We start from the raw sequence: 60948 nt of genomic DNA, 5'->3' as shown, positions 1-60948 counted from the left end.
TGCATACACGTGGTTTTTCATGTGGCAGCCCCGGTTCCAACTGACTTTTTCTTTTCCTCTTCAGAATGTAAACATGTGGTCTGTGATGCTGTATTTGTCTTGTACCAACTAAAACACTAATAAATATTTGAATAAAAAAAAAAAAAAAAAAAAAATGGAGGTCACTGGGTTAACTCTTCAGAACCAGAGCATTTAACCAAACTGATTTTATTTCCATGTGAATCCTTGAGGCTCCAGTGAGGACGGAGCTGTGGGCTCGTTTGGGAGCAATTTTGTGGTAAAAACAGGCAGGAAGTCTGACATTTGGGAGTCACTGTTGTTATTTTTCTGAAAGCCAAAATGGCGTGGCCAACTGCAAGGGCGCGAGCGTGCACGTCGCGGGCAAGAAAAACACCATGCGGGCGGGAAAATGCCGCTGCGCCTCTACTCGGGTCTTTCCGGCAGCCTCCGGAGCGGCTGAACACGCTCCGGAGCAGCGACGTGGAGAGAGCAGCCGAAGCCGAAGAAGTGGAGCCGACCCGGGGCCCGCGTTTACCCAGTTTTACGGTCCGGAACTCAGGGCAGGGGAAGGGCTGGCGGCTCGGGTACAGAAGAAATGAGAGAGCCCTCTAACCGGAGGGGGCGGACAACATGAACGGGGCCGTGTACATTTCGTTTTTCCAGGGCCAGCTGGAGTCCGTGCTGGAGCAGGTCGTTCAGCTCGCCGTGCAGGAAATCAGCCGGACGGTGGGCTCCAGCCTGAACGCCCTGCTGCTGGAGACGGCCGCGAAGGAGCAGGAGAACCACCGTCTGGGGCTCCAGCTGCAGTCAAGGGAGACCCGGGGAGGGCGAGGAGCCTCCGCGGCGGAGGACGCGGGCTCCGCGGCGGCTGGTAGGAAGAAGGCCGGCGAGGAGCGGGGGGAAAGCGGCGGGACAAAGCCCGAGCAGCAGGGCGCCGAGCGCGGCGTGCCCGACACCCGCCGCCTGGAGCAGAGAGGCCGGGTCGTGGGTAAGCAGCAGCCGTTACACAACACACCGACAGCCGGCCGAACACAACACAGAGGAGCCGGGCTTTCCGAGCTCCGTCTCTGCCCGGGCTGCACGCCTCCGCCGCCGCCGCGTTGCGTAACCCTCCGCGGCGGTGGAGCTCTGTGAGTAAACAGGCCTGCAGGTGGGAGGACCAGGATCCCCGGGCTCCCCTGCCAGGTGGAGCGGGCCGCGGGAGCCCGGCAGACAACGAGGAGCAGCAGCTCCATCATGGAGCTTTAAAGTGGGCAGATTTAACTGATCACAAAGAGGAATGTGCACTCAGAGGCTCGGCCTAGTTTCCCATAAAACCCTCATGCCTGAGTGTCAGTCCGTCATGTTTACCCTGACAGGGCAGGTTCATGAAAGAGTGGAAACAGCTCAGAAATACAGAAGAGTATTAGGGCCAGGCATAAGAAAAAATAATAATATTTTGCATGTCGAGAATAAAGTCAAAAAGTCTAGAATAAAGTCGACATGTCGAGAATAAAGTCGACATGTCGAGAATAAAGTCGTTTCAACATGTGGTGATTTTTCGACATGTCGACTTTATTCTTGACAGGCAAAATATAAATATTTTTTCTTATGCCTGGCCCTAATAGTCTTCCGTACAGAAACAAAGACGCTGCCAGGTTAAAAATAAAGAGGCCTCCAGCAGCTTGTAGGTCATAAAACTAGATTTACTGCCTTGTTTGACAGGGATGGGGGGGTGTTGTTGGCGGTGGGTGGGGGGGCACCGGACAAAGAGGCAACACACTGCAGGAAAATGGCCTCATGGTGGTGGGATGGTGGGCTTGGGATGGACCCTGAGAACATGGAGGTGGCGCTGCGTGTGGATCTGAACCCGGCGACGGGTCGGATTTATTCCCCGGAGCGACGGCGTAAAGATGTTCAGGAAGGTGTGGCGTTGGTTTTTCAGGCTCAGGTAAAAGCGTTTACAAACGGAGACAAGGTGACACAAAGGTCTTTGTCAGAGGCCGGAACAACGAAAGAGAGCCAAGGCCGCCGTGAAATGCCAGAAACGGAAATTAAGACGGGGCGCCGTCAGAAAAACAAGATGCATATTTGGCAAAGTTAAGTTGCCTGAAGGGTGTTTTTTTTTTCCAGCTGCTTCGAAAAGGTCAACCAGTTCAAAACCTTTCCAGCAGGAAAACAAGACGTGTTGATGAGCAGGAACTACCTGCAAGAAAGTCTTGTTTTGAGCTGGAAATACTCCGGAGGTGGTGTTTGGGTGGAGCAGGCAGGAACATGCAGGGAAGTCGCTTTGGTTTAACCGTTTAAGGCTTTCTGTCTGCTCGTGATGACGGTTTGTGTTGTCGGAAGTATCTGAATCCACAACTCTGACGAGCGAACAGAAAGCTACGTACAGCCCGACGGAGAACAGGGCGAAGCAGCAACTCTACGGAGGATCGACTGCTGTGTTCACGCATTCTGGGCAGCTGCTACGTAATCTCCCCAAGAAATTCGTAAGTTAGGCTGCAGACGTTCACGTTTCCTAAGAAGCTCCTCCGGAACATTTCAGGACTGCGAGTGAAAAGTCTTCTTTGTTTCATCTGCTCGTAAAGATCGAGATGACCGATGTGAAGATAACGTCGTCTTTTTCTGTCCGATGTGAAGATAACGTCTTTTTCGTCCGATGTGAAGATAACGTCGTCTTTTTCGTCCGATGTGAAGATAACGTCTTTTTCGTCCGATGTGAAGATAACGTCGTCTTTTTCGTCCGATGTGAAGATAACGTCGTCTTTTTCGTCCGATGTGAAGATAACGTCTTTTTCTGTCCGATGTGAAGATAACGTCTTTTTCCGTCCGATGTGAAGATAACGTCTTTTTCCGTCCGATGTGAAGATAATGTCTTTTTCCGTCCGATGTGAAGATAACGTCTTTTTCCGTCCGATGTGCAGATAACGTCGTCTTTTTCGTCCGATGTGAAGATAACGTCGTCTTTTTCGTCCGATGTGAAGATAACGTCTTTTTCGTCCGATGTGAAGATAACGTCGTCTTTTTCGTCCGATGTGAAGATAACGTCTTTTTCTGTCCGATGTGAAGATAACGTCTTTTTCCGTCCGATGTGCAGATAACGTCTTTTTCCGTCCGATGTGAAGATAACGTCTTTTTCTGTCCGATGTGCAGATAACGTCTTTTTCCGTCCGATGTGCAGATAACGTCTTTTTCCGTCCGATGTGCAGATAACGTCTTTTTCCGTCCGATGTGAAGATAACGTCTTTTTCCGTCCGATGTGAAGATAACGTCTTTTTTTCGTCCGATGTGAAGATAACGTCTTTTTTTCGTCCGATGTGAAGATAACGTCGTCTTTTTCGTCCGATGTGCAGATAACGTCTTTTTCCGTCCGATGTGAAGATAACGTCTTTTTCCGTCCGATGTGAAGATAACGTCTTTTTCCGTCCGATGTGAAGATAACGTCTTTTTTCCGTCCGATGTGAAGATAACGTCTTTTTTTCGTCCGATGTGAAGATAACGTCGTCTTTTTCGTCCGATGTGAAGATAACGTCTTTTTCTGTCCGATGTGAAGATAACGTCTTTTTCCGTCCGATGTGCAGATAACGTCTTTTTCCGTCCGATGTGAAGATAACGTCTTTTTCCGTCCGATGTGAAGATAACGTCTTTTTCCGTCCGATGTGAAGATAACGTCTTTTTCCGTCCGATGTGAAGATAACGTCGTCTTTTTCTGTCCGATGTGAAGATAACGTCGTCTTTTTCCGTCCGATGTGAAGATAACGTCTTTTTCCGTCCGATGTGCAGATAACGTCTTTTTCCGTCCGATGTGCAGATAACGTCTTTTTCCGTCCGATGTGAAGATAACGTCTTTTTCCGTCCGATGTGAAGATAACGTCGTCTTTTTCGTCCGATGTGAAGATAACGTCTTTTTTTCGTCCGATGTGAAGATAACGTCTTTTTCCGTCCGATGTGAAGATAACGTCTTTTTCTGTCCGATGTGCAGATAACGTCTTTTTCTGTCCGATGTGCAGATAACGTCTTTTTCCGTCCGATGTGCAGATAACGTCTTTTTCCGTCCGATGTGCAGATAACGTCTTTTTCCGTCCGATGTGAAGATAACGTCTTTTTCCGTCCGATGTGAAGATAACGTCGTCTTTTTCGTCCGATGTGAAGATAACGTCTTTTTTTCGTCCGATGTGAAGATAACGTCTTTTTCTGTCCGATGTGAAGATAACGTCTTTTTCCGTCCGATGTGAAGATAACGTCTTTTTCCGTCCGATGTGAAGATAACGTCTTTTTCCGTCCGATGTGAAGATAACGTCTTTTTCCGTCCGATGTGAAGATAACGTCTTTTTCCGTCCGATGGGAAGATAACGTCTTTTTCTGTCCGATGTGCAGATAACGTCTTTTTCCGTCCGATGTGACGATAACGTCTTTTTCTGTCCGATGTGCAGATAACGTCGTCTTTTTCCGTCCGATGTGAAGATAACGTCTTTTTCTGTCCGATGTGCAGATAACGTCTTTTTCCGTCCGATGTGAAGATAACGTCTTTTTCCGTCCGATGTGAAGATAACGTCTTTTTCCGTCCGATGTGAAGATAACGTCTTTTTCGTCCGATGTGAAGATAACGTCTTTTTCCGTCCGATGTGAAGATAACGTCTTTTTCTGTCCGATGTGCAGATAACGTCTTTTTCCGTCCGATGTGAAGATAACGTCGTCTTTTTCCGTCCGATGTGAAGATAACGTCTTTTTCTGTCCGATGTGCAGATAACGTCTTTTTCCGTCCGATGTGACGATAACGTCTTTTTCTGTCCGATGTGCAGATAACGTCGTCTTTTTCCGTCCGATGTGAAGATAACGTCTTTTTCCGTCCGATGTGAAGATAACGTCTTTTTCCGTCCGATGTGAAGATAACGTCTTTTTCTGTCCGATGTGCAGATAACGTCTTTTTCTGTCCGATGTGCAGATAACGTCTTTTTCCGTCCGATGTGAAGATAACGTCGTCTTTTTCTGTCCGATGTGAAGATAACGTCGTCTTTTTCTGTCCGATTTGAAGATAACGTCGTCTTTTTCTGTCCGATGTGAAGATAACGTCGTCTTTTTCTGTCCGATTTGAAGATAACGTCGTCTTTTTCTGTCCGATGTGAAGATAACGTCGTCTTTTTCTGTCCGATGTGAAGATAACGTCTTTTTCGTCCGATGTGAAGATAACGTCGTCTTTTTCGTCCGATGTGAAGATAACGTCTTTTTCGTCCGATGTGAAGATAACGTCTTTTTCTGTCCGATGTGAAGATAACGTCTTTTTCGTCCGATGTGAAGATAACGTCTTTTTCGTCCGATGTGAAGATAACGTCTTTTTCGTCCGATGTGAAGATAACGTCTTTTTCCGTCCGATGTGCAGATAACGTCTTTTTCGTCCGATGTGAAGATAACGTCTTTTTCGTCCGATGTGAAGATAACGTCTTTTTCGTCCGATGTGAAGATAACGTCTTTTTCGTCCGATGTGAAGATAACGTCGTCTTTTTCTGTCCGATGTGAAGATAACGTCGTCTTTTTCTGTCCGATTTGAAGATAACGTCGTCTTTTTCTGTCCGATGTGAAGATAACGTCGTCTTTTTCTGTCCGATGTGAAGATAACGTCTTTTTCGTCCGATTTGAAGATAACGTCGTCTTTTTCTGTCCGATGTGAAGATAACGTCGTCTTTTTCTGTCCGATGTGAAGATAACGTCTTTTTCGTCCGATGTGAAGATAACGTCGTCTTTTTCGTCCGATGTGAAGATAACGTCTTTTTCCGTCCGATGTGAAGATAACGTCTTTTTCGTCCGATGTGAAGATAACGTCTTTTTCTGTCCGATGTGAAGATAACGTCGTCTTTTTCGTCCGATGTGAAGATAACGTCTTTTTCGTCCGATGTGAAGATAACGTCGTCTTTTTCGTCCGATGTGAAGATAACGTCGTCTTTTTCGTCCGATGTGAAGATAACGTCGTCTTTTTCGTCCGATGTGAAGATAACGTCTTTTTCCGTCCGATGTGCAGATAACGTCTTTTTCCGTCCGATGTGAAGATAACGTCTTTTTCGTCCGATGTGAAGATAACGTCTTTTTCTGTCCGATGTGAAGATAACGTCTTTTTCCGTCCGATGTGAAGATAACGTCTTTTTCCGTCCGATGTGAAGATAACGTCTTTTTCCGTCCGATGTGAAGATAACGTCTTTTTCCGTCCGATGTGAAGATAACGTCTTTTTCCGTCCGATGTGAAGATAACGTCTTTTTCCGTCCGATGTGCAGATAACGTCGTCTTTTTCGTCCGATGTGAAGATAACGTCGTCTTTTTCGTCCGATGTGAAGATAACGTCGTCTTTTTCGTCCGATGTGAAGATAACGTCGTCTTTTTCGTCCGATGTGAAGATAACGTCTTTTTCCGTCCGATGTGAAGATAACGTCTTTTTCCGTCCGATGTGCAGATAACGTCTTTTTCCGTCCGATGTGCAGATAACGTCTTTTTCCGTCCGATGTGAAGATAACGTCTTTTTCCGTCCGATGTGAAGATAACGTCTTTTTCCGTCCGATGTGAAGATAACGTCGTCTTTTTCGTCCGATGTGAAGATAACGTCTTTTTCTGTCCGATGTGAAGATAACGTCTTTTTCCGTCCGATGTGCAGATAACGTCTTTTTCCGTCCGATGTGAAGATAACGTCTTTTTCCGTCCGATGTGCAGATAACGTCTTTTTCTGTCCGATGTGAAGATAACGTCTTTTTCCGTCCGATGTGAAGATAACGTCGTCTTTTTCGTCCGATGTGAAGATAACGTCGTCTTTTTCCGTCCGATGTGCAGATAACGTCTTTTTCCGTCCGATGTGAAGATAACGTCTTTTTCCGTCCGATGTGCAGATAACGTCTTTTTCCGTCCGATGTGCAGATAACGTCGTCTTTTTCGTCCGATGTGCAGATAACGTCTTTTTCCGTCCGATGTGAAGATAACGTCTTTTTCCGTCCGATGTGAAGATAACGTCTTTTTCCGTCCGATGTGAAGATAACGTCTTTTTTCCGTCCGATGTGAAGATAACGTCTTTTTTTCGTCCGATGTGAAGATAACGTCGTCTTTTTCGTCCGATGTGAAGATAACGTCTTTTTCTGTCCGATGTGAAGATAACGTCTTTTTCCGTCCGATGTGCAGATAACGTCTTTTTCCGTCCGATGTGAAGATAACGTCTTTTTCCGTCCGATGTGAAGATAACGTCTTTTTCCGTCCGATGTGAAGATAACGTCTTTTTCCGTCCGATGTGAAGATAACGTCTTTTTCCGTCCGATGTGAAGATAACGTCGTCTTTTTCTGTCCGATGTGAAGATAACGTCGTCTTTTTCCGTCCGATGTGAAGATAACGTCTTTTTCCGTCCGATGTGCAGATAACGTCTTTTTCCGTCCGATGTGCAGATAACGTCTTTTTCCGTCCGATGTGAAGATAACGTCTTTTTCCGTCCGATGTGAAGATAACGTCGTCTTTTTCGTCCGATGTGAAGATAACGTCTTTTTTTCGTCCGATGTGAAGATAACGTCTTTTTCCGTCCGATGTGAAGATAACGTCTTTTTCTGTCCGATGTGCAGATAACGTCTTTTTCTGTCCGATGTGCAGATAACGTCTTTTTCCGTCCGATGTGCAGATAACGTCTTTTTCCGTCCGATGTGCAGATAACGTCTTTTTCCGTCCGATGTGAAGATAACGTCTTTTTCCGTCCGATGTGAAGATAACGTCGTCTTTTTCGTCCGATGTGAAGATAACGTCTTTTTTTCGTCCGATGTGAAGATAACGTCTTTTTCTGTCCGATGTGAAGATAACGTCTTTTTCCGTCCGATGTGAAGATAACGTCTTTTTCCGTCCGATGTGAAGATAACGTCTTTTTCCGTCCGATGTGAAGATAACGTCTTTTTCCGTCCGATGTGAAGATAACGTCTTTTTCCGTCCGATGTGAAGATAACGTCTTTTTCCGTCCGATGTGAAGATAACGTCTTTTTCCGTCCGATGTGAAGATAACGTCTTTTTCCGTCCGATGGGAAGATAACGTCTTTTTCTGTCCGATGTGCAGATAACGTCTTTTTCCGTCCGATGTGACGATAACGTCTTTTTCTGTCCGATGTGCAGATAACGTCGTCTTTTTCCGTCCGATGTGAAGATAACGTCTTTTTCTGTCCGATGTGCAGATAACGTCTTTTTCCGTCCGATGTGAAGATAACGTCTTTTTCCGTCCGATGTGAAGATAACGTCTTTTTCGTCCGATGTGAAGATAACGTCTTTTTCCGTCCGATGTGAAGATAACGTCTTTTTCCGTCCGATGTGAAGATAACGTCTTTTTCCGTCCGATGTGAAGATAACGTCTTTTTCGTCCGATGTGAAGATAACGTCTTTTTCCGTCCGATGTGAAGATAACGTCTTTTTCTGTCCGATGTGCAGATAACGTCTTTTTCCGTCCGATGTGAAGATAACGTCGTCTTTTTCCGTCCGATGTGAAGATAACGTCTTTTTCTGTCCGATGTGCAGATAACGTCTTTTTCCGTCCGATGTGACGATAACGTCTTTTTCTGTCCGATGTGCAGATAACGTCGTCTTTTTCCGTCCGATGTGAAGATAACGTCTTTTTCCGTCCGATGTGAAGATAACGTCTTTTTCCGTCCGATGTGAAGATAACGTCTTTTTCTGTCCGATGTGCAGATAACGTCTTTTTCTGTCCGATGTGCAGATAACGTCTTTTTCCGTCCGATGTGAAGATAACGTCGTCTTTTTCTGTCCGATGTGAAGATAACGTCGTCTTTTTCTGTCCGATTTGAAGATAACGTCGTCTTTTTCTGTCCGATGTGAAGATAACGTCGTCTTTTTCTGTCCGATTTGAAGATAACGTCGTCTTTTTCTGTCCGATGTGAAGATAACGTCGTCTTTTTCTGTCCGATGTGAAGATAACGTCTTTTTCGTCCGATGTGAAGATAACGTCGTCTTTTTCGTCCGATGTGAAGATAACGTCTTTTTCGTCCGATGTGAAGATAACGTCTTTTTCTGTCCGATGTGAAGATAACGTCTTTTTCGTCCGATGTGAAGATAACGTCTTTTTCGTCCGATGTGAAGATAACGTCTTTTTCGTCCGATGTGAAGATAACGTCTTTTTCCGTCCGATGTGCAGATAACGTCTTTTTCGTCCGATGTGAAGATAACGTCTTTTTCGTCCGATGTGAAGATAACGTCTTTTTCGTCCGATGTGAAGATAACGTCTTTTTCGTCCGATGTGAAGATAACGTCGTCTTTTTCTGTCCGATGTGAAGATAACGTCGTCTTTTTCTGTCCGATTTGAAGATAACGTCGTCTTTTTCTGTCCGATGTGAAGATAACGTCGTCTTTTTCTGTCCGATGTGAAGATAACGTCTTTTTCGTCCGATTTGAAGATAACGTCGTCTTTTTCTGTCCGATGTGAAGATAACGTCGTCTTTTTCTGTCCGATGTGAAGATAACGTCTTTTTCGTCCGATGTGAAGATAACGTCGTCTTTTTCGTCCGATGTGAAGATAACGTCTTTTTCCGTCCGATGTGAAGATAACGTCTTTTTCGTCCGATGTGAAGATAACGTCTTTTTCTGTCCGATGTGAAGATAACGTCGTCTTTTTCGTCCGATGTGAAGATAACGTCTTTTTCGTCCGATGTGAAGATAACGTCGTCTTTTTCGTCCGATGTGAAGATAACGTCGTCTTTTTCGTCCGATGTGAAGATAACGTCGTCTTTTTCGTCCGATGTGAAGATAACGTCTTTTTCCGTCCGATGTGCAGATAACGTCTTTTTCCGTCCGATGTGAAGATAACGTCTTTTTCGTCCGATGTGAAGATAACGTCTTTTTCTGTCCGATGTGAAGATAACGTCTTTTTCCGTCCGATGTGAAGATAACGTCTTTTTCCGTCCGATGTGAAGATAACGTCTTTTTCCGTCCGATGTGAAGATAACGTCTTTTTCCGTCCGATGTGAAGATAACGTCTTTTTCCGTCCGATGTGAAGATAACGTCTTTTTCCGTCCGATGTGCAGATAACGTCGTCTTTTTCGTCCGATGTGAAGATAACGTCGTCTTTTTCGTCCGATGTGAAGATAACGTCGTCTTTTTCGTCCGATGTGAAGATAACGTCGTCTTTTTCGTCCGATGTGAAGATAACGTCTTTTTCCGTCCGATGTGAAGATAACGTCTTTTTCCGTCCGATGTGCAGATAACGTCTTTTTCCGTCCGATGTGCAGATAACGTCTTTTTCCGTCCGATGTGAAGATAACGTCTTTTTCCGTCCGATGTGAAGATAACGTCTTTTTCCGTCCGATGTGAAGATAACGTCGTCTTTTTCGTCCGATGTGAAGATAACGTCTTTTTCTGTCCGATGTGCAGATAACGTCTTTTTCCGTCCGATGTGAAGATAACGTCTTTTTCCGTCCGATGTGAAGATAACGTCGTCTTTTTCGTCCGATGTGAAGATAACGTCTTTTTCTGTCCGATGTGCAGATAACGTCTTTTTCCGTCCGATGTGCAGATAACGTCTTTTTCTGTCCGATGTGAAGATAACGTCTTTTTCCGTCCGATGTGAAGATAACGTCTTTTTCCGTCCGATGTGAAGATAACGTCTTTTTCCGTCCGATGTGAAGATAACGTCGTCTTTTTCGTCCGATGTGAAGATAACGTCGTCTTTTTCCGTCCGATGTGCAGATAACGTCTTTTTCCGTCCGATGTGAAGATAACGTCTTTTTCCGTCCGATGTGAAGATAACGTCTTTTTCCGTCCGATGTGAAGATAACGTCTTTTTCCGTCCGATGTGAAGATAACGTCGTCTTTTTCGTCCGATGTGAAGATAACGTCTTTTTCTGTCCGATGTGCAGATAACGTCTTTTTCCGTCCGATGTGCAGATAACGTCTTTTTCCGTCCGATGTGAAGATAACGTCTTTTTCCGTCCGATGTGAAGATAACGTCTTTTTCCGTCCGATGTGAAGATAACGTCGTCTTTTTCGTCCGATGTGAAGATAACGTCGTCTTTTTCCGTCCGATGTGCAGATAACGTCTTTTTCCGTCCGATGTGAAGATAACGTCTTTTTCCGTCCGATGTGCAGATAACGTCTTTTTCCGTCCGATGTGCAGATAACGTCTTTTTCCGTCCGATGTGAAGATAACGTCTTTTTCCGTCCGATGTGAAGATAACGTCGTCTTTTTCGTCCGATGTGCAGATAACGTCTTTTTCCGTCCGATGTGAAGATAACGTCTTTTTCCGTCCGATGTGCAGATAACGTCTTTTTCCGTCCGATGTGAAGATAACGTCTTTTTCCGTCCGATGGGAAGATAACGTCTTTTTCCGTCCGATGTGAAGATAACGTCTTTTTTCGTCCGATGTGAAGATAACGTCTTTTTCTGTCCGATGTGAAGATAACGTCTTTTTCCGTCCGATGGGAAGATAACGTCTTTTTCCGTCCGATGTGAAGATAACGTCTTTTTTCGTCCGATGTGAAGATAACGTCTTTTTCGTCCGATGTGAAGATAACGTCTTTTTCTGTCCGATGTGCAGATAACGTCTTTTTCTGTCCGATGTGAAGATAACGTCTTTTTCCGTCCGATGTGAAGATAACGTCGTCTTTTTCGTCCGATGTGAAGATAACGTCTTTTTCTGTCCGATGTGAAGATAACGTCTTTTTCCGTCCGATGTGAAGATAACGTCGTCTTTTTCGTCCGATGTGAAGATAACGTCTTTTTCTGTCCGATGTGAAGATAACGTCTTTTTCCGTCCGATGTGAAGATAACGTCTTTTTCTGTCCGATGTGCAGATAACGTCTTTTCCGTCCGATGTGAAGATAACGTCTTTTTCTGTCCGATGTGCAGATAACGTCTTTTTCTGTCCGATGTGCAGATAACGTCTTTTTCCGTCCGATGTGAAGATAACGTCTTTTTCTGTCCGATGTGAAGATAACGTCTTTTTCTGTCCGATGTGAAGATAACGTCTTTTTCGTCCGATGTGAAGATAACGTCTTTTTCTGTCCGATGTGAAGATAACGTCTTTTTCGTCCGATGTGAAGATAACGTCGTCTTTTTCGTCCGATGTGAAGATAACGTCTTTTTCCGTCCGATGTGCAGATAACGTCTTTTTCTGTCCGATGTGAAGATAACGTCTTTTTCCGTCCGATGTGAAGATAACGTCTTTTTCTGTCCGATGTGAAGATAACGTCGTCTTTTTCCGTCCGATGTGCAGATAACGTCTTTTTCCGTCCGATGTGAAGATAACGTCATCTTTTTCTGTCCGATGTGCAGATAACGTCTTTTTCGTCCGATGTGCAGATAACGTCTTTTTCCGTCCGATGTGAAGATAACGTCTTTTTCTGTCCGATGTGCAGATAACGTCTTTTTCCGTCCGATGTGAAGATAACGTCTTTTTCCGTCCGATGTGAAGATAACGTCTTTTTCTGTCCGATGTGCAGATAACGTCTTTTTCCGTCCGATGTGCAGATAACGTCTTTTTCCGTCCGATGTGCAGATAACGTCTTTTTCCGTCCGATGTGAAGATAACGTCTTTTTCCGTCCGATGTGAAGATAACGTCTTTTTCTGTCCGATGTGAAGATAACGTCTTTTTCTGTCCGATGTGCAGATAACGTCTTTTTCTGTCCGATGTGCAGATAACGTCTTTTTCTGTCCGATGTGAAGATAACGTCTTTTTCTGTCCGATGTGAAGATAACGTCTTTTTCCGTCCGATGGGAAGATAACGTCTTTTTCCGTCCGATGTGAAGATAACGTCTTTTTTCGTCCGATGTGAAGATAACGTCTTTTTCTGTCCGATGTGCAGATAACGTCTTTTTCTGTCCGATGTGAAGATAACGTCTTTTTCTGTCCGATGTGAAGATAACGTCTTTTTCCGTCCGATGTGAAGATAACGTCGTCTTTTTCGTCCGATGTGAAGATAACGTCTTTTTCTGTCCGATGTGAAGATAACGTCTTTTTCTGTCCGATGTGAAGATAACGTCTTTTTCCGTCCGATGTGAAGATAACGTCGTCTTTTTCGTCCGATGTGAAGATAACGTCTTTTTCTGTCCGATGTGAAGATAACGTCTTTTTCCGTCCGATGTGAAGATAACGTCTTTTTCTGTCCGATGTGCAGATAACGTCTTTTCCGTCCGATGTGAAGATAACGTCTTTTTCTGTCCGATGTGCAGATAACGTCTTTTTCTGTCCGATGTGCAGATAACGTCTTTTTCCGTCCGATGTGAAGATAACGTCTTTTTCTGTCCGATGTGAAGATAACGTCTTTTTCTGTCCGATGTGAAGATAACGTCTTTTTCGTCCGATGTGAAGATAACGTCTTTTTCTGTCCGATGTGAAGATAACGTCTTTTTCGTCCGATGTGAAGATAACGTCGTCTTTTTCGTCCGATGTGAAGATAACGTCTTTTTCCGTCCGATGTGCAGATAACGTCTTTTTCTGTCCGATGTGAAGATAACGTCTTTTTCCGTCCGATGTGAAGATAACGTCTTTTTCTGTCCGATGTGAAGATAACGTCGTCTTTTTCTGTCCGATGTGAAGATAACGTCGTCTTTTTCCGTCCGATGTGCAGATAACGTCTTTTTCCGTCCGATGTGAAGATAACGTCATCTTTTTCTGTCCGATGTGCAGATAACGTCTTTTTCGTCCGATGTGCAGATAACGTCTTTTTCCGTCCGATGTGAAGATAACGTCTTTTTCTGTCCGATGTGCAGATAACGTCTTTTTCCGTCCGATGTGAAGATAACGTCTTTTTCCGTCCGATGTGAAGATAACGTCTTTTTCTGTCCGATGTGCAGATAACGTCTTTTTCCGTCCGATGTGCAGATAACGTCTTTTTCCGTCCGATGTGAAGATAACGTCTTTTTTCGTCCGATGTGAAGATAACGTCTTTTTCTGTCCGATGTGAAGATAACGTCTTTTTCTGTCCGATGTGCAGATAACGTCTTTTTCTGTCCGATGTGCAGATAACGTCTTTTTCCGTCCGATGTGAAGATAACGTCTTTTTCTGTCCGATGTGAAGATAACGTCTTTTTCTGTCCGATGTGCAGATAACGTCTTTTTCCGTCCGATGTGAAGATAACGTCTTTTTCTGTCCGATGTGAAGATAACGTCTTTTTCCGTCCGATGTGAAGATAACGTCGTCTTTTTCGTCCGATGTGAAGATAACGTCTTTTTCTGTCCGATGTGAAGATAACGTCGTCTTTTTCGTCCGATGTGAAGATAACGTCTTTTTCGTCCGATGTGAAGATAACGTCTTTTTCTGTCCGATGTGAAGATAACGTCGTCTTTTTCGTCCGATGTGAAGATAACGTCTTTTTCTGTCCGATGTGAAGATAACGTCGTCTTTTTCGTCCGATGTGCAGATAACGTCTTTTTCTGTCCGATGTGAAGATAACGTCATCTTTTTCTGTCCGATGTGCAGATAACGTCTTTTTCCGTCCGATGTGCAGATAACGTCTTTTTCCGTCCGATGTGAAGATAACGTCTTTTTCCGTCCGATGTGAAGATAACGTCTTTTTCCGTCCGATGTGAAGATAACGTCTTTTTCCGTCCGATGTGAAGATAACGTCATCTTTTTCTGTCCGATGTGCAGATAACGTCGTCTTTTTCCGTCCGATGTGCAGATAACGTCTTTTTCCGTCCGATGTGCAGATAACGTCTTTTTCCGTCCGATGTGCAGATAACGTCTTTTTCCGTCCGATGTGCAGATAACGTCTTTTTCCGTCCGATGTGAAGATAACGTCTTTTTCCGTCCGATGTGCAGATAACGTCTTTTTCCGTCCGATGTGAAGATAACGTCTTTTTCCGTCCGATGTGAAGATAACGTCTTTTTCCGTCCGATGTGAAGATAACGTCTTTTTCTGTCCGATGTGAAGATAACGTCTTTTTCTGTCCGATGTGAAGATAACGTCTTTTTTCGTCCGATGTGAAGATAACGTCTTTTTTTGTCCGATGTGAAGATAACGTCTTTTTCTGTCCGATGTGAAGATAACGTCTTTTTCCGTCCGATGTGAAGATAACGTCGTCTTTTTCCGTCCGATGTGAAGATAACGTCTTTTTCTGTCCGATGTGAAGATAACGTCTTTTTCCGTCCGATGTGAAGATAACGTCTTTTTCTGTCCGATGTGAAGATAACGTCTTTTTCCGTCCGATGTGAAGATAACGTCTTTTTCCGTCCGATGTGCCGATAACGTCGTCTTTTTCCGTCCGATGTGAAGATAACGTCTTTTTCTGTCCGATGTGAAGATAACGTCTTTTTCTGTCCGATGTGAAGATAACGTCTTTTTCCGTCCGATGTGCAGATAACGTCTTTTTCCGTCCGATGTGCCGATAACGTCGTCTTTTTCCGTCCGATGTGAAGATAACGTCTTTTTCTGTCCGATGTGAAGATAACGTCTTTTTCTGTCCGATGTGAAGATAACGTCTTTTTCTGTCCGATGTGAAGATAACGTCTTTTTCCGTCCGATGTGAAGATAACGTCTTTTTCCGTCCGATGTGCCGATAACGTCGTCTTTTTCCGTCCGATGTGAAGATAACGTCTTTTTCTGTCCGATGTGCAGATAACGTCTTTTTCCGTCCGATGTGAAGATAACGTCTTTTTCCGTCCGATGTGAAGATAACGTCGTCTTTTTCCGTCCGATGTGAAGTTAACGTCTTTTTCTGTCCGATGTGCAGATAACGTCTTTTTCTGTCCGATGTGAAGATAACGTCTTTTTCTGTCCGATGTGCAGATAACGTCTTTTTCCGTCCGATGTGCAGATAACGTCTTTTTCCGTCCGATGTGCAGATAACGTCGTCTTTTTCTGTCCGATGTGAAGATAACGTCTTTTTCTGTCCGATGTGAAGATAACGTCGTCTTTTTCCGTCCGATGTGCAGATAACGTCGTCTTTTTCCGTCCGATGTGCCGATAACGTCTTTTTCTGTCCGATGTGAAGATAACGTCTTTTTCTGTCCGATGTGAAGATAACGTCTTTTTCCGTCCGATGTGAAGATAACGTCTTTTTCCGTCCGATGTGAAGATAACGTCTTTTTTCGTCCGATGTGAAGATAACGTCTTTTTCTGTCCGATGTGAAGATAACGTCTTTTTCTGTCCGATGTGAAGATAACGTCGTCTTTTTCCGTCCGATGTGAAGATAACGTCTTTTTCTGTCCGATGTGAAGATAACGTCTTTTTCTGTCCGATGTGAAGATAACGTCTTTTTCTGTCCGATGTGAAGATAACGTCTTTTTCTGTCCGATGTGAAGATAACGTCTTTTTCTGTCCGATGTGAAGATAACGTCGTCTTTTTCTGTCCGATGTGCAGATAACGTCTTTTTCCGTCCGATGTGAAGATAACGTCTTTTTTTCGTCCGATGTGAAGATAACGTCTTTTTTTCGTCCGATGTGAAGATAACGTCTTTTTCTGTCCGATGTGAAGATAACGTCTTTTTCCGTCCGATGTGAAGATAACGTCTTTTTTTCGTCCGATGTGAAGATAACGTCTTTTTTTCTGTCCGATGTGAAGATAACGTCTTTTTTTCGTCCGATGTGAAGATAACGTCTTTTTCCGTCCGATGTGCAGATAACGTCTTTTTCCGTCCGATGTGCCGATAACGTCTTTTTCTGTCCGATGTGAAGATAACGTCTTTTTCTGTCCGATGTGCAGATAACGTCTTTTTCCGTCCGATGTGCAGATAACGTCTTTTTCTGTCCGATGTGCAGATAACGTCTTTTTCTGTCCGATGTGAAGATAACGTCTTTTTCTGTCCGATGTGAAGATAACGTCTTTTTCTGTCCGATGTGAAGATAACGTCGTCTTTTTCCGTCCGATGTGCAGATAACGTCGTCTTTTTCTGTCCGATGTGAAGATAACGTCTTTTTCTGTCCGATGTGAAGATAACGTCGTCTTTTTCCGTCCGATGTGCAGATAACGTCGTCTTTTTCCGTCCGATGTGCCGATAACGTCTTTTTCTGTCCGATGTGAAGATAACGTCTTTTTCTGTCCGATGTGAAGATAACGTCTTTTTCCGTCCGATGTGAAGATAACGTCTTTTTCCGTCCGATGTGCAGATAACGTCTTTTTCCGTCCGATGTGCCGATAACGTCGTCTTTTTCCGTCCGATGTGAAGATAACGTCTTTTTCTGTCCGATGTGAAGATAACGTCTTTTTCTGTCCGATGTGAAGATAACGTCTTTTTCTGTCCGATGTGAAGATAACGTCTTTTTCCGTCCGATGTGCCGATAACGTCGTCTTTTTCCGTCCGATGTGAAGATAACGTCTTTTTCTGTCCGATGTGCAGATAACGTCTTTTTCCGTCCGATGTGAAGATAACGTCTTTTTCCGTCCGATGTGAAGATAACGTCGTCTTTTTCCGTCCGATGTGAAGTTAACGTCTTTTTCTGTCCGATGTGCAGATAACGTCTTTTTCTGTCCGATGTGAAGATAACGTCTTTTTCTGTCCGATGTGAAGATAACGTCGTCTTTTTCCGTCCGATGTGCAGATAACGTCGTCTTTTTCTGTCCGATGTGAAGATAACGTCTTTTTCTGTCCGATGTGAAGATAACGTCGTCTTTTTCCGTCCGATGTGCCGATAACGTCTTTTTCTGTCCGATGTGAAGATAACGTCTTTTTCTGTCCGATGTGAAGATAACGTCTTTTTCCGTCCGATGTGAAGATAACGTCTTTTTCCGTCCGATGTGCAGATAACGTCTTTTTCCGTCCGATGTGAAGATAACGTCTTTTTCTGTCCGATGTGAAGATAACGTCTTTTTCTGTCCGATGTGAAGATAACGTCGTCTTTTTCCGTCCGATGTGAAGATAACGTCTTTTTCTGTCCGATGTGAAGATAACGTCTTTTTCTGTCCGATGTGAAGATAACGTCTTTTTCTGTCCGATGTGAAGATAACGTCGTCTTTTTCTGTCCGATGTGCAGATAACGTCTTTTTCCGTCCGATGTGAAGATAACGTCTTTTTTTCGTCCGATGTGAAGATAACGTCTTTTTTTCGTCCGATGTGAAGATAACGTCTTTTTTTCGTCCGATGTGCAGATAACGTCTTTTTCTGTCCGATGTGAAGATAACGTCTTTTTCTGTCCGATGTGCAGATAACGTCTTTTTCCGTCCGATGTGAAGATAACGTCTTTTTTTCGTCCGATGTGAAGATAACGTCTTTTTCCGTCCGATGTGAAGATAACGTCTTTTTCTGTCCGATGTGAAGATAACGTCTTTTTCCGTCCGATGTGAAGATAACGTCTTTTTTTCGTCCGATGTGAAGATAACGTCTTTTTTTCTGTCCGATGTGAAGATAACGTCTTTTTTTCGTCCGATGTGAAGATAACGTCTTTTTCCGTCCGATGTGCAGATAACGTCTTTTTCCGTCCGATGTGCCGATAACGTCTTTTTCTGTCCGATGTGAAGATAACGTCTTTTTCTGTCCGATGTGCAGATAACGTCTTTTTCCGTCCGATGTGCAGATAACGTCTTTTTCTGTCCGATGTGCAGATAACGTCTTTTTCTGTCCGATGTGAAGATAACGTCTTTTTCTGTCCGATGTGCAGATAACGTCTTTTTCCGTCCGATGTGCAGATAACGTCTTTTTCTGTCCGATGTGCAGATAACGTCTTTTTCTGTCCGATGTGAAGATAACGTCTTTTTCTGTCCGATGTGAAGATAACGTCTTTTTCTGTCCGATGTGAAGATAACGTCGTCTTTTTCCGTCCGATGTGCAGATAACGTCGTCTTTTTCTGTCCGATGTGAAGATAACGTCTTTTTCTGTCCGATGTGAAGATAACGTCTTTTTCTGTCCGATGTGAAGATAACGTCTTTTTCCGTCCGATGTGCAGATAACGTCGTCTTTTTCCGTCCGATGTGCCGATAACGTCTTTTTCTGTCCGATGTGAAGATAACGTCTTTTTCTGTCCGATGTGAAGATAACGTCTTTTTCCGTCCGATGTGAAGATAACGTCTTTTTCCGTCCGATGTGAAGATAACGTCTTTTTTCGTCCGATGTGAAGATAACGTCTTTTTCTGTCCGATGTGAAGATAACGTCTTTTTCTGTCCGATGTGAAGATAACGTCGTCTTTTTCCGTCCGATGTGAAGATAACGTCTTTTTCTGTCCGATGTGAAGATAACGTCTTTTTCTGTCCGATGTGAAGATAACGTCTTTTTCTGTCCGATGTGAAGATAACGTCTTTTTCTGTCCGATGTGAAGATAACGTCGTCTTTTTCTGTCCGATGTGCAGATAACGTCTTTTTCCGTCCGATGTGAAGATAACGTCTTTTTTTCGTCCGATGTGAAGATAACGTCTTTTTTTCGTCCGATGTGAAGATAACGTCTTTTTCTGTCCGATGTGAAGATAACGTCTTTTTCCGTCCGATGTGAAGATAACGTCTTTTTTTCGTCCGATGTGAAGATAACGTCTTTTTTTCTGTCCGATGTGAAGATAACGTCTTTTTTTCGTCCGATGTGAAGATAACGTCTTTTTCCGTCCGATGTGCAGATAACGTCTTTTTCCGTCCGATGTGCCGATAACGTCTTTTTCTGTCCGATGTGAAGATAACGTCTTTTTCTGTCCGATGTGCAGATAACGTCTTTTTCCGTCCGATGTGCAGATAACGTCTTTTTCTGTCCGATGTGAAGATAACGTCTTTTTCTGTCCGATGTGCAGATAACGTCTTTTTCTGTCCGATGTGCAGATAACGTCTTTTTCCGTCCGATGTGCAGATAACGTCTTTTTCTGTCCGATGTGAAGATAACGTCTTTTTCCGTCCGATGTGAAGATAACGTCTTTTTCCGTCCGATGTGAAGATAACGTCTTTTTTCTGTCCGATGTGCAGATAACGTCTTTTTCTGTCCGATGTGCAGATAACGTCTTTTTCTGTCCGATGTGCAGATAACGTCTTTTTCCGTCCGATGTGAAGATAACGTCTTTTTCCGTCCGATGTGAAGATAACGTCTTTTTTCTGTCCGATGTGCAGATAACGTCTTTTTCTGTCCGATGTGAAGATAACGTCTTTTTCTGTCCGATGTGAAGATAACGTCTTTTTCCGTCCGATGTGAAGATAACGTCTTTTTCTGTCCGATGTGAAGATAACGTCTTTTTCCGTCCGATGTGAAGATAACGTCTTTTTCTGTCCGATGTGAAGATAACGTCTTTTTCCGTCCGATGTGAAGATAACGTCTTTTTCTGTCCGATGTGAAGATAACGTCTTTTTCTGTCCGATGTGAAGATAACGTCTTTTTCTGTCCGATGTGCAGATAACGTCTTTTTCTGTCCGATGTGAAGATAACGTCTTTTTCTGTCCGATGTGCAGATAACGTCTTTTTCCGTCCGATGTGAAGATAACGTCTTTTTCGTCCGATGTGCAGATAACGTCTTTTTCTGTCCGATGTGCAGATAACGTCTTTTTCTGTCCGATGTGAAGATAACGTCGTCTTTTTCTGTCCGATGTGAAGATAACGTCGTCTTTTTCCGTCCGATGTGAAGATAACGTCTTTTTCTGTCCGATGTGAAGATAACGTCTTTTTCCGTCCGATGTGAAGATAACGTCTTTTTCTGTCCGATGTGAAGATAACGTCTTTTTCTGTCCGATGTGAAGATAACGTCGTCTTTTTTCGTCCGATGTGAAGATAACGTCTTTTTCTGTCCGATGTGAAGATAACGTCTTTTTCCGTCCGATGTGAAGATAACGTCTTTTTCTGTCCGATGTGAAGATAACGTCTTTTTCCGTCCGATGTGAAGATAACGTCTTTTTCCGTCCGATGTGCAGATAACGTCTTTTTCTGTCCGATGTGAAGATAACGTCTTTTTCTGTCCGATGTGAAGATAACGTCTTTTTCTGTCCGATGTGAAGATAACGTCGTCTTTTTTCGTCCGATGTGAAGATAACGTCTTTTTCTGTCCGATGTGAAGATAACGTCGGCTTTTTTCGTTATCTTCAGGTCGGACGTAGATGTGCACGATTAATCGATTAGTTGAAACCGCGTACACAGTCGACTACTTTTTCTCAGAGTTGACGGATTTTAGTTTGGTCCAGGAGGAGAATTAAGTTTCCCAACGTGGAACTCATGATTATGTTTTGTGTGTTTATGTTTATATCGGAGATAACGTTACATTATTTTCTACGAATGTTTAACGTTAACAGCGACACGTTTTTAGTGTCTTTACCGTCTCCGTGGTAACAAACGTGTGATTTCAGTTGGAAAACAAACTGCTTTGATGCGTGAGAATAAATAAGTGAGTTTTTATTTCAACTGAGAAACATGATAAACTGTTTCCAACAGCAGTCGGGAGCATTTTCTCTGGAGTCTGCTCAGGTTTTGCTGCAGTTCTGAACCGCCTGACCTGGCCTGTGGATTCCTTCGATGGGTGGGGGGACCCGGGGGTGGGGGGACCCGGGGGTGTCGGGGTGTTGGTATGTGACGGCGTCCACAGAAGCTGTGGCTGAAGGTCGAGGTCAGACCTCTGAGCCGGATCGGTTATTAATAGACCCGACCTGTTAGCTGACCCGCGAAGTCCTGAGCTCAGGAACTCACCCACAGAGCCGCTCCGGTTCAGGATCCAGACCCTGATCCAGGGTCCAGACCCTGATCCAGGATCCAGTTCAGGATCCAGACCCTGATCCAGGATCCAGACCCCGATCCAGGATCCAGTTCAGGATCCAGACCCTGATCCAGGATCCAGACCCCGATTCAGGATCCTGATCCAGGATCCAGACCCCGATCCAGGATCCTGATCCAGGATCCAGACCCTGATCCTGGATCCAGACCCTGGTCCAGGATCCAGACCCTGATCCTGGATCCAGACCCTGGTCCAGGATCCAGACCCTGGTCCTGGATCCAGACCCTGGTCCAGGATCCAGACCCTGGTCCTGGATCCAGACCCTGATCCAGGATCCAGACCCCGATCCAGGATCCTGATCCAGGATCCAGACCCTGATCCTGGATCCAGACCCTGGTCCAGGATCCAGACCCTGATCCTGGATCCAGACCCTGGTCCAGGATCCAGACCCTGGTCCTGGATCCAGACCCTGGTCCAGGATCCAGACCCTGGTCCTGGATCCAGACCCTGGTCCAGGATCCAGACCCTGGTCCTGGATCCAGACCCTGATCCTGGATCCAGACCCTGATCCAGACCCCGATCCAGGATCCAGTTCAGGATCCAGACCCCGATCCAGGATCCAGACCCTGATCCAGGATCCAGTTCAGGATCCAGACCCTGATCCTGTTCTTCCTCCACCAGCCCGTCCTCCTCCAGGAAGTCCTCCGGTTCAGAGGTTAGAGATCAGCTCCTTGTTTTCCTCTGAAGTCTCGATCATGTGACGGCGAGCAGAAGAGACCCGGAACCGAACCGGAACCGAACCTGGATCTCTTGGTTTAAGTCCCAGATTCTGGGTCCAGATTTTGCTGTGAAACTGATTATTCTGACCCGGTCTAAACGGTCCTTTATGCTTCTGTCTGGAAGGGGAAGAAACTCTTTAATGTGCCGGGCCGGTTGGATGAAACACCGGTTCATCATTTATCTGAATAAAACCCAAGAAACGATGACGGAAAAAGGTCCGATGAGCAAAACGTGGGTCAGAAATGACGCCAAACTGTGTTTTCTAGTTCCCACCGACGGGCTGCAGAATATTAGTTCCCACCAACAGACTGCAGAATATTAGTTCCCACCAACGGGCTGTAGAATATTAGTTCCCACCAACGGGCTGTAGAATATTAGTTCCCACTAACGGGCTGCAGAATATTAGTTCCCACCGATGGGCTGCAGAATATTAGTTCATTAGTTCCCACCAACGGGCTGCAGAATATTAGTTCCCACTAACAGGCTGCAGAATATTAGTTCATTAGTTCCCACCAACGGGCTGCAGAATATTAGTTCCCACCGACGGGCTGCAGAATATTAGTTCCCACCGACGGGCTGCAGAATATTAGTTCCCACCAACGGGCTGCAGAATATTAGTTCATTAGTTCCCACCAACGGGCTGTAGAATATTAGTTCCCACCGACGGGCTGAAGAATATTAGTTCCCACCAACGGGCTGCAGAATATTAGTTAATTTCATTAGTTCCCACCAACGGGCTGCAGAATATTAGTTCCCACCAACGGGCTGCAGAATATTAGTTCATTAGTTCCCACTAACAGGCTGCAGAATATTAGTTCCCACCAACGGGCTGCAGAATATTAGTTCCCACCAACGGGCTGCAGAATATTAGTTCATTAGTTCCCACCGACGGGCTGAAGAATATTAGTTCCCACCGATGGGCTGCAGAATATTAGTTCCCACCAACGGGCTGCAGAATATTAGTTCATTAGTTCCCACCAACGGGCTGTAGAATATTAGTTCCCACCGACGGGCTGAAGAATATTAGTTCCCACCAACGGGCTGCAGAATATTAGTTAATTTCATTAGTTCCCACCAACGGGCTGCAGAATATTAGTTCCCACCAACGGGCTGCAGAATATTAGTTCCCACCAACGGGCTGCAGAATATTAGTTCCCACCAACGGGCTGCAGAATATTAGTTCATTAGTTCCCACTAACAGGCTGCAGAATATTAGTTCCCACCAACGGGCTGCAGAATATTAGTTCCCACCAACGGGCTGCAGAATATTAGTTCCCACTAACGGGTTACAGAATATTAGTTAATTTCATTAGTTCCCACCGACGGGCTGAAGAATATTAGTTCCCACCGATGGGCTGCAGAATATTAGTTCATTAGTTCCCACCAACAGGCTGCAGAATATTAGTTCCCACCAACGGGCTGCAGAATATTAGTTAATTTCATTAGTTCCCACCAACGGGCTGCAGAATATTAGTTCCCACCGATGGGCTGCAGAATATTAGTTCCCACTAACGGGCTGCAGAATATTAGTTAATTTCATTAGTTCCCACCAACGGGCTGCAGAATATTAGTTCCCACCAACGGGCTGCAGAATATTAGTTCCCACTTACGGGCTGCAGAATATTAGTTAATTTCATTAGTTCCCACCAACGGGCTGCAGAATATTAGTTCCCACCAACGGGCTGCAGAATATTAGTTCCCACCAACGGGCTGCAGAATATTAGTTCCCACTAACGGGTTACAGAATATTAGTTCCCACTAACAGGCTGCAGAATATTAGTTCCCACCGACGGGCTGCAGAATATTAGTTCCCACCAACGGGCTGCAGAATATTAGTTCCCACCAACGGGCTGCAGAATATTAGTTCCCACTAACGGGCTACAGAATATTAGTTCCCACTAACGGGCTACAGAATATTAGTTCCCACTAACTGGCTGCAGAATATTAGTTCCCACCAACGGGCTGCAGAATATTAGTTCCCACCAACGGGCTGCAGAATATTAGTTCCCACTAACGGGCTACAGAATATTAGTTCCCACTAACGGGCTACAGAATATTAGTTCCCACCAACGGGCTGCAGAATATTAGTTCCCACCAACGGGCTACAGAATATTAGTTCCCACCAACGGGCTGCAGAATATTAGTTCCCACCAACGGGCTACAGAATATTAGTTCCCACTAACGGGCTACAGAATATTAGTTCCCACCGACGGGCTACAGAATATTAGTTCCCACTGACGGGCTGCAGAATATTAGTTCCCACCGACGGGCTACAGAATATTAGTTCCCACCGACGGGCTACAGAATATTAGTTCCCACCGACGGGCTACAGAATATTAGTTCCCACCGACGGGCTGCAGAATATTAGTTCCCACCGACGGGCTGCAGAATATTAGTTCCCACCAACGGGCTACAGAATATTAGTTCCCACTAACGGGCTACAGAATATTAGTTCCCACCGACGGGCTGCAGAATATTAGTTCCCACCAACGGGCTACAGAATATTAGTTCCCACCGACGGGCTACAGAATATTAGTTCCCACCGACGGGCTGCAGAATATTAGTTCCCACCAACGGGTTGCAGAATATTAGTTCCCACCAACGGGCTGCAGAATATTAGTTCCCACCAACGGGCTGCAGAATATTAGTTCCCACCAACGGGCTGCAGAATATTAGTTCCCACCAACGGGCTACAGAATATTAGTTCCCACCAACAGGCTGCAGAATATTAGTTCCCACCAACGGGCTGCAGAATATTAGTTCCCACCAACGGGCTACAGAATATTAGTTCCCACCAACGGGCTGCAGAATATTAGTTCCCACCAACGGGCTGCAGAATATTAGTTCCCACCGACGGGCTGCAGAATATTAGTTCCCACCGACGGGCTGCAGAATATTAGTTCCCACCAACGGGCTGCAGAATATTAGTTCCCACTCTGGCTCTGGTGACATCTCAGCAGAAATAAGCCGGGTTGGTCCCACACGATGAACACCTTTGGACAGTGAAAGTGTCTCCGGCCTCGGCCTCGGCTTCCTGCTGCCTCCTGCTGCTCTCTCAGGCAGAAGGACGTAAAGATCGCGGCTGCTCAGCTGGCAGCTTTATGAGCCGCCTGTCCGCGCCTCGTATATCAGCGACCTCGTTGAGCTCAGAGCCAAGATGGTGGACGGACGCCACGGAGACCCGTGCGCTCGCTGAGGCTTCACGGGTCATCATGTAAATGTTTTAATTAAAGAAGTCACTCCCATCCGATTCATCGTTACAGTTATACGTTACCTGAATAATCGTTGGTGATTCAACATCTGCTGGAACAGCTGGGAACCACGCCCATAAAACCGAGTTCTGACCCACTAAAGTCCTCAGAAAACACGTCGGATCCCACAAGTATGGTGGGCTGCTCACATTTGGACCTCATAAAAGCAGAAAAACACACACACACACACACTGACTCTGGCCCCCGCGGTGACATCACAGCGTAGTGTAGAGTCGTTATTTTGTTGTTTTTTCATCATTATTTCATCCTTCAGCCTCCTCTTTGTGCTTTTTCCTGATTTAAATGTATATTTCTGCGTCTCTTTGGCAGTTATTTGGTATTTATGGGAGTTTTGAGGCTCATCTTGGTTAATTTTCTTTTGTAATTTTCCACTTTTGATAGTTTGAAACCAGAATTTAGTCTCTTTATGTCTCATTTTGGTCGTTTCGGGAACATTTGGTGTATTTAGGTTCATTTTGATGAGTTTTTGTAATTTTTCAGTTTTTTTGCGATAGTTTGAAGGATTTAGTCTCTTTGGGTCTAATTTTGGGAACATTTGGATATTCTTGGAGTCTTTTTGGTGTATTTAGATCATTTCTTCTCTTTATGCTGTTAAACTTTGGTAGATTTGCATCTTTGATTAATTCTGTGGTGATTTTAATCTCATTTTGTTCAATTAAAATCTATATTTTTATAGATTTAGTTGTTAGTTTATTGATGGTTTATGTATGGACTACCTGTAATCACCCCCCCTCCTGTGTCCCGCAGACCAGCTGAAGTGCGTCATGGAGCAGGTTCTGGACTTTGCGGTGCGCGAGCTGACAAAGATCGTGGAGGCGTCCTTCGACGACCTCCTGCTGGAGATCACAAAGATGGAGAGGGAGCAGCAGCTGCTGGAGGAGAGGCTGGGCAAGAGCTGCGAGCGGGGGGGCGGGGAGAAGAGCCGGGCGGCCGGCGGCGTGAGGAGGCGGGGCTCGGAGAACGACTCCGTGTCCCCCAGCGGCTCCGAGGAGACCCGGGAGGAGCCGGCCAAGGTGCCCAAGGAGGCCACGCCCACAAACGGTGAGTAATGCTGCCAGGCCCTGCAGGTGACGCTGGAAGTACAGATTTAGTTAGCATTCATGTTAGCATTCATGTTAGCATTCATGTTAGCATTCATGTTAGCATACATGTTAGCATACATGTTAGCATTCACGTTAGCATTCACGTTGGCAACCGTTGAAATCGCTCACGTACTTCCTGTGTAGTGCGTGTGGTGCCGGAGGATTCCACCAGGGGGAACAGATGAGCACTGAGACCAGAAGCTGCTGCTGGATTTACAGCATGTGAACCGAAGCAGTCTGATAACTTAGGCTGTGTTCCAAACCGCATACTACATACTACATACTGCATGCTACATACTACATACTGCATACTACATACAGCATACTACATACTACATACTGCATACTACATACTACATACAGCATACTACATACTACATACTGCATGCTACATACTACATACTGCATGCTACATACTACATACTGCATGCTACATACTACATACTGCATGCTACATACTACATACAGCATACTACATACTACATACTGCATGCTACATACTACATACTGCATACTACATACAGCATACTACATACTACATACTACATACTGCATACTACATACAGCATACTACATACTACATACAGCATACTACATACTACATACAGCATACTACATACTACATACTGCATACTACATACTGCATACTGCATACTACATACTACATACTGCATACTACATACTACATACTGCATACTACATACTACATACTGCATACTACATACTACATACTGCATACTGCATACTACATACTACATACTGCATACTACATACTGCATATTACATACTGCATACAGCATACTGCGTACTACATACTGCGTACTACATACTGCATACTACATACTGCATACTACGTACTACATACTGCGTACTGCATACTACATACTGCATACTACATACTGCGTACTACGTACTACATACTGCATACTACATACTACATACTACATGCTACGTACTGCATACTACATACTACATACTACATACAGCATACTACGTACTACATACTGCATACTGCATACTACGTACTACATACTACATACTACATACTGCATACAGCATACTACATACTGCATACAGCATACTGCGTACTACATACTGCATACTACATACTGCATACTACGTACTACATACTGCGTACTGCATACTACATACTGCATACTACATACTGCGTACTACGTACTACATACTGCATACTACATACTACATACTACATACTACATACAGCATACTACGTACTACATACTGCATACTACATACTGCATACTACGTACTACATACTGCATACTGCATACTACATACTGCGTACTACATACTGCGTACTACGTACTACATACTGCATACTACATACTGCGTACTACGTACTGCATACTGCATACTACATACTACATACTGCGTACTACGTACTACATACTGCATACTGCGTACTGCACACTACATACTGCATACTACGTACTACGTACTACGTACTACATACTGCATACTACGTACTACATACTGCATACTACATACTACATACTGCATACTGCATACTTCATACTACGTACTACATACTACATACTGCATACTGCGTACTACGTACTGCATACTTCATACTACATACTGCATACTACATACTACATACTGCATACTACGTACTACATACTGCATACTACATACTACATACTGCGTACTGCATACTGCATACTTCATACTACGTACTGCATACTACATACTACATACTGCATACTGCATACTACGTACTGCATACTTCATACCACATACTGCATACTACATACTGCATACTACATACTGCATACTGCATACTACATACTGCATACTACATACTGCATACTGCATACTACATACTTCATACTGCATACTACATACTGCATACTGCATACTACATACTTCATACTGCATACTACATACTGCATACTACATACTTCCATACTACATACTGCATACTACATACTTCCATACTACATACTACATACTGCATACTACATACTTCCATACTACATACTGCATACTACATACTGCATACTGCATACTGCATACTACATACTTCATACTACATACTACATACTGCATACTACATACTTCCATACTACATACTGCATACTACATACTTCCATACTACATACTGCATACTCATGGATCAGACAGTATGCAGAGCGTTTACCCACAATGCATTTCGCTCCTGCCCGAGCCGAAATCAGCCGGCCTGAAGCTGATTTCTCTTAAGCTCTAAACTCTGTAAACTTTAGCAACATTTGAAACATTTTCAGGAGAGAAAGTAGTCGTTTAGATCCCCAACGTGTTGAAAACCTGACAAAATACCGGCTGTTTACAATTTTGTTCCCACGAATTCGGCGCTACTAAAGCTAGCCGCAGTGAGCTAACGCACTTCCTGTTATTTTCACAAAATAAAATACCCGTTGCCTTTTATCATAGGGAAAGCCATTACCATACAATTGGTGCTTTTGTTTTGAAAACAGGAAGTGAACCTACCCTCGTTGTAGCTAGCTTGAAACTGCCGTTTTGACAGGAAATGACGATCGGCGACGTTACGTTACGTTGCATCTTGGGTAGTTTAAGTATGAGTAGTAACCTCATGATGCATACCCAACATTTCAGAGAATCTAGTATGCATCCGGGAACTTCTCGCTTACTCAAACTCACATACTAACTCAGAAAGTTAGTAGGAGAAGTAGGAGAAGTATGCAGTTTGGAACACAGACTGTGTGATTTGACATGAATCGTCGCTGATTGGACCTAGTGCTGGGCGGTATGACCAAAAATACATATCACGGTATTTTTTTTTTCATGCATAATTAGGTGTTCACAGCATTTTCTACAGATTGAGAACAGAATTAAAAATAAAAATAAAAATTCTTCAAAATAATTCCTTCGTTAATAATTGGTCACACAGAACTTTATTGTATTAATATTCACATCTTCATTGTAAACAAATGAATAACAGCTAATTACACTGGTGGGACTGTTCAGCTGTTTCAGACTGACACCTCCGGTTCAGGCTGCTCCTCATCCTCAACACGCACGTCTCTTTTTCAATCGCGGAAAATATCTTTCAATACTCATCTGGATTGAAGCAGCAAACATTCAGTGTAAGAGGCAAACTTGCGACTAGTTAACTTTATAAAGAAGGCTTAATCGCTTGTTTGCTATGGGTCGGGACGGGACAACATTGTATTAAAAATATAAAATATTTTTATAGGACTTTTTAATGGGAGCTAATCTAACGCGACGCTGAAGCTAGCAAGCTAGCAAGCTTCCAGGGATGATCTCGCTGATGGAGACACACGCGGTGTGCACGGAGGGGAGGGGCTGTGTGTGTGTGTGTGTGTGTGTGTGTGTGTGTGTGTGTGTGTGTGTGTGTGTGTGTGTGTGTGTGTGTGTGTGCGCGCGTGTGTGTGCGTGTGTGTGTGTGTGTGTGTGTGTGTGCGCGTGTGTGTGCGTGCGACAGAGACGCGTGACTGACAGAGGGAGAGCAGGGAAAGGAAATGCAGCTTAACGAATACGAGTATTTTTTAAAATAGCGTTAAAAATCCACCTTCACCTTCGCGTAACGCAAGTGCTTATTACCACCTCGCACCCAGACAGTAAACATGCGTGTTTAGAAGCGCAACACTGAAAAGGGTCCCGTCTCAAACAATGTCGCGCGACGCAGCGTTCCCCCCCCCCTCGTTGTGTAATCAAATACACCGGTATGGCGGTATATTAAAAATTCATATCATAACGAAATTATAAACTGGTATTCGGTGTGAACCGGTATACCGCCCAGCTCTACACGGACCGGTGGTCCGACCTTTGAACCGGAAGGACAACACCGCCAGACAAACCGAAACAAACAAACATGTCACAAACGTGAGAGCTGTGCACTTTATAGAACATTTTTATCAACTAATTTATCACTGCTTTGTATAATGTGACCCCCTGGCATTGTATTGTGTTACCTTAATGTTCTGTGTTTCCACTCATTGTAACGTCTGACTTTTCAATAAAGTTTGCTTTAAAAAAATCGATACTTTATCGGGAAACGAAATATCGAAATATATCGCAGTATGGATGAAATTGCTCAGCCCCACTGCGGACCACATGACCCGACATCCTGTCAGATTTGGCCCTTCGCTGCCCCTAGTGGTCACCTACAGCTCGTTTACATTTATTAATCGCGTACATAAACACAGTAACGTGTTAATTTCTGAGGACGAGCAGAACCGACGCACCAAACAAACACAGAAAAGACGCGCAGCACCAGCTAAAGAGGGCTGGGATGTTTTATTGGTTGGAGAAGTTCCAGGTCGGACCAGTTCTGCTCGGTTCCGACCGGTTCCGACCGGTTCTGATCCGAGTCTGTGAAATTGTGGGTTTCTGTCAGATACAAATGAAGCCTTTCAGGCAGCTTCTGAACGATTTACCAGATGTTGAACAGATGTTTCAGAGACAGATTGACTCCCTCCTCCCCCTCTTCCTCCCCCCTCAGAGCCGGAGCGCCCCCCCGTCCTGTCCGTCTCCCAGGACTGGGTTCCCATCCTGGACAAAGTCTTCGGACAGAAGTGGTGCAGCGACGTGTGGCAGATCAAAGAGCTGGGTGGAGGTGGAGGTGGAGGAGGTGGGCGGAGCCAGAGCGTGGAGGCGGGGCACCGCATTGAGCCCCTCTCCTCGGTGATCCTGCAGCCCTCCCCCTCCTCCCCCCAGCAGGACCCCCGCTGGACTCCTCTGGAGGACATGGAGGTGTTTTCTCCTGATGACGAAGACGCTGCAGACACCCAGAGGGTCTCCACCTCCGCACCCCCACCCGGACCCCCACCCGGACCCCCACCCGGACCCCCCCTCAGCCCCACAGGTGCGGGAGCGTCACTGACGGAAAACCAAACGCCTCCAACAGAAAACAGCAGAAACATTTAAAGCTGAAAGAATAAAAAATACAGATTTGGACGATTAAAAATATTTAAAATAGATTATTAATAAAAAGCTGAAAATAAGAAAGAAAAATGAGTCATGAAGAAGTTGTTGAAACAATATCTTAAATATTAAATATAAATTTATATAATATATAAATAATAATAATGTAATAAATAATGTATATTATAATGTATGTTATGAATAAAATACAACAATATAAATAATGTATAATATTTATTTTCTATATTAAATACAACAATATAAATAATGCATAATACATGTTTTATATAAAATACAACAATATAAATAATATATAATATTTATGTTATAAATAAAACAATATGAATAATGTATAATATATGTTATAAATAAAACACAACAATATGAATAATGTATGATATATACATGTTATATATAAAAAACCTCAATATAAATCATGTATAATATATATGTTCTATATTAAATACAACAATATAGATAATGTATAATATATGTTGTAAATAAAATACAATATAAATAATATATAATATTTATGTTCTATATAAAATACACCAATATAAATAATATATAATATATGTTATAAATAAAAAACCTCTATAAATAATATATATTTATGTTCTATATAAAATACAATATAAATAATGTATAATATTTATGTTTTCATAAAATACAACAATATAAATAATGTATAATATATATGTTCTATATAAAATACAACAATATGTTTATGAATAAAATACAACATTATAAATAATGTATATTTATGTTATAAATAAAACACAACAATATAAATAATATATTTATGTCCTATATAAAATACAACATAAATAATGTATAATATTTGTTCTATATAAAATACAACAATAAAAATAATGTATAATATGTTATAAATAAAATAAAACAATATAAATAATGTATAATATTTATTATAAATAAAACACAACAATATAAATAATGTATAATATTTATGTTCTATATAAAATACAACAATATATAATAAAAAAAATCTATTTTAATGGAAAAAGAGAAAATAAAGTAATTTAACTCCAAATAAGATGAAAAAGAGGAATAAAAAGGAATGTTTTGCCTCCTGTAAATCACCCTGTGCTGTTTGTGTGGCGCCCCCCAGTGGACGGTGCAGGTAACTAAAGTAAAAACTGTGCAGATGCTTACCTTTGATCGAACCTGATTATTTTGTTGTAAAGTTTGGCGTGATGAGTTTTAATAACCTCTGCACCCCCCCCACCCCCCCACCCCACAGTATGAGTTTTTATAACCTCTGCCCCCCCCCCACAGTATGAGTTGTGATAACCTCTGCCCCCCCCCCACAGTATGACTTGTGATAACCTCTGCCCCCCCCCACAGTATGACTTGTGATAACCTCTGCCCCCCCCCCACAGTATGAGTTGTGATAACCTCTGCCCCCCCCACAGTATGAGTTTTTATAACCTCTGCGCCCCCCCCACAGTATGACTTGTGATAACCTCTGCCCCCCCCACAGTATGACTTGTGATAACCTCTGCCCCCCCCACAGTATGAGTTTTTATAACCTCTGCGCCCCCCCCACAGTATGACTTGTGATAACCTCTGCCCCCCCCCCACAGTATGACTTGTGATAACCTCTGCCCCCCCACAGTATGACTTGTGATAACCTCTGCCCCCCCCCCACAGTATGAGTTGTGATAACCTCTGCCCCCCCCACAGTATGAGTTTTTATAACCTCTGCCCCCCCCGCAGGTCGCAGCTCCTCGGCCTCGATGCTTCATCGCCTCCTCACTCTGCCGTCTCAGCTGCTGGACGAGGACGACGAAGAAGCCGCCGCCAGGGAAACGCTGGTCGCCCTGACGACCAACGGCAGCAACGAGGGGCGAGACGGCGCTGAGCCGCCCGGCCGGACCCTCGGGGAGGAGGACGAGGAGGAGGAGGAAGAGGAAGATGAGGACAAAGGGAGGAAGGTGAGAATGACGCTCGTGTTTCTGATCGGTTCTGATGAAGCAGGAAATCTACTTCCTGTCTGAACCCGGCGTGTTTCCTGTTGAGTCTCATCAGCTTTGTTTCATCTGTCATATTTATCCTTTTTTAATTATTGGATTAATTAAATTAAATTAATTAAATTCCAACTTTGTGTGGAACGTGTTGCAGGTCTGATGTTCATTAAGGCGAGACACGGCGGGAAAAACAGGGATTTCATGCAGAGGTTCAACTTTGAGATTTTGGGCCAGTCTACTCCTTCAACATGTGTTCTTTCAACCTGCTATAAAGAATTTTTATTCAATATTAGTATTACTAAGGGCCTGAGCATTTATTCTGTTTTTGAGCAATTGTTTCCAACACAAATATATTAAATTCCCCTATTTAAATCTTTAAATGCCGTTTTCTCAAAATCAGTTTTCTGTATTTTTCCAGCATCAATATCTCAGCCTATGGAGCACCTACTAACCCCAAACTTACCAGTTACACACTTAGCAGTATTCCGAAGATATTTACAGAAGGATTTGTTGATAAATCATTCCTGGCCTGATTTATGTGACATTATAATAAAAAAATATGGTGAAAATTGATGTTTTTTAGGCTATGGACAGTATATTTTGATTTCCTAGGAAATGAAAGCAGATATCCTGAAATCCCTCTGTAATTTTCTTTACATTTAGTGTGTAAACAAAATAAAAAAATAATTTTGCACCTGGCTTTATCATATGTTCAGATCTATCTTCTGGAAATATATGCAAATGTGCGCATATTTAATGAGATAATGCCCCATTTGCATAATTAAACATACAAATTTCTAAAACTTGTAATACATTTTTTTTTCATACTTGTATAAGTAATCAACTGAGGAAGTTTCATGGTGATATCTATTATTTTAAAATATTACCCTATTCAGCTGTAGCGTCTCGCCTTAACAGATGAAATGTGTTGAGTTCAAACTGTTTGGATAAAGAAGTGACGGAACTTCTGATTTGAGACTTTCTGGTGATTTTGATGAATAAAAGTTTTTAATATGTTCTTTATTTAAGAGTCTTTCGCGTCCTGAGAGCTTTCAGATGTCTGTAGCTTACCGTCTTCTTCTCTGGTTTCTGATGTTTCCTCAGAAGAAGCGGCGGCGGGTTTGGTCGGAGTGCGAGGAGTGCGGTCGGAGGTTCAGTCGGATGTCCCTCCTGAAGGCTCACCGCCAGACTCACGCCGCCGGAGACGCCGCCGCCGACACGTCGTCGCCCTCGTCCCCGCCCGCCGCCAACGCCTCGGCGCTGCGCTGCTCGGAGTGCGGCAAGAGGTTCTCCTCGTCCACCCGCCTCCACAGCCACGTCCGGACCCAGCACCCCGAGAACCGGTCCTGATCGCCTCCGACGCCATCGGAAGGTTTTCACAGAGACGACGGGAAGTACGAGTTTATGCAACGCGAGCGCCGTCGCGCGCGCCGGTTTCTGCTCAAATCACAACACGAAATTCAAAACGGACACGAAACTTTCGGCCGAGGAGACGAGTCATCGATCAAGCGTTCCACCGATCTGTTCTGGTTGGTTGAGGAACGTTTCGGGCTCTGGAGACGTCCGAGTTTCACGATGATTTCGGGAAGTTCGGAAGAATCGGAAGAATCCGGAGAGTTCCGGCTGCTCAGTTTCACTTCAGCTCATCAAACCCGATCAGACAAAAAGTTCGAGGCACAACTTTCTTTCTTCATTACGAACTTTTCTTCATTTTCACATGGTAGAAACTTTCGTTACTTTTTACGCGTTGAAAACGATTCGCCCGACCTGAGGGGGACGTGTCGGCCAACGCCGAATAATCCGCCGGGAATCGATCGATTTGTGCTCGAATCGTCCTTCAGTTCAGGACTCGTTCGGGATCCATTTTACGATCAAAGAAAAGCAAAAAAAAAGCGAATTTTAACGTTGGACGAACCGGAAAGGTTTGTTTGATGTTTCTGTGAAAGGACCAGCCGATGAAGAGGCCACGAAGGGAATAAAAACGCACACATCCTCCTCTTCTTCTTCTTCTTCTTCTCCTGTAAATTAGTCCTCCAGTCGGACGGGAAAAGAGCGCCGCGGACTGCCGGCGCCTCCTTTTGCAATAAGCTCGTCGCCATGACAGTCGGACTCCCCGGGCGCCGTTTCCGGAGGTTTTATTTCTTCACCGCGTGGACAGTCTCGCGGTTTTTTTAAAAAGTGCTCCTTTTATTGTGTTTGTTCAAATCAACTTTTTCTATTCTTTTGTTACTGTTCTGGATTATCGTCAAGTGCATTTTTGTGGTTACATTTGACTTTTTTTGGATGATTTCTGAGGATCTTTTTGTTACTTATCAGCACAGGAAACGGGATGGACAGCTTTTTCTTTGGTTTGAATGTGAATCTCGGCGTTTTTTAAAATTCCTTTAAACTCTTCTTCTTCTTTTGTTTCGGTTTACTCCTGCGGCCTCCATCCCTCCATGCCATTTCAGCTCAGAAACCTCATGTTTACACGCATGTACCTCTGAAAAACAAACAAACGCGTATTTTTCCAACTTGAACAATTTTCCTTTATGGAAGCTCATTTCTGCCCCCCAAAAAGAGGAAAAAAAAAAGAGTAAAATATCAGAAAACAACTGAAGTGTGACGTCTAATCGTAAAACATTTGTTATTTTACACGATTTATTTTCCCTTTTGTTCAAATTGTTTTCCTTACGTCAGAATTATGACTTCTGGTTTTTGCGTTTTTTGGCAGAATGGGGCTTCCATACCTGCACAGATAAAAATGAGACCAACAAAGCACAATATTTATAAATATCTTCAGCTCTCAGATGGAAAAGTTTTTTATCAGGTTAATAATCCAACTCAGTAGATAAACTTAAATATTTGAACTGAATTAAAGAATTTGTCAGAATCATCAAAAACAAGAAATAATTAACGGCAGCAAAGATAAATTTAATCCGATTTTATCACAAATGTGCCCAGTTTAACATAAACTTCTTAAAATTCCAAGTTATATAATCGAAACGTCAAACAAACCAGGTTCATAATGTCGGTTTCTTTACAAATGTTCCTTAAAAAAGTGACAGAAGTGCATCAAATTAGAATGGAAATATAAATCGTTGGCTCAATCTCCGTTTTTTTCCGTTAATTGGCGGATATTTTAAGCGACATCTTTCCCTGATGTGTTCATCGGTCATCCGTTGATAACTTGGGATAAAAAAAATTTGTAATCTATGGAAAATATGAAGAAATATTCGTAAATGTTTTTATCTTCCATAAATTAACAGCCACAGCAACAAAAAACATCCTTTACAGGAATTAATTGTTCTATGAATTAAGTTAAAAGCTGGATAAGAAGGAAAACCCGTAAAATCTTCCAAAATTTAAATAATTTGTCAGAGCTTCGTACATAAAGGAGTGACGTGATATCCCAACGTTAAGAATAGATATTGTGACAATGTCATTAGATGTTAGCTAAAGATAGGGTAGGAGTTGTAAATCACCAATATTTTTTTCAATTTAAAAAGGACAAAAAAAATCAAAGATGAATGTTCTAAAATAGATACAATAAATAAAAAATAAAATAAATACGAAATATGAAAATTGCGATTGTGTTACTTTGAATGTTTTCGGCCAAGAAAACAGCTGTGAATCAATAAATCATGAAGTCATTTTTAAATTAGATAAATGTGGAAAATGTTCATTCTTTTTTTAATTAGAATTTTCTAACAGACGATTTGTCCAAGTTTTTAAATTTTATGGTTAAATATGGAAAAATTTTGCATAGTCTAATTAATTTGCTAATTTAAATTTTTACTAATGATTTTATAAATTGATTTACAAAAATATTCAACTGAAAAATAAGGAAAATTAAAAGATTTCCCAGTGCATGAAAATACTATGAATGAATGTAAAGTCTCTCCTTAATTTGCATATTTTAACATAATATAAAATGTATAATATTGATTAATATGAAGTCCTGCTGTGGCTTGTTGTCTGTCTGGAAGCCTCTAAATGCTAAAAATATAAATGTAATGTAAAAAAAAAATTCTGATTTATAAATGAAAATTCCAAAATTTTACAGTAAAAAAAGCAGAAACAGTCCCATAATTTTACTTAAATTCTTATTTTATGTTTTAAAATGAATCTCTCTTAAACCCTCAAACATTACGCTGCTATCCTCAAAATTTGCCAAGGAACAAATTGTCCGAACTTTGCTTAAATTGAGTTAAAAGTGTAAGAAAAAACCCTTCAGACTCTGTTCGTGGTGGATGTTTAAATCATTCCTGCTTTGTAGCGATGAAGAGTCAGACGGCAGAAACTCATCATCCTCAGATATTTTTTTCTGTTTATTTCCGCGAAGCTTCAACACGAACATCTACGGTTTCCGTCGTCTTTCCGCTTCGTAAATTAAGACTTTTTCTGATTCAGCTTTTACTCGTTCGAAGCGTCTGAATATGAAGCCAAACTCAGTTTTCGATCCAGAAAAAGTTCAGAAGAAGCAAAACAAAAGTTCGAACCGCCATCGATAACCACCGGGAGGTTAAAACTCACGGGAGGTTAAAACTCACGGTTGTGTTTTAGTTTTTTTCCCGTTGAGTCTTCTGAGCGCCGCCGCTTTCCTGCAAACGCCGAACATCTTCGTTTTTATCCAGTTGGTTGCACTTTCACTCCACGTGTGTTCACATACCTCATTTTTCAAGTGTTTCTGTGTCCACACAGACCGAAATACCTCAGATGCACAGCGACTACGAAAATGAGTTTATTCTGTTTGTTTCGTTGTTTTTTTTGTCTCAACTTTTTTGAGCCCGAAGCTGTCGGGTAAAAACCACAAGACTTTAAAACTCAGGTTTAATGATTTAAAACAAGGTTTGATACATATGGAGTCACGGTAACTTAAATATTTAGTCTTTTTAAAACATATTTTTAAACATTAATTAAAAGAAATGTGTTGTACGACTCGGGGAATCTTCACGTCTCTTTTTACGGGAACTTACGGGAAGCCCATTTACACCAATATGTCAAAGGAGTTGAGGACAAAGATTAATTAAAAGAATATTTAAAAAAAGTTAATCAAAATCGTTGTGAAGATATAAAAGTCCAGATTCTCTTTCCTTTTAAATTTTAAAAATAAAATTTAACCAGTTCAAATTTTATGTAAAGATGCGTACATTTTATTTGTCCCATATTAATATCATAAACATTTTATTTTTTATTTTTAATAGATTTAGAGCTTTTTCCCTGTTTTGAAAGATAAAAAAACAAAAAAATCACTTTTTTTTTTACAAAGTATGTCAAAAAGTCTGAAAATGATAGAATCAAGTAAAAACAAAAAAAAATTTTTTTCCAATCAATGAAATTCTATTTAAAGATAGATTTTAAATTCATCATTCATCTGTAAGATTTATTTTCATATTGAGATTATCTAAAAAATAAATAATCATAATAAATGAAGCGATATTAAGTCGATTTTGAACCATATTTTTGATTTACAGGAAAAACGGCTGCAATAAAATAAATGTTAGAATTTAACTTTAAATGTTTTAACGGCAGAAATCAGAAGCTAAGCTGAAGCTAACGCGCAGACGTTCAGTCTCGTGGTTTTTACGGGACAGCCGTGGATTCAGATCTGCTGTCGAGGGAAAAATCTCATTCTGCTGTTTGACATCAACGCTGCTCCGAACGGTCGGACCAGCAGCCGCCTGCAGCAGCCAGATGTGTCGCAGATGTGTTGGTGAGCTTTTCTCCTGACGGCAGCTGCGTCACGTGACCTGTTCAACCAATCACGGCTCCTTCTGTCTTGTTTACAAAACCAAAAAGAAGAGATAAACGTATCCGTGTGGAAACGAACTCGATCCTGAGACCAAGTGACGGACGCGGTTGTGTTGAAGCTGTAAAGCAACGAAGTTGCTCGATCATTCCTCTGAGTTGCTGTGCGATCGTCGAGAACTTGTTTTTATTTTTAAACATTTATTTATCTGTGAAGAAATCAGAAATTTACCTCCAAAGAATTAGAGACTGATGGAAAATTAGAGATGATTAGAAGGAGCTCGTAAAAGGGAAACTTCACTTGTATTTATATTCAAAATGTCTCGACATTGTAGATTCTAACACAAAATGATCAGCTTTTTCTAAACTAAAACGGATATAAATGTGTTGGATAAACCTCATCTAAAATTCTGTTGGTTGTAAATAACCTCGATGTTATCATAGACCTTCTTCATTATGTCGTTAATACATAACATTTAAAATACAACATCCCGTAATCATGAGGACAACAGAATTTAACGATCTCGTGATACAGATTTGTGGTTCTAAATCGAAGCTTTTATTTTTTTTTTTATCTCAAACAAAATAAGTTTGCTTTTGATCAAATTTGGAAAAATGAAGGAAAAACTGTACATATTTCAGACATCGTCGCAAAACAAGCGGAAGAGATCTGTGAAATAGTCGTAATAAGCGACTAAACCTGCAGTTCAGGGCTTTTCCAGATGAATAAACATGTTACAGCTGGTTAGGTTTAGTCGGGTCAGTCTGGTTTGCTTCATCCAGATAACTTCAGTATTCATTTTTCTACTTTTGTCCTTTTCCATGGGTTAGGTTTAGTGCCGCATTTTATTACGAGCAAAGGAGGGTGAGGGGAGTTGGACCTGTTTTAAGAGACCAACGAATAAAACTGGACAGATTTAGTCTTTTTAAGCCATTTTCATTTCGGGGTGTTTGAGACGGAAGAAATTCTGTCGCTTTGTAGATTTTGTTCACTCTCCGGTTACTTTAAGTTTTAGTTGCATCCAACTCTGCGTGTAAGGTTTTTAATTTCTTGGCTAGGTTTAGGAACCAAAACTTCTTAGTTATGTTTGTGAACCATAACACCAAAACTTCTTGGCTAGGTTTAGGAACCATAACTTCTTAGTTAGGTTGAGTAACCGTAACTTGTAGTTACATTTAAGACATTTTTTTGGTTATGTTTAGGGGTCATAATCTGTTGGTTAGGGTTAGGTGTCAGTGCATAGGTCTTTGGGGAAGTTGGAGTCCTGAGTTCAGAGTCCGTCAGACGTGCACGAACAGTGTTATGAATCTTACTGTCAGAAGAAGGTAAAAGATCTGAACTGCAGGTTTATAAATCTGATGATTCTGAGGAAACGACCCCAATTAAACAACTCGTCTTAAAAACATTGAATCAACATTTTCTTGTACTTCTGCTTTCATTGTGGATTTATTACCAGAGAAGATCTGATGAAGATCTTTTCTTTGATACTGTGAGAACGGGATCGTGTACATAAAATATTTCTTCGTTTTTGTTTTTTTTTCCTATTATTTTTGCCGTTTGAAATTTCTGTTACATGTGAAATAATTTCCACCAGATGCATTTCTCTCTGTTGTTCCGAAGCTGGCCCGGCTGTTACATCATATCATGAGCGGCGCTGAGTCGCAGTCAGACGCCGCTTACGTATCACACAGCTCGTGGGATTTCCTGTCGGTTCATTTCATTTCGGTTTTCTGAAGCGGTTTCCATTTGAAGAGAAGACGATGTTACTGTTGAAACTGCGAACAAGTGAGCAGCGTCAGAGAGTCGGCTGCGCAGTAAAGGATTCAGCACCTGGAGCCCAGAAGGACCTCGAATCTGGACCGCTTCCTGGAGGGAGACCCTGTGGGGTTCCTCAGGGAACGATTTCAGGCCTTCAAAATGTTTGATGCATATGTGGGAACGCGGGGTTGAAAGGGATGTTTTTGTGTGTTTTTTAATGGTTTTCTTTAAGGCAGACTGTGTGTTTGTAATGACGCAGCCAAACGTGACTAATATGGAGGCTTTTGTTGTCGTTTCATATTTTAAAACCTCTTGTTTCTACTTCCTGTTTTAATGTTGATGAGCTGCGTTCGACAAAGAAAGTTCATCTCAGTCTTTGTTTGGATTTGATGCAATACTTTTATAAAAATGTGCCCTTTTTTTGGTAATTCAACACTCTGAGTCCAAATCAAAATGTTTGCTTTGTGAGATCACAGGTCGGGAAGCGATGAAGAGGCGGGACAGTTAATGCTTCAGCCGTCGGACGGAGCACGAATCAGCCGATGTGAAAACTCGGCGTAAATGTGACCAATGTCAGTTTCTGGCTGCTTTACTTCGTCGCCGGTATTGATCACAGCTGAACTGTCTGAATGTCTTTTAACTGTCTGCTGCGAGGAAGTGACGATGAAGACCGTGGTGAGGGTGTTTTATTTTGTTTGTTTGTTTGTTTTTTAAATTTTTTATTATCTGTTTTAGTCAATGAGACTGGGTACTTTCAGTGTAAAAATTCAAATAAATGTTCACGACGACACGATGAGGTCCGACAAGCTTTGTGCCTTTTTTTTCTTCGTCTGTGATTCGGTTTCAAATCTTCAGGATTCAAAACTCTGGTTTCCCACAGTTCAACTCGTCTTCTGAAGAAGTTCAATTGGACTTGGAATCAGTTCGCTCTTCAGTTGTCAACAGCGGTGAATCTGGACACGTTTCTGATCTTAATGAAAGAACATTTGAGAGGGTTGTGAACCATAAATTTATGGAGTTCTAGTTGTTTTGAGTACGGCTGAGCAATTTTATCCATACTGCGATATATATCGATATTTCGTTTCCCAAAAAAGTATCGTTTTTTGTTTTTTTTAAGCTTTAAAGTGAATATCTGCAGATGTTTCCATGGTAACAGTTGCAGATATTCACTGAAACATGTTCCAACATGAACATAAACCCAGAATCTGAGGCAGAACCAGAGTTAGTTCAGTTCTGAGCAACTTTAAAGTGAATATCTGCTCTGAGCTCCTTAAGTTTTCAGCTAACAGCTCTTTGGGAATCACCTTGTTGCTGCAGAAATCCTGTTTTCTGTCTGTCACACTGTGTTATCTTTGCTGTTTTTCACACATGCAGCTAAAGAAATGGGAACAAATCTTAATTCCAGTCTAAAACCCACAAAGAGCTTCTAGATTATTCATTTCTGGTGGCATAAAACACTTTAATCATTTCATTTATATGAATTGTTCCATAATTAGTCATTAGATTATATCTTATATTCCTTTTTTTAGCTTTAAATTGAATCTTATTTACTTTTTCTTGACGTTGAATAACATATAATTCTTATTATTGTCTGTTTTTTTCCTACTTTTCTACTTTTAGACGTGATAACGTTCATTATTTTGGGATTAGGATTTTTTTTAACTGAATTTCTTATATTAATTTGACTCTTTTGGTAACTGAAAGCAGTTTTAACGTAAATGTACAAAAAAGTTGAAACTATGAAGCTGTTTTTCACAGATGCAGCTAAAGAAATGGGAACAAATGATGTGTCTCTGTGACAGGCTGCTGGGAACAAAGTGCCTAAAGATCCAGTTTAAAATGTGGACACAACACTGGTTCATCCCTTGAGTTAGGAGCCTTTTTCCTGCCTGAATGGTTCACAGCTCAGAGTTAAGTGGCTTAACAAAGAAAAAACACATTCCTCTGAAGATGCTCAGGTACAAGGACTGGGCTGAAGATGAGGGAAGAAGCAGAAAATGTTTAAAGAGAAACTCTGAGAGAGCTTCAGGAAGCTGCAGAACTGTTCATGTCTGTATATATATTATATAATTTTATATATATAATTCGTATATTTATATATTGTATATATATACAATTGTATATTTTTTGGGTCTATTTTTTCATGTTTTCAGAAAACAGTAAAATGATAAAAAAAAAAAAAAATCTGTTAAATGCATCTTGTTTTAAATTTTAAAATATTTTAAATTTAAAAATAAAATTCAAATGTTATTTTTTTTAACAAACTTGTTTAGTTCCTCTTGTAAATATGAATCTTATATTTATGACTTTAACGTGCACGGCACGCGCCCCTCATTTAAGTCTTAACTCCGTTCATGTATATATATTTATATATTATACAATTATATATATAATATATAGATATTTTTTGTGTCTTTTTTCATATTTTCAGAAAACAGAGTAAAATGATAACAAATATTTTGTTAAATGCATCTTGTTTTAAATTTTAAAATATTTTAAATTCTGAAATTAAATTCAAATGTTATTATTTTTTTTTACCAACAACTTGTTTTGTTCCTCTTGTATATATTAATCTTATATTTATGACTTTAACGTGCACGCGCCCCTCATTTAAATCTTTTAACTTCTTTTGACGCACTGAGTGACTCTCGACGCGCTGACGTCAGATAATTGCCTCTTACCCGCGCTGACCCTGCTCAGCGGGGCGCGTGGCGCTCCTCATTCATTCATTAATTCATATTAGTAAACTGGCACGTGCAGGCCGAAGAATAGAAGCGCGCGGGGATCAAAAGGTGAGCGCGAGATGACGGCGGTGCTGGTTCTGTAACAGAGTGACGGGCGCGTACCCGCTCAGCGCGCGCACACAGACAGTTGTGCCCACCTACTACTACCGTTGTCATGGTTACCCGTTCAGGCGGGTACCTGGGTGTGTGTGTGCACGAGCGTGCGGGGAGGGAAGGAAGCGAGAGGAAGGACGGAGGAAAGGAAGGTAAGAAGGAAGGAGGGAGGGAGCGGAATCAGTCCGTGATAGAGGGGAGGAGAGGAGGAGAGGCGGCGGGTTGTTCTGCCGAGGTGGACGTGGCGGGTCCGGCGGAGTTTTAGCTACAAGTGACGGGCAGCGGAGCCGCGCCGAGCCGAAGCGGAGCACCAGCCGACCATGAGCCGGACCACCCGCAGGTAACCAGCCGCCGCTGCCGGCCGCCTGATCGGTGCTTTCTGCCGGCGGTCCTCCGCCGCCGCGCTCCGCTATGTTTCCCCTCATTTTAACGGGGCTGCCGGACACTTAATGACCGAGAGAGCCGCCGCCGCGGCGGGGCTCTTTTGTGCGGAGGTGTCAGCCGCTCCCCGCTGCGCGCAGGCGGCGTGTTAAAAACAGAAAGAGTCCGGGGCCGCGGAGGAGGCTGCCCCCCTCCCCCGCTGCCGCTGCCTCCCCGCCTCACTCTCACTTTCTCCCCCTGCTAACAACCAGCTAGCGCCGCTACTTAGCTTCTGACGCTTCTGATAAACAAGATGGCCACTGGCTAGCTGCTAGCTGCTAAGCTAGCTTTAGACATGGCAGCCTGCCCCGTCTTTGTACGAAGCTGCGCGGAGCGTCTTCCTCCTCCGCGGGCAGCGCTTTTCTCCCGGACTGACTGAAAGTAGTGCGCCGGACGCGCAGCGAGCGAGCTGCCAAACGTAAAGAAATCAGCGCGAGCTGCGTGTCGCGGCTCCAGGTAGCACGGGGGACAGGTAACGGTCACAGCAGCGGCAGCCGCCGCGTGAACCCACTGCCGTGCGTTTTATCTCACTGCAGGCGCGTGCACGTCAGCTGCAAACTTTCTATAGGAGCGTGCGTGTGTGCGGCGGCCTCCTGCACGCGCACAGCTGCAGCTCGGTGTGTTCTGAACAGAAGCCTAAGCCTCAGAAACATGATGACATCACACAGCTAGTGACGTCACAGAACGTCACAGGCAGGTGGGGGGCCCCTCATGTACAGGCCCCTGATCACAGACAGGTGGGGGGGCCCTCAAGTACAGGCCCCAGGTGGGGGTGGCCCTCATGTACAGGCCCCTGATCACAGGCAGGTGGGGGGGCTCTCATGTACAGGCCACAGGTGGGGGGGCCCCTCATGTACAGGCCCCTGATCACAGACAGGTGGGGGGGCTCTCATGTACAGGCCACAGGTGGGGGGGCCCCTCATGTACAGGCCCCTGATCACAGGCAGGTGGGGGGGGCCCTCAAGTACAGGCCCCTGATCACAGGCAGGTGGGGGGGGCCCTCAAGTACAGGCCCCTGATCAAAGGCAGGTGGGGGGGCTCTCATGTACAGGCCCCTGATCACAGGCAGGTGGGGGGGCTCTCATGTACAGGCCCCTGATCACAGGCAGGTGGGGGGGCCCCTCATGTACAGGCCCCTGATCACAGGCAGGTGGGGGGGCTCTCATGTACAGGCCCCTGATCACAGGCAGGTGGGGGGGCCCCTCATGTACAGGCCCCTGATCACAGGCAGGTGGGGGGGGCCCTCAAGTACAGGCCCCTGGTGGGGGGCCCCTCATGTACAGGCCCCTGATCACAGGCAGGTGGGGGGGCTCTCATGTACAGGCCCCTGATCACAGGCAGGTGGGGGGGCTCTCATGTACAGGCCCCTGATCAAAGGCAGGTGGGGGGGCCCCTCATGTACAGGCCCCTGATCAAAGGCAGGTGGGGGGGCCCTCAAGTACAGGCCCCTGATCACAGGCAGGTGGGGGGGCCCCTCATGTACAGGCCCCTGATCACAGGCAGGTGGGGGGGCCCTCAAGTACAGGCCCCTGATCACAGGCAGGTGGGGGGGCCCTCAAGTACAGGCCCCTGATCACAGGCAGGTGGGGGGGCCCCTCATGTACAGGCCCCTGATCACAGGCAGGTGGGGGGGCCCTCAAGTACAGGCCCCTGATCACAGGCAGGTGGGGGGGCCCCTCATGTACAGGCCCCTGATCACAGACAGGTGGGGGGGCCCCTCATGTACAGGCCCCTGATCACAGACAGGTGGGGGGGCCCCTCATGTACAGGCCCCTGATCACAGGCAGGTGGGGGGGCCCTCAAGTACAGGCCCCTGATCACAGGCAGGTGGGGAGGCCCCTCATGTACAGGCCCCTGATCACAGGCAGGTGGGGGGGCCCCTCATGTACAGGCCCCTGATCACAGGCAGGTGGGGGGCCCCTCATGTACAGGCCCCTGATCACAGGCAGGTGGGGGGCCCCTCATGTACAGGCCCCTGATCACAGACAGGTGGGGGGCCCCTCATGTACAGGCCCCAGGTGGGGGGCCCCTCATGTACAGGCCCCTGATCACAGGCAGGTGGGGGGCCCCTGATACAGTTCATGTTGCTGCAGGACTTTTAGTGTGTTGAGTTTTCTTTGTTTGTTTGTTATGAATATTAGATTTTAATATTATCGGTTTCATATATGATACTGAAAGCTGCTGCAAGAGAATGAAACAACAGCAAATTCCCTAACGACATCTTTGCTGTCATTTATTGTCTCTTTGCTGTCATTTATTGTCTCTTGTCTCTTTGCTGTCATTTCGTGTTTCTTTGCTGTCATTTATTGTCTCTTTGCTGTTATTTCGTGTCTTTGCTGTCATTTCATTCCTTTGCTGTCATTTCGTGTCTCTTTGCTGTCATTTCGTGTTTCTTTGCTGTCATTTCGTGTCTCTGTGCTGTCATTTCGTGTCTCTTTGCTGTCATTTATTGTCTCTTTGCTGTCATTTCGTGTCTCTGTGCTGTCATTTCGTGTTTCTTTGCTGTCATTTCGTGTCTCTCTGCGGTCATTTCGTGTTTCTTTGCGGTCATTTCGTGTTTCTTTGCTGTCATTTCGTGTCTCTTTGCTGTCATTTCGTGTTTCTTTGCGGTCATTTCGTGTTTCTTTGCTGTCATTTCGTGTCTCTTTGCTGTCATTTATTGTCTCTTTGCTGTCATTTATTGTCTCTTTGCTGTCATTTCGTGTCTCTGTGCTGTCATTTCGTGTTTCTTTGCTGTCATTTCGTGTCTCTCTGCGGTCATTTCGTGTTTCTTTGCGGTCATTTCGTGTTTCTTTGCTGTCATTTCGTGTCTCTTTGCTGTCATTTCGTGTTTCTTTGCGGTCATTTCGTGTTTCTTTGCGGTCATTTCGTGTCTCTTTGCTGTCATTTATTGTCTCTTTGCTGTTATTTCGTGTCTTTGCTGTCATTTCATTCCTTTGCTGTCATTTCGTGTTTCTTTGCTGTCATTTCGTGTCTCTCTGCGGTCATTTCGTGTCTGTTTGCTGTCATTTCGTGTCTCTTTGCTGTCATTTTGTGTTTCTTTGCGGTCATTTCGTGTCTCTTTGCTGTCATTTTGTGTCTCTTTGCTGTCATTTCGTGTCTGTTTGCTGTCATTTTGTGTCTCTTTGCTGTCATTTCGTGTCTGTTTGCGGTCATTTCGTGTCTCTTTGCTGTCATTTTGTGTCTCTCTGCGGTCATTTCGTGTCTCTTTGCTGTCATTTCGTATCTCTTTGCTGTCATTTCGTGTCTCTTTGCTGTCATTTCGTGTCTCTTGGCTGTCATTTCGTGTCTCTTTGCTGTCATTTCGTGTCTCTGTGGTCATTTCGTGTCTCTTTGCTGCCATTTCGTGTCTCTCTGCTGTCATTTCGTGTTACTTTGCTGTCATTTCGTGTCTCTTTGCTGTCATTTAGTGTCTCTGTGCTGTCATTTCGTGTCTCTGTGCGGTCATTTCGTGTTACTTTGCTGTCATGTGTTTCTTTGCGGTCATTTCGTGTCTCTGCGGTCATTTCGTGTTACTTTGCTGTCATGTGTTTCTTTGCTGTCATTTCGTGTCTTTGTGGTTATTTCGTGTCTCTTTGCTGTCATTTTGTGTCTCTTTGCTGTCATTTCGTGTCTCTGCTTTCATTTCGTGTCTCTTTGCTGTCATTTCGTTACTCTTTGCTGTCATTTCGTGTCTCTTTGCTGTCATTTTGTGTCTCTTTGCTGTCATTTCGTGTCTCTTTGCGATTATTTCGTGTCTCTTTGCGGTCATTTCGTGTCTCTTTGCTGTCAGCATTTTGTCTCTCTTTGCGGTCATTTCGTGTGTCTTTGCTGTCAGCATTTTGTCTCTCTTTGCTGTCATTTTGTGTCTCTTTGCTGTCATTTCGTGTCTCTTTGCGGTTATTTCGTGTCTCTTTGCTGTCAGCATTTCGTGTCTCTTTTTGGTCATTTTGTGTCTCTTTGCTGTCATTTCGTGTCTCTTTCCTGTCATTTCGTGCCTCTTTGCTGTCATTTCGTGTCTCTTTGCTGTCATTTCGTGTCTGTGCTTTCATTTCGTGCCTCTTTGCTGTCATTTCGTGACTCTTTGCGGTCATTTTGTGTCTCTTTGCTGTCATTTCGTGTCTCTTTGCTGTCATTTCGTGTCTCTTTGCTGTCATTTCGTGTCTGCTTTCATTTCGTGCCTCTTTGCTGTCATTTCGTGACTCTTTGCTGTCATTTCGTGTCTGCTTTCATTTCGTGCCTCTTTGCTGTCATTTTGTGTCTCTTTGCTGTCATTTCGTGTCTCTTTTCTGTCATTTCGTGTTTCTTTGCTGTCATTTCGTGTCTCTTTGCTGTCATTTCGTGTCTCTTTGCTGTCATTTCGTGTCTCTTTGCTGCCATTTCGTGTCTCTTTGCTGTCATTTCGTGTCTCTTTGCTGTCATTTCGTGTCTCTTTGCTGTCATTTCGTGTCTCTTTGCTGTCATTTAGCATCTCTCTATGCTTTCATTTCGTGTCTCTTTGCTGTCATTTCGTGTCTCTTTGTGGTCATTTTGTGTCTCTTTGTGGTCATTTTGTGTCTCTTTGTGGTCATTTTGTGTCTCTTTGCTGTCATTTTGTGTCTCTTTGTTATCATTTCGTGTCTATGTTTCTCTGGTGTAGTTTTATGTGTTTTTACTGTCTAATCAGCACTTCTCTGTAAAAAAAAAAAAAAGATTCATGATCACTTCATACAGAAACTTTGGCCTTGACCCGGTAGACTTGTTCATCGGTCCTCAGAACCCGGGTTTCGGTCAGGAAGTGACCATATAACGTTAGCATCAGTGCTAACTGATCAGTGAGCTATCGGTGGATTGGTTGATCCACAGGAACCACGATTTGATGACGATGTTTCGGCTAAATGAACTCGGCGCCATGTTGGTGTTTGGGGACCGTGGGGGGGGGTTTGAATGTGATCAGCTGGTCGTCATGTGACTCATCTGTTGTGTGTGCAGGCTGGTCCTGGTCAGGTGTGGCTGCTGACCTCACCGGCGCCGTTGGATTCCCGGCGGAGGCTCTCAGGAACCGGGGGAGGCGCTGAGAAGGAGTGGAGGAGGAAGAGAGGAGGAGGAGAGGAGGAGGAGAGGAGGAGGAGAGGAAGAAGGTGGCTGTTGTAACCTCAGCGATACTTGAGGCGTAGAAACGGAGTGTGGTGAGGAGGATTAGCTCCGCCCCTCACCATGACGGACTTGGAGGCCGAGTGCCTGAGCCTCGGCCTGCCACCGGAGTGCAGCTCCCCTCCCCCGCCGCTGGACCCCGCCGGCTCGGTGCCGGCGCCCACCCTGGCCCTCCTCTCCTCGGACTGCCCCACGCCCACGCTCAGCTCGCTGGCGGCGGAGGTCGCCGAGCCGCTGGTGATGCTGCCGTGCGTGAAGAGCGAGCCGGAGGACGGCGACCTGGAGCCCATCCGGACCGTCGACCTGTCGGAGATCCAGCCGCTGTCCACCGCCGAGCTGGGCCACGAGCAGATCAAGATGGAGATCAGCGGCCTCGACTACATCAAGTCGGAGCATCACGGTCACCACGGCAACCACCACCTGGGCCCATTTCACCACAGCGACGTCGGCGAGCTGGACTACAAGTCGCACTACGAGCCCAGCTCTGTGTTCGACTACATCTCCCAGGTAACGGAACCAGAACCAGGAGTTCTGTTTGCATCCAGCTGCATCATCACAGCTGGAATCATTTAGCCGTCTGATCATGTGACATAAAGCTATGGAGCACTGAAGCTGCAAACATTTAGATAAATATAGGAAGATAAATTACGTGAAAGTAATTTAATAAAATGTTAAATAAACACTCCTAAAGTTATTTATTTACTCTGCTGCTCAGTTTTTAATTTCATTTCATTTAAACTTTCCACAACGCTGTAATGATCTATTTATTACCTCCAAATTTTTTATTTCTTTATTTTTATTTCACGATTAATTTTTTTACTTTAGATTTTTGTAATTTGTTTTCTTTTGCACATTAAAGCAGAAATGTATAAACAGAGAAATATCTGTAAATTATATAGATTATAAAGATAGACTTTTGAAGTCAAAATAAAATGAAGAAATAAATCATTTGGCTGAAATAAATGGATCAACATGATGGAAAGTATCACAGAAGTTTAGGTTAAATACAAATAAAATTTAAATTTGAGCAACAAAGTAAACAAACGGTAAAACAAGTTGAAATTAAAGCAGAATTAAATTCTATTGAATTATTTTTGCACAAATGTTTTTTTTAAATTGAATTTCAGTTACTTATATCATCATATAAACTTATTTATTTAGTCATTTATTTATTTCAGATTATGGCCTTTTCAGTTCTCCATGTAGTAACTGTTAGCGTCACTTTGTGTCGTCATGGCCCCTGGGGCTAAGAAACTTATTTCTGCTGTTGATCTGCCGTCCTTTTAGAGTCCCGTATCTCTTTGTTATCCCTACATTCAGGCTCAGTTCAGGCTCAGTTCAGGCTCAGTTCAGGCTCAGTTCAGGCTCAGTTCAGGCTCAGTTCAGGCTCAGTTCAGGCTCAGTTCAGGCGAACTATCCCTTTAAGGACTTTTTGGCAAACAGTAACGTGTCCATCCTGTTCCTGTGCTAACTAGCATTTAGCATGTAGCAGCGTAGCCTCTGTGTTTCTGTGGCTAACTAGTTGTTAGCATGTAGCAGTGTAGCTTCTGTGTTTCTGTGGCTAACTAGTTGTTAGCATGTAGCAGTGTAGCCTCTGTGTTTCTGTGGCTAACTAGTTGTTAGCATGTAGCAGTGTAGTTTCTGTGGCTAACTAGTTGTTAGCATGTAGCAGCGTAACCTCTGTGTTTCTGTGGCTAACTAGCGGTTAGCATGTAGCAGCGTAGCCTCTGTGTTTCTGTGGCTAACTAGCGGTTAGCATGTAGCAGCGTAGCCTCTGTGTTTCTGTGGCTAACTAGCGGTTAGCATGTAGCAGCGTAGCCTCTGTGTTTCTGTGGCTAACTAGCGGTTAGCATGTAGCAGCGTAGCCTCTGTGTTTCTGTGGCTAACTAGCGGTTAGCATGTAGCAGCGTAGCCTCTGTGTTTCTGTGGCTAACTAGCGGTTAGCATGTAGCAGCGTATGTATGTATGTATCCTGGCTTCCTCTCGATATGAAGCAGGGACTGTACTCGGACCTCCGGTCCGACCCACTGAAGCGTTCTCAGAAACGACGGCGGCTGTTTTCTCGTTGCAGGTCACGGACACTCTGGAGTACATCAAGTCGGACCACCACGTGGACCTGCAGTGCTACTACACCACCGGGCTGAGCGCGCTCAAGTCCGAGTACCCCGACTCCCACGCCATGTCGGCCCACCTGCAGCACAACGGCCTGGAGTCCATCCACATGGCCGAGCTGCGCACGGAGCTCAACAAGCTGCGGCCCGACGGCCTGCTGATGGACGGCATGGCCAAGGGGGACCCCGAGTTCGGGGGGGCGCTGTACGAGCTGCAGGCCGCCGAGGAGGGCAAGGCCTCCGGGGAGGCGGCGGCGGGCGGCGGCCTCATCATCACGACCAAAACTCAGAACCCGACGGTGAGGAAGCCGCGCAACATGCAGGGCGAGAAGCCGTTCTCCTGCACGCAGTGCGGCAAGAACTTCAGCACGCTGGGGAACCTGAAGACGCACCAGCGCATCCACACCGGCGAGCGGCCCTACACCTGCTCGCAGTGCGGCAAGAGCTTCGGCCAGGCCGGCAACCTGAAGCGCCACCAGCTGATCCACACGGGCCAGAAGCCCTACGTGTGCGCCCACTGCCCCAAGGGCTTCACCAAGGCCGACGACCTGCGCTCGCACCAACGGCTGCACACCGGCGAGCGCCCCTTCATCTGCGCCACCTGCGGCAAGAGCTTCGGCCAATCCAAGGAGCTGAAGGCGCACCAGCTGAGCCACACGGGCGAGCGCCCGTTCTGCTGCCAGCACTGCGGCAAGAGCTTCTCCAAGGAGACGAGCTACCGCAACCACATCCAGATCCACACCGGCGAGAAGCCCTTCACCTGCTCGCAGTGCGGCAAGACTTTCAGCAACTCGGGCGTCCTGAAGACCCACGAGAAGATCCACTCGGGCGAGCGGCCGTTCGGCTGCACGCAGTGCGGCAAGAGCTTCGGCCGCCTTGGCCACCTGAAGGCGCACCAGCAGATCCACACGGGCGAGCGGCCGTACGCCTGCCCGCGCTGCGCCAAGACTTTCAGCCAGTCGGGCCACCTCAAGGCGCACGAGCTGATCCACAAGCGCGAGCGGACGGACACGGCGAGCACCAGCAGCGACGGCGGCAGCAGCGCCGTGGGCAGCGACAGCAGCTAAGGGCCGCCGCTGCCGCCGACCCCTTTAACCTCCCGGAGAAACAAAGTATTATTCCTCTTTTTTATAAATACTATATCAAAGTTTTCTTTATGAGTTTTCTTACATTTTCATACCTTTTGTGCTCTTTTACATCCGATCTGTGGGCAGAATGAACCGGCTGACTTATGCAAGCGTCCGTGTGTGTGCGTCGTAAACGTGTGCGTCTGCGGGGGGCCGGAGGTCATCCCAGAACCGGACCCGGTGCGGTCCAGAACCAGAACCAGGACTTATTTTTGGAGTACTTATGATACACAAGCACAAATGTTTCCGTGACCAACTTTTTCTACTTCCTGTTTTTTACTGAACCGACCAGCAGCTCCTCACCGACGTCGACCCGGTTTCACCGAAGGCGTCCGCCCGGTTCGCGGCTCCGATGACGTAGACCCCCCCTTCCCCCCCCCTCGTCGTACCGGTGGGGATCGCCACTTCGCCGGTAGAGACGATAAAACCGTTAAAACGATTTGTTAAATCCTCCGATCGGTTCCGGTGAACGGGTCCAGCTTCAGGTACCTCTGTTTTCTAAGTACTTGAGTACTGGTGAGTACTGGTGAGTACTGGTGAGTACTGGTGAGTACTGGTGAGTACTCGCAGACTGTTAGGCGCTCCGGTCGGTCGGACACAGCAGATGATAATCAGGCGTTCCTTTTAGTTCCGTAGCAGATGGAAACCGTTCGTTGGGCTCCGAAGGACCAAACCCAGCACAAAGGAACCCAACTCCCCCCGTGCCCCCCCACCCTAACCCACCCCCCCAACCCAGATCGCTCACTGTGTACAAATCTATTGATTATGTCATTCCTATAAAATGTAATAAAAGACAAAGTGATGCAGCATCTTGTACTGGAGAAGTTATTAAAGAAACTGACACGTCCGGGTTTTTGGGTTTTTCTGTTCTGTTTGTGTTGGATCTTTGTTTTTTTTATCAGGAAATGTGTCCGGGGACCGGAAACAACCCGGAACCCGTCTGGAAGAACAGAACCGGTCCGTGAGCAGTTAGCCTGGAAGAACAGAACCCGTCTGTGAGCAGTTAGCCTGGAAGAACAGAACCGGTCCGTGAGCAGTTAGCCTGGAAGAACAGAACCCGTCTGTGAGCAGTTAGCCTGGAAGAACAGAACCGGTCCGTGAGCAGTTAGCCTGGAAGAACAGAACCCGTCCGTGAGCAGTTAGCCTGGAAGAACAGAACCCGTCCGTGAGCAGTTAGCCTGGAAGAACAGAACCCGTCCGTGAGCAGTTAGCCTGGAAGAACAGAACCGGTCCGTGAGCAGTTAGCCTGGAAGAACAGAAACCGTCCGTGAGCAGTTAGCCTGGAAGAACAGAACCCGTCCGTGAGCAGTTAGCCTGGAAGAACAGAACCCGTCCGTGAGCAGTTAGCCTGGAAGAACAGAACCCGTCCGTGAGCAGTTAGCCTGGAAGAACAGAACCCGTCCGTGAGCAGTTAGCCTGGAAGAACAGAACCCGTCCGTGAGCAGTTAGCCTGGAAGAACAGAACCGGTCCATCAGCAGTTAGCCTGGAAGAACAGAACCCGTCCGTGAGCAGTTAGCCTGGAAGAACAGAACCCGTCCATCAGCAGTTAGCCTGGAAGAACAGAACCCGTCCGTGAGCAGTTAGCCTGGAAGAACAGAACCCGTCCATCAGCAGTTAGCCTGGAAGAACAGAACCCGTCCGTGAGCAGTTAGCCTGGAAGAACAGAACCGGCCCACTCGTGAACGAGGTGTTTTTCTGTAGAAATAAGAAGACAAAAAACGTTTAATAAACATTAATACACAGAAATGAAGATGATTAGCTGAAAGTAAGTTTTACAACTGATGTTTTTTTGTTTGGTTACAGAAAACTGAGGAACAGCATCATGTTTGAGCGAGCTAGCACCGTGACGAGCTTACATTTAGCACACTGGGTTAGCCAGTTAGCTAGCTGATGTGTGAATACATTTAGATTTAAACTTTAACACTACAGATCAGATGTTTACATTTAGCACACTGGGTTAGCCAGTTAGCTAGCTGATGTGTGAATACATTTAGATTTAAACTTTAACACTACAGATCAGATGTTTACATTTAGCACACTGGGTTAGCCAGTTAGCTAGCTGCTGTGTGAATACATTTAGATTTAAACTTTAACACCACAGATCAGATGTTTACATTTAGCACACTGGGTTAGCCAGTTAGCTAGCTGCTGTGTGAATACATTTAGTCCTGGACATCTTTTATCTGTAATTCAGACACAGGACCACAAAGTGTAACAGGATAAAGGCATTTAACATTACATGTAGATAACAAACCCATGGGGTGGTCCGTGGCGTAGTGGGTTAAGCAGGCGCCCCATGTACAAGAGGCTACAGTTCAGACGGCCCTTTGCTGCATGTCTTTCCCCCTCTCTCTGCCCCCACTTCCTGTCTCTCTTCAACTGTCCTGATTAAAGGCATAAAAGCCCCAAAAAATAATAAAAAAAACAGACCCAAAGAGACCATATGGAGGCTCAATACCAGCCTTCAATGTCAACGAGTGTACGAAGCACAAGAATAACGGGACTCTGGGACCACGAGAGGTAAGCTGGAGGAGAAACTGAAACCTTGGGGCAGATCGTGGATACAAAACAAAACGAAGAAATTTAGATTCCTTTAGCAAAGTTTTTACAAGAATGGAACTAAAGCCCAAAAGATGCTAGCATGGAGAATTCATCAACATCTCACTGACGCATCAATAAATCACGTTCAGACCTTCAGACCAATGAGATGCTGCTCAGATTAGTTTGGAAGCTGATCTCAGGAATAACTGAAACAGAAGACAGAATGTAGCTCATCAGACCCGTTTACGTGCCCGTATTCACCTGTAACCTGCAGAGCAGTGGTTCCCAAACGTTTTGTGCAAAATAGCCCTTATAACAGGTGTTATCACTCATATGTCAAATATCTGTAAATGTCAAGACAACTATGTTACACATGAAATATTTATTAACGAAATATTTTAAAAACTTTATCAAATTAGGCTTCATCAAAGCAGGAACACATTCATTTAAACCAGACGGGTTTAAATTCAGCACAGAGAACTGTCCATGGTCCTAAACTACAAATTATCAATGCAACATTTCAGCATTGAAACGTGCTATTGTAAATATTTTGCCTTCTTACAAATGAGTGAGATACACACGCCTGTCGGGGCGCAGATTCCTTTAATCATGGTGGCACCGAGCAGAGGGTCCACTCACAAGTTCAACAGCATTAGCTCACTAAGAGTTGAGTTAGCATTAGCTCACTAAGAGTTGAGTTAGCATTAGCTCACTAAGAGTTGAGTTGGCATTAGCTCACTTTAGTCATTTATTATTATTTAGTTAGTAGTAGTATTTTTATTGTTGTTAATTCAATCATTGTAAATATTTAAAAAAAATGTTGAGCTACTTGACGAATTTGAATTTCCCCCATTGGGGGATAAATAAAGTATTTTTCTATTCTATTTCTATTCTATTCTAAGAGTTGAGTTAGCATTAGCTCACTAAGAGTTGAGTTAGCATTAGCTCACTAAGAGTTGAGTTAGCATTAGCTCACTAAGAGTTGAGTTAGCATTAGCTCACTAAGAGTTGAGTTAGCATTAGCTCACTAAGAGTTATGTTAGCATTAGCTCACTAAGAGTTATGTTAGCATTAGCTCACTAAGAGTTAAGTTGGCATTAGCTCACTAAGAGTTAAGTTGGCATTAGCTCACTAAGAGTTAAGTTGGCATTAGCTCACTTTAGTCATTTATTATTATTTAGTTAGTAGTAGTATTTTTATTGTTGTTAATTCAATCATTGTAAATATTTAAAAAAAATGTTGAGCTACTTGACGAATTTGAATTTCCCCCATTGGGGGATAAATAAAGTATTTTTCTATTCTATTTTTATTCTATTCTAAGAGTTAAGTTAGCATTAGCTCACTAAGAGTTAAGTTAGCATTAGCTAACTTCTCCCGACAGGACGCACTCGGTCCAACTGAAGCCATAAGACGGGTAACTTTCATGATACTGTCAGCTGACAGTTTTTTTCCTCTTTTCTTTCGGTGGTGGGTTGTCGGCAGTCTCTGTACTGGTGGTTGGTGGTTTGCTCCGCACCAGAAAGCGCTCCATTTCCCCCTTTTCTCTGTTTTAATGTCCTTCAGCCTTTGATGTGTCACAGTCTCATAATTCCCACCTGGTTCTCTGAGGATTTCTTTTTAAATAATTATTTTTAGGTGTAGAGTTTTCCTCTGTATTATGAAATGAGTGCAAACAAAGTACTGATATAGTAAAATAAAATAAAGTATTTTTTTTGTAGTTGTATATTGCAATAATAACGTGTGGATGTCACAAAATCACGTTTTGGAACCACTGCTGCAGAGAACAAGGTCCCAGACCTGATGGACGAAGACGCTGAAAAGGCTTTCCATTCAGCTGGATTTGAACATCTGTGTTTGACATTAAGGTGATAGGTTTGGTGATCAGATGTTTAACATCTTTACAGTCTTCTCCTGCCGCTGGAAATAAACGGGAGTCAACCCAAAACATTAGCAGGAGGGGGCTTATTCATTTTAAGGACCTTTTCATAGAGAAGAATTTGGCATCCTTTGAGGAACTTAGCAACAAATATGGTTTACCTAAATCACATTTTTTTAGATATTTGCAAGCCAGAAACTTTATTCGGTCTCACTTTTCAGGCTCAGTTTCCCTACCAGAGTGTACACTGTTGGAAACCATCCTATTATTGAACCCGACTCGTAAAGGGATGGTTTTGTGGCTTTATAATAAAATGTTGACCTCACCTAAACTTAAAACTTCATGGGAAGGAGACCTGAATACGACTATACTGGATGAGACATGGGCCTCTATACTTAAACTGGTGAATACATCATCTCTGTGTGCGCGCCATTGTCTCATTCAGTTTAAAATAGTACATAGAGCCCATCTCTCCAAAAGCAAACTATCTCGTTTCTATCCAGAAATCACCCCATACTGCGACAAAAGCAAAACTGCCGTAGCCACATTGGTTGATATGTCCTGGTTCTGCCCCGCTCTGGGTCAGTTCTGGACAGATGTTTTCCGTACGATGTTGGCCGGAGTCGCAGTAACACCTGGCCCTCTCTTGGCTCTTTTTGGCTTCAGTGATGAGGGGTTTCCTTTACCAGCCTCTAAAAGACAGGCTCTGGCATTCTGCTCATTGTTAGCGAGGCGTACAGTTCTGACCAGGTGGAGGGGTGCTGCTCCTCCAACTCACAGGCAGTGGTTATGTGACCTTATGTCGTGTTTGAAATTGGAAAGAATTAGATGCTCTCTTCAACACTCAACTGGTAAATTTAAAAAAAACATGGGGGCACTTTGTTAACTAATTTAAAAATATAAAATAATCCTCTAGATTAATTTATTTTATAAAAATGTGCTCTGTTTCTGTCAGGGAATGTAGTGCGTGGACCTACTGGGCAGTGACCTGGGTGGGCTGAATGGGATTACTTTGTAGGGATTCATTTTTTTGTATATTATTTTATGTCTCTGCCAGATAAACACTTTGTATTCACAAACTGTATGCATAAAAGGAAAAAAAACTTAATAAAAAGACAGTGATTTTAAAAAAAAAAGAGAGAAACATTAGCACCACCCTTTGTGCTGATAGGCAGGTGATGTTCTCATGAGCCTTACCCAAATAAAAGCTCAATCAAACTACCGTCCTTACTCGAGTTGAAAATGGGAGAGAAAACTTTCCTTAGAAGACATTTGAATAAACTTTCTGCTTGGACTGCAGCTCCTGTAGGTATTTGGTCATTTAAAGACATTCCAACGGCTAAAAATGATCTGATTCTACCGGATTTACTCAGTTTTACAGCCTGAAAGGGGACTCCACACATCATAGAAATGAGGTGGGAAAAAGAATCTCTCTCAGAGGATGACGGGTGAAACGTATGAACTACCTTCAGCACCTCAGGTGAGGGAAGAATACTTTAAGGTATGTCATGGCACCAAAAACGGAGCGGTTACAACACAGAAACCCAGAGTTTGGACGTTGTTGGACAATGTCGCCCCCTAATGGACGAACATTGTAAAATAGATTAGTTTGAAGCCTGACTAACGGGGAGCAAACAAAGCAGGAAGCGGCTGAATAAAGAGCTTCACACGACTGCTGAGTGGACCGAAATGGTTAAAGAAATGCATATAATGGAACAGCTGAATTTCTCTTTGAGTTTTCGGTGGTAAAAACCAACTCGAAGCAACTTAAAACTGCCAGCCGACCTGATGATGTCACCAGAGAATGTCTTGGGCTGTGTTCGAAACCGCCTACTACTCCTACTACTCCTACTAACTTTAACTTTTTTTTAGTTCCCGGATGCATACTAGATTCTCTGAAATGTTGCATCATGCATCATGAGGTTACTACTCATACTCAAACTACCCAAGATGCAACGTAACGTGACGTCGCCGATCGTCATTTCCTGTCAAAACGGCAGTTTCAAGCTAGCTACAACGAGGGTAGGTTCACTTCCTGTTTTCAAAACAAAAGCACCAATTGTATGGTAATGGCTTTCCCTATGATAAAAGGCAACGGGTATTTTATTTTGTGAAAATAACAGGAAGTGCGTTAGCTCACTGCGGCTAGCTTTAGCAGCGCCAAATTCGTGGGAACAAAATTGTAAACAGCCGGTATTTTGTCAGGTTTTCAACACGTTGGGGATCTAAACGACTACTTTCTCACCTGAAAATGTTTCAAATGTTGCTAAAGTTTACAGAGTTTAGAGCTTAAGGGAAATCAGCTTCAGGCCGGCTGATTTCAGCTCGGGCAGGAGCGAAATGCATTGTGGGTAAACGCTCTGCATACTGTCTGATCGATCAGTATGTAGTAAGTAGTATGGAAGTATGCAGTATGGCAGTATGTAGTACGTAGTATTCAGTATGCAGTATGCAGTATGTAGTATGCAGTATACAGTATGTAGTATGTAGTATGGAAGTATGCAGTATGCAGTATGTAGAATGTAGTAGGCGGTTTCGAACACAGCCTTGGATTATTCCCAGTTTGACTTTAAGAGACGGAGAACTTTTAGGGTTTATTAATGGATGTTAAAGTTCAGGACTCTGAAACTGGTGTGATGATAAATGTTTGCCTGTGTTTCATGTTTAAAACAATAAAAAATAAAGCACAAAGTTTTCAGAGGTAAAAACTGACTTGTTGGGGGCGCTGCAGGTAAACAGTTCATCGTGGTTCAGGTTGGAACTATACGGCTCCACTGATCTGGACCAGCAGATCAGTGTGTGTGTGTGTGTGTGTGTGTGTGTGTGTGTGTGTGTGTGTTCATGTTCAGCACACATAGTGGGGACACCAGGACGACTGGGTCACTACCCGTGAGGACCTTCGTCACTGTGGGGACTGACTGTCCTCATGGATACAAAGAGCTTTTTCATGGTCAGTTTTACATTGTTTTAGGCCAGAAAAGCAGTAATTCAGTTATTTTGTGCCAATAAAAATCCACAAGACACTCGGATATAAATTATGCTCAACAAACGAAACCTTTAAAACGTGTTTGAACATCTTTAGATGGTGAGCAGCAGAAATACAACTATTAATTTTACATGTGGATGATTCTCAGACTGATGACCAATCAGTTTGAATAAAGAATATTAAAGATAAGGAGCAAATAACCAAATAATATATATTGATCAAACCTACACTTAGAATTACTACAATCATTTAGATTTTGGCAATTTTAAGAAATATTCATATATATCATAACATGTTTATTCTCAGATGTTTTAAAATATCGGTAAATTTTATTCATATTTGTTATATTTTCACAAAAGTTTTAGGATGATTTTTCTCTCCAGCTGCTCAAATTCAGTTTGGAGCTGAAAGTTTTTTAACCCTTTGTTTGTCTTAACATTGTGTTTCCTCCCTTTGTCCTACGGGTCAGAAATGAGCCGCCCTACCAAAGTCCCAAAATAAAGCAACTTAACTGAATTTTAAATCCAAAATCTATTTTTATATGATGAAACCACCTGTTATTTATCTATTCAACTCAATTCAATACATTTTTTTTCATGTATTTTTTGTTACACAATACAAAAAGACAATCAGCAGTTTTCAGGATTACACTTTTTTTTTGGTCAGTTGGACCAACAGTTTTCTTGTTTTCTCAGTTTTCTTTTACATAATAAAGGTTTATTATTGCTATTATATAAATGTGAAGTAATTACTTCTGAATTAATTATATTGAAAGGGAAAAAAACAGTGAACTTTTTTCTGCTGTTTAAATGTTTTTATAATTCACGGGTCAAAAATGACCCATAAGACAATCTTTGTACCCTAGTGGTGTACAGCCCACA

General features: G+C 43.6%; 2 protein-coding genes across 4 annotated transcripts; both read left to right on the top strand.

The window, feature by feature from the left end:
- Positions 1 to 452: 452 nt before the first annotated feature.
- LOC142371885 (uncharacterized) lies at positions 453 to 41852 on the top strand. Of its 2 annotated transcripts, none has more exons than XM_075454628.1 (5): positions 453 to 988; positions 26337 to 26630; positions 31158 to 31520; positions 33317 to 33534; positions 34672 to 41852. In XM_075454628.1, exons 1-5 carry the CDS (start codon positions 631 to 633, stop codon positions 34915 to 34917), a joined length of 1479 nt encoding a protein of 492 aa, XP_075310743.1. In that variant the 5' UTR covers positions 453 to 630; the 3' UTR covers positions 34918 to 41852. The 2 variants fall into 2 exon arrangements, with proteins under 2 accessions (XP_075310743.1, XP_075310744.1); XM_075454629.1 differs by lacking the exon at positions 34672 to 41852 and adding an exon at positions 33722 to 34155.
- Positions 41853 to 43970: 2118 nt separating this feature from the next.
- Positions 43971 to 53510, top strand: LOC142371884 (uncharacterized). 2 transcript variants are annotated; one of them, XM_075454627.1, is made up of 3 exons: positions 43971 to 44045; positions 49264 to 49932; positions 51497 to 53510. In XM_075454627.1, exons 2-3 carry the CDS (start codon positions 49489 to 49491, stop codon positions 52601 to 52603), a joined length of 1551 nt encoding a protein of 516 aa, XP_075310742.1. In that variant the 5' UTR covers positions 43971 to 44045; positions 49264 to 49488; the 3' UTR covers positions 52604 to 53510. The 2 variants fall into 2 exon arrangements, with proteins under 2 accessions (XP_075310742.1, XP_075310741.1); XM_075454626.1 differs by lacking the exon at positions 43971 to 44045 and adding an exon at positions 44054 to 44233.
- The last annotated feature ends 7438 nt before the right edge of the window (positions 53511 to 60948 follow it).

The sequence above is a fragment of the Odontesthes bonariensis genome, chromosome 21 (genome assembly GCF_027942865.1).
Source record: "Odontesthes bonariensis isolate fOdoBon6 chromosome 21, fOdoBon6.hap1, whole genome shotgun sequence".
In the NCBI taxonomy this organism is placed as follows: Eukaryota; Metazoa; Chordata; class Actinopteri; order Atheriniformes; family Atherinopsidae; genus Odontesthes; species Odontesthes bonariensis.
This window is presented reverse-complemented; position numbering and strand designations above follow the sequence as displayed.

Bases quoted from the DNA above. Each gene is read 5' to 3' on its own strand.
- LOC142371884 (XM_075454627.1), top strand. From the start codon at position 49,489: ATGACGGACTTGGAGGCCGAGTGCCTGAGCCTCGGCCTGCCACCGGAG. The intron at 49,933-51,496 runs GTAACGGAACCA...TTCTCGTTGCAG, and splicing joins TGTTCGACTACATCTCCCAG to GTCACGGACACTCTGGAGTA.
- LOC142371885 (XM_075454628.1), top strand. From the start codon at position 631: ATGAACGGGGCCGTGTACATTTCGTTTTTCCAGGGCCAGCTGGAGTCC. The intron at 989-26,336 runs GTAAGCAGCAGC...TGTGTCCCGCAG, and splicing joins GCAGAGAGGCCGGGTCGTGG to ACCAGCTGAAGTGCGTCATG. The intron at 26,631-31,157 runs GTGAGTAATGCT...CTCCCCCCTCAG, and splicing joins GGAGGCCACGCCCACAAACG to AGCCGGAGCGCCCCCCCGTC.